Here is a 72,089-nt window from a genome sequence, read left to right as displayed (position 1 = left end):
AAGGGTGATTTTATCAGGGAGGGCAGGTTTGGGACATTCGGATTTTAACCTGGAACGCACAGCTGCCTCTAGAGGGAGACGTAGACGGGCAGAAATGTATTCACCAACGTGATGGGAAGGAAGCCATTCAGTCGAGTTGGGATGACGGATGGTGGACGGGTCAAACATAGGGAGACCCTCCGAATCATATACTGGATCAAAATTAAAAGAATCATTTTTGGGGAGTTTGGGGGGAGGGGGATCTGTGACGTCAAAGATATCGCACAAGTCGTCAGCATCAGGCATATCATCATCAGTGTCCAAGATGGTGGAAATTACTAATTTCTTAGTAGGGGACTCTGTGTGCTTGGATTTTTGTTTTCTTTTGCCCTCTGAACCGACAAACCCCTCCTTAGCAGGAGGCCTGGGAGGCACGTCGTCCTCATCCATAGGCGAGTAAGACTCGCTAACCAAGGCTGACGCCTTTTTAGACTTTTGCACAGAAGCAGAGTGTTCCACCTTGCGTTTTCTGCTATCCCCCGCAGATTGGGCCAAAACCTTGGACAACATGCTGACCATAGAGTTCTCCATGTTCTTTGACATTCTTTTCATGGAGACTTCAACTGCCTGTTCGACAGAATTATTAATAAATCTGTGAAGGTCCTGTTTGAGAGACCCATTGTCCTTGTTAGAGGGATTCTCCTCTGAAGAACTGTCATGTTCCATAGTTGCAGAAAAAATGGCAGGTAAGGGTTAATTCTGTGAGGAAAGAGAGGAGGGCGTGTAAAAGAGGGCGGGCACAAGGGCGGGCCGACTCCAGGAGACGGAGCGAGGAGACCGGGAGAAAGAGATGAAGAAAAATGAGCTCCGTAGTGCACAGGAGCAACCGCTGTGGAAAGCGGTGGGAGACGCGGCAGAACGAAGCCCCAGACAGAAGCTCCAGAAGCGGTAAGAGTGTGCGCGAGCAGCGCGAGGACCGCGGAGCAGGGAGAAACCAAAGAAAAGGGCGGGAGGGGGGAGAGGGGGAGAGGAGCCGGTAACAGAAACCGGACAAGAAATAAAACGCGCGACCAGCGCGAACTCAGAGGCGCAAGAGCGCGAGTCGAGTCGACAAAGTATAATAACACAATTATAAAATGAATTATCAACTACAATAGTCAAATAGCAATAATAAACTGTGAGCAAAGATAAGGGAACACTTATCTGACTGCGAGCAGCAAGAAAAGAGGAAGCTGCGCAGTCAGTGTGTTCTCTTATCTATAATGTGACTGCTGATTGGTTACTGTACTCTCGTTTTTTTCTCATTCCCATGGCCCAGTTGTTTCCTGGCCCTCTGGGAACTGTAGTTTCTTGCACTTATCTTGGCTGCTATAGAATAAAATGCAAGATAAGAAAGCATAATAGGAGCCTCCGGTCTTGCCATAAAATTATAGTTTTCTTTTCTCCTAACGTTCAAAATGCACGCAGCCTTCAAATACCAAGCAGTGGGGAAGGAGGAGGCAATTGCCGTGCTGGTATGCAGAACCAAACATAAGCGGATGTCTGCCACATTCATGCAAGGACATGGTGGGCCGATATTCGGCCCAGCATTGCAGCATGTCCAGAGCCCTCCGTGGACACGCGGACTGCTGTTAAAAACAAAATCAAGTAAAGCACTTGAAATGTAAGCAGGAACAACATGGTTAGCACTCGAACCTGGCCCTATTACAATAAATGATGGCATGCAATGGACTGGTGAAAGGAGCGTTCTTTCAAATAAGTAGCAGAGTGGAGGTGCAGGGAAACAGGAGAGCGTAAGCAATTTTGAAGCATATGGGCGGCGTTAATAAATAAAGGCGCAGTGCCAGCGGTGCTCATGCAGCTAAACCCCAAAAAACATAAGAAAGTGTGGCGTGTATCGCGCTAGTAAAAAAAAAAAAAGCAGTTGCAGTCGAACTTAAAGGTGCAGTCACCATTACTGAAGCCAAAAAACATAAGAATATAGAAGAAAAATGGTCCTCACACTAAACATTTCAACATATCAGAGTTAATCAAAAAATTCAGAAATGTTTGCGCAACTAATCAATTTGCGCTCCTTATGAGTCGATTTTTACAGTTTAATTGAAAAAGGATGTGCAGAGATATCAATTTCATATGTAACAAAGCTAAATTTATTTACATAATTAGATTTTAATCGCTATACATTTGTTGGTTGCTCCAGAGAGGGAACGTGCAAAGAAAGTGGTGCTCAAATATAAGTGAGTAGGGGAACTTATTCCCAAGGTGAGAAGAATAGTAGAGAAAGGTTGAAGTTTTTGTGTGAGATTGATCATGTGTATCAATCTTGCTGTCCTGTCCCAAATACTATTTTACATGGTCTATTTACAATGGTTTAGTACAATCACAGATTGTATTCATCTGTGGCACGTAGCAATGGTAAGTAGGAAAGGGGTCCAGGTACATAAGGCTAGTAGACGTTTCGACTCGACTTGTGGCATGTGGGATATTTGAACCTTGCCTGCAAGTCTTCCTCAGGACGGGATGAATGGGGGATGAAGGGGACGGGGCAACCAACCCCTGGTTAATTATACATTATCCGCTTCTATCCGTGTGCGGATAATGCCGTGTTTCTAGGCTGTAAAAGATATAGCTGGAAGCCCATCCAGGGTCACTCGTTTTCTCCACAGATGCCGGTGACCAGAAAAAACCCATTTGAGTTGCTCTAGCGGACTGACCCTGCATGGGCTTCCAGCTATATCTTTTACAGCCAAGAAACACAGCATTATCCGAGTCGAAACGTCGACAACCCTTATGTACCTGGACCCTTTTTCTACTTACCATAGCTACGTGCCACAGATGAATACAATCTGTGATTGTACTAAACCATTGTAAATAGACCATGTAAAATAGTATTTGGGACAGGACAGCAAGATTGATACACATGATCAATCTCACACAAAAACTTCAACCTTTCTCTACTATTCTTCTCACCTTGGGAATAAGTTCCCCTACTCACTTATATTTGAGCACCACTTTCTTTGCACGTTCCCCCTCTGGAGCAACCACCAAATGTATAGCGATTAAAATCTAATTATGTAAATAAAGTTAGCTTTGTTACATATGAAATTGATATCTCTGCACATCCTTTTTCAATTAAACTGTAAAAATCGACTCATAAGGAGCGCAAATTGATTAGTTGCGCAAACATTTCTGAATTTTTTGATTAACTCTGATATGTTGAAATGTTTAGTTTGAGGACCATTTTTCTTCTATATTGAATGCTACCCAGGTCCACAAACTCGTAATGGGAAACCCCTTACCTGTAATGGAAAAAACATAAGAAAGCATGGTGTGCATCTCGGAAGAGCGTGTCCTGCCTGCAACAACAGGCAGGAGAAAACTATTCAAGCAAATAGTGCTCAGAGGCTGTAATCAAAGCCTACAGAGTAACAACACAAGTAACAGGAGGTGCCTTCATGGGATGTTACTAAATGAGACAAGAGGGTACGAAGGAGGGACTATTAGGCCTAATGGTCAATAAAAAGCCACAGTTTACAAAGGACAATGACACAAGGCATTGAAAAATATGGGCAGAGAGTGGGTAGAGCTTCAAATCCATACCCGAATACAGCATGCCGGCAGAGCAGCACATGTGCTGCCCAGGCTCTACCTAAAAACTGCCCCCATAAGTATATTCATGTTCATATTCTTGCAGGTGTGGGAACTGCCAGAAGCACAGAGTTTCCTGGGAGACACTGATAACTGTGGTGAAGAGGAATAGGCACGGCTGGTTGACTGTAAGGAAGTACATGACAGCCAAGCTTTTTATTACATGATGGCAGAACGATTATCCGTTGGAAATGAGACAGAACACTGGTAATTTTTAAAATTAATGACCTGGAGCAGCTGGACGAATGAGTAGCTTAAGACTATTAGAAGGACCAGGGTCAACAGTGGACGAAGGCAGCCACATTCTTGTATAGAAGTCAGAAAAGAAGTCCATTGAAATTCTATTAGTACCCAGTAGGGACTAAAAGCTAGGAAGAATACGAGTTCCCATCAGGGCCAGATAATCAATGCGTGCCAAGCTCGTGAACAGTGACTGTTGCTTTGGGTGTGTGAAATAGGGCCGCATAAGACAAGAATGACATGAGTGGATCTCCAATCTAATTCCTGGGATTGACAACATGTACCATGTAAAAGAGGTCTAAAGTTTTTTCTTTTGGCAGAGTCTACCAGAGCTACAAGAGTTGTTTCTTGCTGGATACTGCCCTAGGGTTGAGCCCTGTCAGGCCATTACACATCTTCATGTAACCTGAATCTCGGAAACTCCCATTTCATTTGCCATAAAACTAGCGTATTTAACTAAAAGCAGCTAACATTTTTTATATATTTATTTTTCATAAAAACGTAATCATTTGTTGGTGGTTGTTTTTTTTACAATATCTTTTTTTACACCGTTTACTGGCTACTCTGGTGGGACTGCAACTGATAGCAAGGTTGCATAGGAAGATGGACTTCTGATCCTACAGCTGAGTTCCTCACTGGAACCCAGGTGTTCTAAAGGTATTCAGGATTCTGCTGCACCATGAAGCCAGGTAAACAAGGGGAAGGTTGCAGCTCTTGTAATATAGGTCGGGTATGAACATACATACAGGTATGTTTTCAGGGCCTACTCAACCTGCTGAATGAGTGGGGTGAAAACATGAGACAACAATGTTACTTTTATAATCACAAAATCCTGATACGTATACCTTCTCCACAACTGACTCTCAATCAATGTTTTTCCAGTTATTTTGATTTACTGGACACTAGCTTGGTCCGAAACAAGTACTTGTTTCAAACCGAGCTAGTGACAAACATGGTCTGAGAACGGAAGCTTTGACTCTAATTTATTAAAATGTCCAGTAAATTGAAATAACTGAAAAACATTGATCGAGAGTATATAAAAGTAACGTCTAGTCTCGAGTTAATTTCTCAATAAGGGTTATCAAGAGACCTGATGGATGGATATTGTATTTTACCATCTCTAAATTTATATTCTCAAATTTGACCAATTTATCCAATACCGATATTGTTTTGCCCATCCCGGTATAGAATGCTGAGTCTTAGGAAACAGAGGGAGCACATATCTTTCATCTCTGCCAAGATCCTACACAGTGACCATTTTAAATGTTTTAAGATTGTACTGAAGAAGGTGATGAATTATTGGGCTTTCACCAAAACGCCGTGTCGACAGTTTTCTACAGTATTTTGCCTTAGACAAGTTTATGGGAAGTTTTTAATATGTTTTTAATATTGTGAAATTTTCATTATTGTGGTTTTTATCATGTTTGATGTATAGGATTATGCATTAAAGTGACACTTTGTAAGTGATTCATGTTATACGCACCGGCACTTTTACATATATTATTGTCAAGATATATACTTGTGATCACTAATCATTGTTACTAAATAAAACATAAAAAAACAGATTTATATTTATATTTTATGTTGTATGATTTTTGTTCACTTCTTTTTTTGATTGTGCTTATTATCATTATATGAGAAACGTTTTTATATTTTGAGGAATTCTTCCTTTTTCCACATGAGTGCATTTCTTTTTTATAGTGCCATATTATTACATTCACGAGGTCAATATTCCAGTTGGGAAGGGACTTCGTAATTGTTGTTATTTCAGATACTCTGGGGCCCATTATGATGGCGGGCGGATTGACCCCGCCAGGCTGGCGGTGGCAATCCGCCCGCCATCCACTCACGTTTCCCCCCCGCCATATTAGTATGGCGGGGGGACGTCGGTGGACGGAAAGACCGTCCGCCGCTTTTCCGCCCCGGTCGCCTTGCGGCCGGGGCGGAAAAGGAATAATATGGTGGCGGTGTCTATCAGACATCGCCAGTCATATTATCATGGGCATTTTCCAATGCCTTTCCGTTGCGGCAATGCCGCCACGGAAAGGCAGGCGGAATTCACTCTGGGGGCCCGCCCCCTGCGGGCCCCCAGAGTGAAGGAGAGTAGGGTGGTGCACACGGGGGGTACCTGTGGTACCCCCCTGCATTTGCATAATCAGAGCGGCAGGCACCGCGCGGTGCCTGCCGCTTTGATTATGCAAATGTAAAAGTGCTTTTTAAGCATTGTGGCGGGCGGTGCTGAGAGCACCGCTCGCCACAATGCTTAACATGCAGGATGTGCCCACCACTGTGGCGGGCACATCCTAATACCACCCCCGGGACCCCCGCCCTTATGGCGGGCGGTCCCGCATACCGACAGGATGGCGGGCGGACCAAGTCCGCCCGTCATCCTAATGACCCCCTCTGTCTCTTTTCCTTATATTAGGCTAACTCCTGTGTGGTTTTAATATTCAGTGAAAACAGGAGAGCTAAGGCGTCATTACATACTGTTTCCAGAAGTTGAAGTTTCCTCTGAAAGGGTGGGGATTGTTACTGTCAATTGATTGTCCTCTGGACTCACTTATGACTTAAATGCGCATTCTATTCTTCATCAGACCATTTCTTTTGAACAGCTCAATGGATGGCTCTCTTTTAAGTAACCTAAACTGGGAAATATGAAGTCACGCTGCATGTGAGATTTGTAGGTTGTTTAAGGTAAATTCCCATTTCTCCATCTCATCCCACCAACAGGCCTCTGAATTGGTTTATCATTGCAACAAAGTATTGTAAAGCAGTGTTTACCAAACTGTGGGTCGTGAGCCAATTTTTGGTAGGTAGGGAAAGCTTGAGCAATAAACAAAGATGACTTTAAACTGTTTTACTTTGTCACATTTACAGTGCTTTAACAACAGAGTCAAATGACAGGCTATGTCTTCTGACATGTTGTTGCCTATTCATTTAACATAGGTTTGGTGTTTACTTTTCTTTCTCTGCAAAGTAAGATGAGTTTTTAAAGTGAATTATGTGACAACCTTGGAATGGCGGTTTTTTGCAACACACAATGTAAATACCTGTAAATTAACTGTATGCATTCAGAAGTTAGGAAAGCAAAAAGGAAGGACTTTTTTTTGTATTTCTGAAGTGTGCTGGAAACAGATTTTAACAGGATCGAAACAAATAAAGCAACTTTAATTAGTGATGCCCAAATGATAAATACTCACAGAAACCTCATTTCCACACATCATTTGAATTCTGTTCGCTACATAGTTTAATCAGTATAATTGTGTGTCTTTGTGAAGCTAGTGGCCATTTTAATTGAGAATGTCCTTTCCGTAAATGACAGTGCGCTACCATGCAAAGCTTTAGTTACATTCAAAACTTGCCCCTCCTCATGTCGATGAAAGGTAGGTGGGTCACAAATGTCGGTTGTTCTAAAAAAGTGGGCTGTGGCGCTAAAAAGTTCAGGAACTACGTTTGTGAAAAATTATGGTGGGAGAGGGGAATTCTCCTGCCGTGATTTATGTTCACTCATTGAACAGTGCCACAGAGGTAGTGGATTTTGAACCATTTTGAACGTGTGGACGGTAAGCTATCTGTGGTCATCTTAATTTGGTAAACGAGAATTGAGACAATACCATGGCATACACTACTCATGATATACTGAACTGTGTCTGTGCCTCGCCTTAAGAGACAGATGGCCTAATTGATGCACACAACAAACTATTTCAGGTACTGTCAAGAACTGATATGACAGAAAAACCAGAAGGCAAGCTTAGAATTTTATTAGGTTAGTGGAAGTTACTAATCCTGAATCTAGTTTTTTCTATGGCCCCCAGTGGGCCGAACACTGTCTTAAGGAAGGTCTGTGAGGTCATACACTTGGTTGACTTCAAGCACATCTGGGTCGCCACACTGCATTCCACGTCAGTCAGCTCACCTGGTACCTCCAGATGGAGGAATCAGCAGCAATACTTCTGGTGACTGGCCATATAAATGAGGAGGCTGTGTCCCTCCCTGAACTGTTACCGAGTCTGGTGCTTGCTGATTGAACAATACTTTGATTTTTAGGGTTGGGTGACACCCATGATCCTTCATTGGTTAGAAAATCCTCGGAGTTGTAAAGATTGGGCAAATCCAGTTTCTCTAGTAGTTCCAAGTATGTACAAGTTGCAATACGGTATCTGGGCCAGTGACTAAATCGTAAGATTAGTGGCCAGATGACTGACGTTACTTAAACACCTATTTTCAATGGTTAGACTTTGCTTTTACACATCATTGTTATCAGGTGTGCTGGTCCTCCTGCCTCAATTAAAAGGAAACAAGACTACTATAACTCCAAGAATACAGGAATATGTAATCTGGTCAGTTGTTCATTCATGGTGAGCAGAGGACTCAGGCTATGAGATTAAAACGCCACTCAATATCCTTACTTAGTAATGACACCTGGGCTATGCCAACTTGTGGGAAGCTCCTGACATGGAACTCACACAGCGTGACACAAGCAGTCTCTGGGACCCACTATTTGGTGCCCGTCAGGGTCCTCTTCCAAGGCAGACGTCAGCCAGATTCATGCACCTCAGGTGGTGACCCAAAACTTGCCATGTTATTACGAGGGTCATCTAATGCCCGATTTGACTTCCTTTTGCCACCAACCCTCTAAATACGGGGAACAGCAGTGTCGCTGATACGATCGATAAGCATGGGAAAACAGCTTCCAACATTCAATGTGGAGGTGGCCAAAAAGCCTCCCTTAGCTGAGGGCGCCTCTCCTGCATTAGGTCCAGTTTCAATCAATTAAACCTATGCCACTGTGTGTTCTTAAAAATATTTGGGTCCTGACTCGACAACAAAATGAAACATAAAAACATGTAATTCATGCATCAAACGAGGACTCCACAAGTGTTAGCAACCTAATTACATGATTAAATAGTGCAAAGCAGAAATGATAACATAACGTTTTAACTTGTCTTTTGAGGCTGTTCACTGTGGGCTGCTGTGGCTCAGACGGTACCAGGCTCTTCTCGCTGTTTCTAATACAAGAATTGCTCAGTGGAATCCAGAGAGCTACCAGGTTACGAGCACTTCCGTTTACCTGTAAACCATGTCTTACCGATCTCATCGCCGTGCCCCATCCTGGCCAAGGCAAAGAGCAGCTCCGGGGAGATCATGGCAGGAATCCCCTTCAGCACAACCATGGTAAAACACTGCAAAACCCAGGATTGCATAAACCAGCAACATAGGATTCCAACAACATCCAGCAAGGGACTACCACAACATTGCGCCTTGCCCTTGCACACCCTATCCCGCCTCCTCCTAAACACCACATCTCCAGGGAGGAGTTGAGTAGGCATGCGTTTCCTTACGTCCAGCAGAGTACGCATGACAGATACATCCAGGTATAAGAATGCGGGGTAGCGAAACTTAGCACTAGCTGTATAAAGTGGCGACAAGTTAATGTTAACATGTGCATCGTGTAGGAACTGTGAGGGTGTGGGGGATTAACCCCCTCCCGCAGATTTTTGAGGCGTGAGACACAGGGTACCAAGGTGGGGAGACGAGTGGGACACACGACCCTGAAGTTGAAAAAGAGACAGTCCCTGTTTAAACATTACTCCTTTTTCAGTCCATTATCAAGGGGAGGGGGGCAGGAGCATGTTGAACAGGGACAATGGGAGGGGGGCGGGAGCAAAGGGAATGTCGACAATGGGAGGGGCGGGTTGCAAAGTAAAACACAACAGGAAATTGAAAAGCAAGCCTAGGCAAAAGTAGTGCAGTAACAAAACATACGGCCCATATGACAAGGATCCATGTAGCAGGGGCAAACGCCTGGGCGGAAACAAAAGGCGGTACAGCTTTACTGTATCCACCAACCAAAACTATGCCATTGAGAGGCTGACTAAGTAACCAATCACAAGCGGTGGGCGTGTGGTGGGAGTCTTACAGCATGACTCGCAGAGCAGCGCATGCATGCTGCCATTAGACTCAACCTAAAAAAAGAAAATTTTATGAGACTAATTTAAGTAATATGCAGGAAGTTATATCAGAGAATAAATCCAAACTTTTTTGGTACATAGTAAATAGTGAACTTGTCATAACACCATCAAGTTTAGAGGTCCAAGTGACTGAAAAACCAAAGGGTAGAATTTATTATGCTTTTACGTAACATTGATGGCTAAAATGATTTTGATCGTGTTGAAGATTGCATGTCAAATAATTGATTCATTTTATTCCAGGGCTCAAAGATAATCTCTGAAATAATAAGTGATATGAAACCATCAGGTGCAGGGGCCCTGGACAGCCTGCCTGATATACTATTAAAAGCTATTCCTTAATGGTGAGCAGATGTACTCAGCCATTCTTTTTAAATTGTTGTCTTTATCAGGTTCAATTTCTGACTCATGGAGGGGAGCAAATATAAAGCCTATCCATGAGAAGAGCTGAAAGGGTAACCTGACAAATAATACACTGATCTTCTTTTTTGATATTACCTCCAAAATCCATCCCCTTACTTTGTTGAAATACCTTGAATCGTGGACCTTTGAGTCAGAAATGATCCCAAAGGAGCATGGAGGTTTTAGATGAAATTACTTCACAATTGATCAGTGCTTTGTATTGTGTGGAGCAGCTGGGAGGTCGCTGTCTATTTTCAAGAAATTGCATTCTAATAACTGAGGTCAGGTTAATTTCAATAGATCAGGTATATTGTCAGAATAAATTCCAGTGAAGACTGAGGAAAGAGTATGTCTTAGCACCCCTCCATTTTTTTAATAGATTTACCAGCTTCACAGACTCATGCAATTTCTTTCTCTCCTAAAATAGGGAGTTTCCATGTCCATTGCCTCATGTACGCCAATGCCTTAGTCATAATGGTCTACACGCCTGTAGGCTTTCAGCCAAAGCTCCTTGCTTTACATTTATATTGTGTACTGAACAAAATCATTACGTATGTTGGGAAAACAACATCTTGATTTTCTCAAACAGTTCGAAGAAAATTACCTGATACCTAAATAATGCTCCTTTAGAACAGGCTAATGAGTATAGGTACCTAGGACATTTGTTTGCAAGCAATTTAAAATAAGAGAAGCATATAGCAAACCTAAAAGTTTCATTCTTGGCAACAGTAAATACTTTGAAAAGGTTTGATTTACATTTTTGTATTCACTTGAGTCTTGAAGAAAGGCAGTTTAAAGTGCTCCTATTCCACGGGCACTTTATGGAACAGATGTGTTGAGCTTGGACCACAGATTTGATTGGGAATCCATAAAGTGGCTTTCTATAAAGACACTCTTGAGCCTCCCAAAAATTCAAAAATACAAGCAATTAGGCAGGATCTGGGCTTTGATTCTGATTTCCACTGCCGCAATCTCTTCACTGTCAAATGTTGTTATATTGAGGAAAATCTTTTCTCTATGACATTCAGGAATATAATGTTTCGTGTTGATGTCTTTCTGCAGAATTTATCGGTAACACCAAATTGGGAATTGACATCATTGAGGTGGGTGACACAGTACCACTGTATAAATTAAAGAATGTTCTTAGAGATCACAGTATTTTGAAATAGATTATATTTAGGGCTCCCAGTTTTCCGTTTTTACAGAGTTTTTCAGAAAAATACGGAAAATAGGCCTTTTTTTGATGATTTTATCTACAGTCAATCATGAGTGCCAGATCAGTAAGTGTACAGATTGAGGTGTAGGGGAGGGTGCACAGACATAATATCGACTCCAAAATATAGTTTGGACAGAATATCGAGTTTTAAATATCGTTTGGACAAAATATCGACAGGACAGAATATCGACAGCCAAAATATAGTTTTTAAGGTAAGTGAAGTAATATCGACTGTAAATAATATAGAAAGTGAAAATATCCAAGTATATAATCTAGATAGTAAAAAATATCGTTTTTTAAATAATATTTAATTATTTATAGTGTTTTTATGTTATAATATGTGTGAAAAGTGTCATTTTATGTTATAATTATTTTTAATTAATGATTTTTTTAAAATTATTGTGTAATTTTATTCTGTAGCGGGTTGTGGGTTTATAGGGGAATAGGGTGGGAAGTAATTTAATTATAATTAATTAAATATGTAAATGTATTAATTGGTAGTAATATTTAATTAATTGGTAATTAAATATTTGTTAATTATTTAAAATTTAATTGGTAATTATTTTAATTTAATTGATCAATTGCTAATTGTGTAAATTTCAATAATGTATTTCCTGTAGCGGGTTGTGGGTTTATAGGGGAATAGGGTGGGAAGTAATTTAATTATAATTAATTAAATATGTAAATTTAATAATTGGTAGTAATATTTTATTAATTGTTAATTAAATATATTTGTTAATTAATTAAAATGTAATTGGTAATTAATTTAATTTAATTGATTAATTGCTAATTATGTTAAATTAAAGGGGTATTTATAGGGTTCAGGGTCAGTTTTTAGTTTTTGGGTAAAGGGGTATTTTTAGGGTTCAGGGTCAGTTTTTAGTTTTTGGGTAAAGGGGTATTTTTGGGGTTCAGGGTCAGTTTTTAGTTTTTGGGTAAAGGGGTATTTTTAGGGTTCAGGGTCAGTTTTTAGTTTTTGGGTAAAGGGGTATTTTTAGGGTTCAGGGTCAGTTTTTAGTTTTTGGGTAAAGGGGTATTTTTAGTGTTCAGGGTCAGTTTTTAGTTTTTGGGTAAAGGGGTATTTTTAGGGTTCAGGGTCAGTTTGGGGTTTTTGGGTAAAGGGGTATTTTTAGGGTTCAGGGTCAGTTTTTAGTTTTTGGGTAAAGGGGTATTTTTAGGGTTCAGGGTCAGTTTGGGGTTTTTGGGGTACAGGGGTACAGTGTAAAAATAAAGTAAAATTAAATTTACATTAATTTAATTTAATGAAATGAAATTAAATTAAATTATATTAAATTAATTTTAAATAATTTAAATTATAAAAATTATTATATACTTACCAATACTTACGTTGTAATGGTAATGCGTTGTAAAAGTTGCGTTGTAACGTCATATATCCACTGTTGCACTCTTTGGAGTGGGAATAGTAATTTTAACCCCTACGCTATCCAACGCTTTCCCTACTGTTGCACCCACTGGAGTGGGAATAGTAATTTTTACTCTTTTGTATTTGTACGTTAATAATATTGGCTATTATTTAATTAAATTTTGTTACTATATATATGTTTTAAGAAATATGATTAAAAGAATATTATTTTTTTACTTTCATTAATTATTTAATTATTAAAAGTTATTTTAAGTATTAAGTATATTTTAGTAATTAATTTTTTATATTAATGTAATTAAACATTGTTTTTATTAAAGTCGATATTTTTTACAACTATATTTTTGTAAACGATATTTTTAACTCGATATTTTTGTACTTACCTGTTTGTAGATAGAAACTCGATATTTTGTCTCTCGATATTTTGTCAACGATATTTTTGTTGGTCGATATTCTGTCCCTCGATATTATGTCAGTGATCCGTAGGGGAGATGAAAAAAGACTATATATTGTCTAATATAGCTTAGGTAAGGGCAGATCTACAGTTGTTTATGCTATTCTACAATAAGAGCGTTTTCAGCTAACTTTATTGCAGTGTATACATCTGAAATCTTTTGGACATTCAAATGCGAGTATACATTTATCTGTTAAATAAATGTGGAAAAATACGCATTGCAGCTTCAGTTATACAGAAAACACATGATAAAAATGGATAGATACAGAGAAAATGAGCAAAAAAGAAAGTAGATAAATGCAGACGGAAATGTAAAAAAAAAAATACCATAAAACCGGAAGCACTAATTATGTTTAGAGTAGAAGCAAAGAGTACAACGTTCGATCAGACGCCTTAGTAATGTTGAAAACATTCCCTACTTGGTTAAGGTTCCAGACAGTTAGATAAGGAATATTATGTCCCCTTTTTGTGTAGGTTTTGACCCTTGCAGGAGAAATTGTGATGTAGAGTCACTGAAAATAATGGCTACTGTATTGGTGAAATAAAAATAAAATATTAATTTGTACATCTTCTTTTGAACTGTCCTCTCTTTATGAATTTGAGGAAAAAGGTTCTCTGTTCAGTATTAATGAAGCATTTGCAATGCAATAGGTCTTTCATTTGGGTGAATTAAAACAATTGGCACTGTAAAATGATAAAGGGCCATATGTAGGTAAAACTGATTTTGCGATTCTCAAATTGCGATTTTTAGGGAATCGCAATTAGAGAATCACAAAATGCAAAGTAGGTAGGATGCGCAAAATAAGGAATACCTTCCCATTTATTCCTATGGGCTAGAAGAATCGCAAATTGATAATGCAATTTCAAGGTTGCAAGGGTGTCAATAGGACACCCTGTTGTGCCCCTGAAATAAGCATGTGTGCACATGTGGCGCACATACATACCCTAAGGGCATGTATGTGCGCCACATGGCACTTTGAAAAATGTAAAAAAGTGCATTTTTCAAAGAAATCGCAAATTACCACCAACCTAAAGTTGGTGGTAATTTACGATTCCTTATGCCAAAATCGCACAACTTGGGTGCTTCCTACATTGCATTTAAGGAACGCAAATTAGGATTCCTTAAATGCGTTTGCAAAATAAGGAATCACAAATTTTGCGATTCCTTATTTTGCGAGTGGGTTTTTGTGTGCTACGTTGCACACTGCCTAAATTGCGATCGTAGACGCTGAAATTTTGTTTCCTACATATGGCCCAAAGTGTTTTACCTATGTGTTTTGGTTTGCAGTTCATGGGCCTTTGGGACTTTATGAGTGTTTAGCGATGCGCTTTCTAGCATATATAAATAAATACATACAAAAGTTACACAGGATCTGACCCTGTGTAATGTAATGGGGGGAGGGCAGAGAGAGAGGCAACTGAAAACCAGAGAGAGAGAGCCAGGAGGAAGAGAGTGTAGGTGACACACCGCACATGTCTTGAGCTGCAGTGAGTCATCTGTGGCAGTGACACCCAAGGTGATCTCTGAGAGTGGAGAGGGGTGGGATAATAGAGGGAGATGTGAGGAAGGGAGAGACTAAAATAAAGATAAGGAGGGACAGCACAACTGTGAAAGTGTCCCCACAATGTGCATTCCGGCCTCTGCAGGGTTAGGCGAGACAGCAGAACAGAAAGAGAGAGAGAGACGGCTGGGTAAGAGAAAGCAGCGAGAGGATAGGGAGAAAGCAAGGGCATGCAAGGAACTGTAGTGAGATATTGCTCAGTGACATACAGTCCTACAGCAAGCTGATCCCTGGTGTTTGGAGTGGAAGGGGAGTTGCAAGGACTGACAGATTGAGGGGGCAGCTGAGGAACGGGCAGGATAGGGTGTGAACATGCACTTAAAACTATAAGCAAAGCCTTACCTCGCTGTGGTGTTCAGCTTGCCTGAGGAACGACTCCACTGTTACAACACGGACAACAAAAGGAAGAAGCATGGAGTGCAAGCCGTGATGTTGCCTCCTTTGTTGTTCAGTTTGCCTGAGGTGTGGACGTCATGCACATTATAATGAAAAACAAGCATTGGCATAGCCAATAGGTCTCGCCTTTGGGTAATTATAACTGTTTAGCCAGAGATATTGACTTTGACTATGTCTTTAAGCTGTGCTGTACAGAAGTCTGCAGCATGCTTAAAAGTTATTTTCAAGTGCCTTCCTTCTTCGTAGCGCAAAAGCTACTCACAACCTCAGCACCCTGCTACCGGCTAAATCCGGGATGCTTCAGAGACTCCACTGGTGGAACTGTGACATTAGCAATAACATCACCGTGTGGAATTCGTGAAAGATAGTTTTCTGTGACATCACTGCCAGCTTCGACTCACCACCTCTGCATCCAGGCGCAACAAAGACATACATGGACCTCACTCTACTTCCACACTAGCCCACACCACCCGTTTCTAAGAGCACTAAAAAAACTCTCTACTAACTACACATAAGCAAACACTACCAACAGACACACACAAACAGTGGCTCTTCCTGAAAGAGAATGCACTGCGATAGGCAACAGTGGTTAGCACTACATAAATACAAAATAACATAACATTGACTTTGCAGTAATTTTATTACTTACAAGAACAGGGTGGAATGGATACATATGATGCTGTGTCATCACTACGAAAGAACAGTAAGCACACGTCACAGTGACCGCAAGATGAGCATGCAACTTATTTTTTTTTTTAAATAGAGGATCATGTTCCACTTGACTAAAAGTCGTGGTGATGTTGGTAATTCAGGATCGATGAGACTTCCGTGATCTCGGGCAGACTGCAAGCATCAGACCAGTACAAGAGCAGAAGAAACAAGCACGGCGTGACCCGAAACAGATGGCACACTGCCGCGCGCCGCTTCAAATTAAAACCAGATGGCCCCTGCACACTGCTGCTGGCTCCAGAGAGCAAAACTCTCTGGGGAGTAAACATTTCCCAAGAAGCTGTGACATCCACATGCTTTTGGCCAATTGCGTACTAAAGCCAGACGCAAAGGCCAATAGCATGTGAGCACCACAAGCACGAGCTTCTACAGAAACTGAAGTCATTCCAAGAGGTCACTTTCCTATGCAGCATATGTGCGCTGCCATAGGCTCAACCTACAAATGGCTTAGTGAAAAATGTAAACGCACCGTCTGTGAGGCTCAGTTCAAAAAGTAAATGTGGCTGTATGGTTCACATGTCATGCCGCGGGACTTTGAGGAGGCTGCGACTTGAAGAGCTCTCTTCTCCATAAGTTTGGAGACCTTGATTAACGTTCAGTTTTCATCTGAGGCACCTAAGTTGACAGTGTTTCCCTGTTAATTATTCAAAAGGGAACACCATCATTTTAAACCGGGTTGGGTGTTTTTAAACATGGAGTTTGAATAGCTATGCAATAAAAAAAAGAACATACTCTTTTCCTATTTTAGGTTACATTGATTGACCACTTCAAGTTTAGAGTTTATGCTTACCAAGCAGTACTACTGCAGCAAGAAAGGATGTGTGCCCTTATTTTATTCATTTCTGTAGGACTTCTGTCCACCTCTTCTCTCAACCTTTAACAATGCACCGTGTCAGATGTCACAATTTTATTTCCGCTGAAGGTGCATAATAACTACCATGCTTTCTTTGTAATGCAGCGCTTCACACCAGTCATCGGTCTCCTCATCAAACCCGCAAGTACCGCCTAATTAGTAGGCATTTAATCGACCTCGGAAGGATGGATGCTGAGTGAACCTAGACTGGAGGCTCAAAGACACCATTCATGATCATAGACTGCGTTCCCTCCATATGAGCCTGAGTTGCCCGCAAGTCATCTCACTTTGAAATTAATTGACTGGTGTGTATACAGTCACAACAACATAAAACCAGGATTTGCATGGCGCTGCAATTTACCAGTGAGGATCTCATGGAGCTGAATTGTATGCGCAGTGGGATTAGTTGTTTTCCCCAGAATCACGGGATGTTGATGCCAAGACTTGAACCTGGTTCCCCCTTGCTTCTAAGTCAAGTCAGTTCAAGCCTCTATGCCTCATCCTCTCCCTAGTAGGGATATCTAATTTTAAACAGAGAAAACAGTTTTCCAATGACAACAGCATTGAAAGTCTAGGGTCCATAACAAGATAGCCCCTCATAGTATGGCCTCTACAAACAATCCCCCCACCCCCTAACGCTGATTACATGTACCGCGTCGCCCACTGGCACAGCACTGGATCACTATATTATCTGTGAGACTTGGGCGATTGCTCTGCTAATTTTAGACCCTGCCGGTGGCGTAAATATGAAAGTTTAGCATGTAATGATGAGGCACGTTTATTAATTACTAGCACCCTAACTCTGCTTAGACGCCTCTCAACCTTCTAGTGTGATAGGTTTCGGACGGGAGGCCTAGGGCAACCCTGAAGCTGTGCCAATATCACAGATGACATCACCGTATAGCCTGGCTGAAAAAAGGTGTTACGCATGTACACGAAAGACGCAGAGCCAAGGCCAGGATTTGAAACAGGCCTCTCACCTACCAGGGTGAGCTGTCCTTACCCTTCAAACCATTTTAAGGCCTCGGAAAGTAAGGGGGTATGGACACCACAAGACATACTTCTCCCATCGACCTGCTTCCCTCCTAACCAAGAAAAGGAACCACCGCTGGCTCTACTCATCGAAGCTGCCACAATAACGGTAAAATGCAGGCACTCTGTAGGATTATGGATGGTACAGGAGGTGTGTACTATCACATTGCAATTTACCGGTAGATTGATTTGAACTCATAAACTGCAAGCTAAATAGATAGAAAGTCAGCATATAGTACTATGAGCAACTTGCCGGCTTGATACCAACCAATACCATAGGTGACACCGGAGCCTTACACCCGGTCTGCTGCTCATTATGGTCTTCGGGAATGTCACCGTGCCTCCCACTGCCGGCTGGCCAAACCCCTCCGGAAATGCTGGTTCACTTCTTGAGATCGTGCTGCTGCCATCGCAGCGAGGAGCACATGAAAGCAAAGAGAAAATCTAACAATAGCTGTTTGGTCATGGACAACAGAGCTATTTCCTGCTCTATCATAAGCACTACATCCGTTGTTATGCCAATGGTAGTCCCATCCACCTCGCCGCAGATGGAAAGTGCGGCGGACGTAAATGTGGTGTGGCATGGAGGCAGGGAAACACAAAAAGAAGAAAAGTAGTCACCAAACAAAGACATAAATACCTAAAGCGCAAGGATGTAGTAGTTGGTCGGTGCTGCATGGAGAAAACTGTAATCGAGAAGGAAAGACAAAGACGGCTGATTGGCAAGTATTTGTAAAGGACACTAACCGAGACAAATAAAAAGCAATCAGCAAGCAATGGGTGGAGTTTAACTCATAAAGCATACAGAACAGGTCGCTAAGCGTCAGCGCAAGCACTGTACGGTCGACCTAAAAAGTATGGCATTGGGTGGCATCACCGTGCCTCCCACTGCCGGCTGGCCAAACCCCTCCGGAAATGCTGGTTCACTTCTTGAGATCGTGCTGCTGCCATCGCAGCGAGGAGCACATGAAAGCAAAGAGAAAATCTAACAATAGCTGTTTGGTCGTGGACAACAGAGCTATTTCCTGCTCTATCATAAGCACTACATCCGTTGTTATGCCAATGGTAGTCCCATCCACCTCGCCGCAGATGGAAAGTGCGGCGGACGTAAATGTGGTGTGGCATGGAGGCAGGGAAACACAAAAAGAAGAAAAGTAGTCACCAAACAAAGACATAAATACCTAAAGCGCAAGGATGTAGTAGTTGGTCGGTGCTGCATGGAGAAAACTGTAATCGAGAAGGAAGGACAAAGACGGCTGATTGGCAAGTATTTGTAAAGGACACTAACCGAGACAAATAAAAAGCAATCAGCAAGCAATGGGTGGAGTTTAACTCATAAAGCATACAGAACAGGTCGCTAAGCGTCAGCGCAAGCACTGTACGGTCGACCTAAAAAGTATGGCATTGGGTGGCATCACCGTGCCTCCCACTGCCGGCTGGCCAAACCCCTCCGGAAATGCTGGTTCACTTCTTGAGATCGTGCTGCTGCCATCGCAGCGAGGAGCACATGAAAGCAAAGAGAAAATCTAACAATAGCTGTTTGGTCATGGACAACAGAGCTATTTCCTGCTCTATCATAAGCACTACATCCGTTGTTATGCCAATGGTAGTCCCATCCACCTCGCCGCAGATGGAAAGTGCGGCGGACGTAAATGTGGTGTGGCATGGAGGCAGGGAAACACAAAAAGAAGAAAAGTAGTCACCAAACAAAGACATAAATACCTAAAGCGCAAGGATGTAGTAGTTGGTCGGTGCTGCATGGAGAAAACTGTAATCGAGAAGGAAGGACAAAGACGGCTGATTGGCAAGTATTTGTAAAGGACACTAACCGAGACAAATAAAAAGCAATCAGCAAGCAATGGGTGGAGTTTAACTCATAAAGCATACAGAACAGGTCGCTAAGCGTCAGCGCAAGCACTGTACGGTCGACCTAAAAAGTATGGCATTGGGTGGCATCACCGTGCCTCCCACTGCCGGCTGGCCAAACCCCTCCGGAAATGCTGGTTCACTTCTTGAGATCGTGCTGCTGCCATCGCAGCGAGGAGCACATGAAAGCAAAGAGAAAATCTAACAATAGCTGTTTGGTCATGGACAACAGAGCTATTTCCTGCTCTATCATAAGCACTACATCCGTTGTTATGCCAATGGTAGTCCCATCCACCTCGCCGCAGATGGAAAGTGCGGCGGACGTAAATGTGGTGTGGCATGGAGGCAGGGAAACACAAAAAGAAGAAAAGTAGTCACCAAACAAAGACATAAATACCTAAAGCGCAAGGATGTAGTAGTTGGTCGGTGCTGCATGGAGAAAACTGTAATCGAGAAGGAAGGACAAAGACGGCTGATTGGCAAGTATTTGTAAAGGACACTAACCGAGACAAATAAAAAGCAATCAGCAAGCAATGGGTGGAGTTTAACTCATAAAGCATACAGAACAGGTCGCTAAGCGTCAGCGCAAGCACTGTACGGTCGACCTAAAAAGTATGGCATTGGGTGGCATCACCGTGCCTCCCACTGCCGGCTGGCCAAACCCCTCCGGAAATGCTGGTTCACTTCTTGAGATCGTGCTGCTGCCATCGCAGCGAGGAGCACATGAAAGCAAAGAGAAAATCTAACAATAGCTGTTTGGTCGTGGACAACAGAGCTATTTCCTGCTCTATCATAAGCACTACATCCGTTGTTATGCCAATGGTAGTCCCATCCACCTCGCCGCAGATGGAAAGTGCGGCGGACGTAAATGTGGTGTGGCATGGAGGCAGGGAAACACAAAAAGAAGAAAAGTAGTCACCAAACAAAGACATAAATACCTAAAGCGCAAGGATGTAGTAGTTGGTCGGTGCTGCATGGAGAAAACTGTAATCGAGAAGGAAGGACAAAGACGGCTGATTGGCAAGTATTTGTAAAGGACACTAACCGAGACAAATAAAAAGCAATCAGCAAGCAATGGGTGGAGTTTAACTCATAAAGCATACAGAACAGGTCGCTAAGCGTCAGCGCAAGCACTGTACGGTCGACCTAAAAAGTATGGCATTGGGTGGCATCACCGTGCCTCCCACTGCCGCTGGCCAAACCCCTCCGGAAATGCTGGTTCACTTCTTGAGATCGTGCTGCTGCCATCGCAGCGAGGAGCACATGAAAGCAAAGAGAAAATCTAACAATAGCTGTTTGGTCATGGACAACAGAGCTATTTCCTGCTCTATCATAAGCACTACATCCGTTGTTATGCCAATGGTAGTCCCATCCACCTCGCCGCAGATGGAAAGTGCGGCGGACGTAAATGTGGTGTGGCATGGAGGCAGGGAAACACAAAAAGAAGAAAAGTAGTCACCAAACAAAGACATAAATACCTAAAGCGCAAGGATGTAGTAGTTGGTCGGTGCTGCATGGAGAAAACTGTAATCGAGAAGGAAGGACAAAGACGGCTGATTGGCAAGTATTTGTAAAGGACACTAACCGAGACAAATAAAAAGCAATCAGCAAGCAATGGGTGGAGTTTAACTCATAAAGCATACAGAACAGGTCGCTAAGCGTCAGCGCAAGCACTGTACGGTCGACCTAAAAAGTATGGCATTGGGTGGCATCACCGTGCCTCCCACTGCCGGCTGGCCAAACCCCTCCGGAAATGCTGGTTCACTTCTTGAGATCGGGCTGCTGCCATCGCAGCGAGGAGCACATGTAAGCAAAGAGAAAATCTAACAATAGCTGTTTGGTCGTGGACAACAGAGCTATTTCCTGCTCTATCATAAGCACTACATCCGTTGTTATGCCAATGTAGTCTTCTCCACCTCGCCGCGGATGGAAAGTGTGGCGGACGTAAATCTGGTGTGGCGTGGAGGCAGGGAAACACAAAAAGAAGAAAAGTAGTCACCAAACGAAGACATAAATACCTAAAGCGCAAGGATGTAGTAGTTGGTCGGTGCTGCATGGAGAAATATGTAATCGAGAAGGAAGAACAAAGACGGCTGATTGCACATTGGCAAGCAAGTATTTGTAAAGGACACTAACCGAGACAAATAAAAGCAATCAGCAAGCAATGGGTGGAATATAACTCATAAAGCATACATAACAGGTCGCTAAGCGTCAGCGCAAGCGCTGTACGGTCGACCTAAAAAGTATGGCATTAGAAGACGAAAAGAGGTACAAGTCATTCTATGTTCAAGGAAGCACTTTGACATTGTTATCACGATTGCATCGTGTATTACTTTGATGGAGATTAGCTCTTGTTGGCAAAACCTTGCAACCCTGCTAAGGATCTTAATTGATCCATTTATTGAAGATACTGAGGTTTTATCAAGGTTATTTGCAGTATTATAATTTGTATATATCTTTTTGAGTACTGGTTGATTCTATCTTATAACATAAATTGTTATAAATGAGTGCCTAAATCAATCAGGTGGATCTCCTTTTGGGCTTGTGTATTTTTTATAACTAGAGACAAAATTATATTCAGAACCATTTTAATGAATATTTGTAAATGTGTAAGTTATGTTAGTCTGTATAGTTTGTCCTTTGCATTTCAATAAGAATTTATTTGAGGAAATTAGTGGTTTACAGACTATGTACAAGAGAGGGTTGTATGACATTACAACGTGGGCTTTTACCCAGCGTGCCATTACGACGCTGTTTTTACAACGCAAGTCGTTACAATGACTTGCGCTGTAAGCGCTGGATAGTGGAATAGTTTAATTTTCTATTCCAAATCCAGCCCACGTTACAGCAGGGAAGGTGTTGGAATAGAAAATTAAACTATTCCTTTTCCAACAGCGCCCTCCAGCGCAAGTCGTTGAAACGACTTGCGTTGTAAAAGCAGCGTCGTAATGGCAGCGTGTGGTAATGCCCGCGTTGTGATGGCTGCTCACCCAAGAGAGGGGTTATTATAGCGCACACCCTGCGCTGATCTATTTTAAGGCGCTTTCAAATGTGATGATGAAGAAAAAGGATGTACAGTAAAATAATTATTTGCCTAGGAGTACACAATTTGGTCAAGAGGAGAAGCTGGGGATGATCCTAGGTTTCCTGATCTTACATTATGCAATTCACTCACTAGACGACTAAAGCGTTTCATCTCCCATTGTTCATCAGAGGTTCATACTTTGTTTTTAATTTGTTGAGGAGATACATGTTTAACCATCACTGTGGAATGTTTTGTTGCATTTTGTTTCCACTCCAGGTGTGGACAATGCCTCATTAGATAGCATGAGGGAGTTTAGTTTTATTTTTTTTATTTTTATTTTTTTATTGAGATACATAGAGCATGAGCACATGATCCAACAACAAAAAACCTTCTCATCACGTAAAAGTGGAATATAATCAATGACAAACATCATACCGTGGAACAAATATTTTAGGAAATTCCTCCAGAGAAAAAGTACAGAAAAATACAGAGAAATACAGTGAAATACAGTGAGTGGCCCTCCCCGAGTGGTCAACCTTCTGGTGCCATATATGCACAGACCGAGCCCCAGATTTGCTGTCCTAATGCCCTTTCCAGTCTCCCTTTCAGAACATAGAGATTGTATTCAGTATTATAAGTAAAAAGGAACCGGGTCCGCCATGCTTCAAACAAAGGAGGATCATTTTGTAGCCAGCACGAGGCTATGCACAACCTTAAAACCGCTGTGGCTACAAATATCATATACACATTATTGCTTGGGGACACATTATGAGCACTTCCTGAATCCAGACCCAAAAGGATCTGCATAACTGACAGCTGGACAGGAACACCCAGTATCTGACAAGAACTTATTGACATGCCCAAACAAATCCCTTAGTTTAGCACAGGTGCCAAAGATATGGGTCACGTCTGCCTGTACAGCATAACACCTAAAACATTTCCCCTCTGGGTTGCCACCCCATTTGGATATTTTATCTGGTGTATGATAAAGATAGAATAGAGTTTTGTAATGTTGCGTAATAAGATTGGCTGACATAAGTACTTGCCCTGCTAATTCAATTGACCTCTCAAACGGAATCCCTTGACAGCCTAATCTGTTTTCCCAGTTACTCAAGTGTGTTTCTATATCATTGGACAGAGCCCCAAGCATTACATTATAAAGTACACCTACCCGGGCACTTTTCTTATTTGCCTCAATAAGGGGATTAAAAGACATGGATATATTAATTTTCGATAAATAATCACGGATTTGCAGATACTTGAAAAAATGTGTAGTTGGGAGGTGGTATTGTTCCCTCAGCTGATTAAAAGATTTTAACCCATCCGCTACAAATAGATCCCCTAACATGATTAAGCCGCTCTTTCACCAGCTCACAACTATACGATCCCAAAAAGTACTAGGAGACATAATCGGGGCAGTCAATAGAGTGTATCTGGAGACTTTTTCCATTATATATAGCTTTTTAATTGCCTTCCAGACCTTAAAAACAGCAGCAACCACCTTGAATCTGGTGCGTTTATAGTAGTTCCAATCTAAATTAAGAGAAAGGTGATTCCTGACTTCTGATCCAAGGAGTAAGGTATATATTGACGGTTGTAATGCTAGATCCACAGGTCCTACCCCTGTAAGCAAGATGTTCATGTGCTGGAGCATGCAAGCATAGTAATATAGAAGAAAATCTGGGACCGTCCAGCCACCAACCGCCCTTGATAAAACCATGTATTTTTTTGCGCGCCTTTCCTTTCCACGAGACCACAACAATTTCATACAGACCGACTGCAGTTGCATAATGTCTGCCAGGGGGATCTCTAATGGTACGCAGCGATAGAAATAGAGAATCTTAGGAAATACCATCATTTTTAGCATGTTACATCTTCCGACTAACGTTAAATGAAGACATTCAGCCTGGTCCAGTTGTTTACGAGTCCCAGTGAGCAGCCTTTGCCAATTAGAATGTACAGTGGCCGTGGCAGATGCTGTGATCTGCACCCCTAAGTATGTTTCTTCTGTGAGGACCCTGCAATCTATAAAGACTTGATGTTTACACATAGAATCTGCGTCTTCGCAGTATTCAGCTTGTAGCCTGATACCGACCCATTTACTGCTGCCAAATGCTCGACCTCAGGCATCGCCACCGCGGGCTTAGGAGAAAGTACGGCCACATCATCAGCGTAAGCGAGCACGCGATATTGTTGCTGACGTATCATTACTGGCGGGATCCGGGAACTGTTTTCCAACATCTTTAAAAACGGGTCAATGTAAAGGGCAAATAAGAGAGGGGAAAACGGGCAGCCTTGCCTTGTCCCCCTTTGTATTAAGACATGTACTGATTGAAGCCCCATTGAATAAATCCGAGCGGTTGGCTGTTGATATAATGTCTGCACGGATTGTATATATTTTGGCCCAAACCCACGAAATTTCATCACATCCCACAGAAAAGCCCATGATACTTGATCAAAAGCTTTCTCAGCGTCCAATAATATGAGGCTCAGCGGTATTTCCATGCCATTTGCATAATCATTTAGGGTAATCACCCGGTTGACATGGTCAGTTGTACCACGTTTAGGAATAAACCCATGCTGATACAAAGAGACCATTGGAGATATCACTTCAGAAAGCCTTGCCGCTAAAATGTTTGAATATATTTTCCCGTCAGTATTTAATAACGAGATGGGTCGGTATGAGGCTGGGTGATCAGCGGGTTTCCCCTTTTTCTTAAAAACCACAATACTGGCCTCATCCTATGTTTTAGGGTACAACCCGGTCTGCGCGAGCCGTAATGTGGCGAGCATATCATGTTTCAGAGCTTGAAAAAAGGTTTTGTATATCTCTAAAGGAAACTTGTCGGGGCCCGCTGCCTTGCCTGCTGGGAGTGCCTTAATAGCCGCCTCAAGTTCAGACATCGATATTGGGGCCTCAAGCTTTAATGCAATATCACTATCCAGATCTTGCTCGCAGAATTGCTCAAGTAGAGGTGCGGCCTTACTTCTGTCATAGTCTTCCCCAGTGTATAATCGAGTGTAGAACTGTCTAAACATTTCGACTATTCCAGTCTCACTCTCTATCACTTGCCCAGCGATATTTTTAATGGTACTAATTCTTTGTGAGGCTTCTCGCGCCCTCAATTTCTGGGCCAAGCACCTACCACTGGCCTCACCGTACTCATATAAGAGCTGCAGTTTAATGGTATAAGTTTTGGCCGCCTCTTTGTTCCGATGGTGGTTTACCTGTGCCTTACACCGGGCGACCACCGCAGCCGAGTCCAGAATATCTCTACACGAACATATATCCTGTACTAGCTGTTCCTCTGCCTCGGCTAAATTACTAAATTACTATACAATTGGTGCAGCTGAGCTCGTGCTTGCTTCTGCGCATGTAAGCCATAACTGAGGACCACCCCTCTAAAAGTGGCTTTGAACGTGTCCCACACTGTCCCCATCTCAGCACTGCCCCTGTTATGATTAAAAAACTCTACTATCCAATCCATCATATCCTCCTTGAATTTTATATCTAGTAGCAATTTCCGATCAAAGGTGAATTTCCTCGGTTTACTGACAGGGCTGTTAAATACAATAGAAAGGACAACAGGCCCGTGGTCTGACGTAACTCGCGGGAATACCTTTATTTGTGCACCTGAAAGCATAACCTGTGGTACAAAATAATCAAGACGCACCAGCTTTTGATGGGGTGCTGAAAAGAAGGTATAACCAGGATTGCAGCCCCTAAAATGGGACCACGCATCGACCAAACCGTGTGAGATGAGAAATGATCGCAATTATCTATATACCTTTGGTTTCCTACCCACATACAAAAAATCATCATTATGCCATGATCCCGACTGAAGATTTATATTTAGATCCCCACATACTATTACTGGGGTAGGCCACATTGCTAATTCAACATTGAGATAATCTAGCACGGCTGACTTGTCGAAATTAGAACCATAAATGGAACATAGTGTACATTTAGAGGAGCCTATAGCACATTCAACAATTGCCCATCTTCCAGCGCTATCCTCTAATACCCTCCCTGTGCCAGTAACATGATTTTTTGCTAATATGGCTACCCCACGGACGGGCAAGTGTTCTTAGTATTTGCTAAAACACTATAACCAAGCTCAGTCAAGATGTTCCGTTTTGGCCATGCTACATGCGTCTCTTGGAGACAAATGATATCACAGTGCAGCAACAGTTCCCTAGCCACCCGCTGTCTTTTGTTGATAGCGTTCAGACCCCTTACGTTCAATGTACCTAGTCTTAGCGTTCTAACAGCCATTCCATGGTTTCAAGAATCGAAAATATTGTTCCACAGCTGCCTTACATACCACTCTTACAAATACGACAAAAAAACATGAGCTCATGATCTCTTTTTATTTTTAACCCCCACCACCCAAACTGCGTCCAGCGCACCCCACCCTCCTTCCCTCCCCCCCTCCCCTTCCTCCCACACCAGGGCTTAAGGACATAGTCCTCGGTGATAAGAGTGTATACGCGTGCCCCCCCCACAGAAAACGAAACCCACCAGACCGCCACCCACTTAATAGCTCTGATTATTCCTTATTCCATCCTACAGGAGAAAAAATGACAATAGAAACAATGTGTCTCTTAACCAGACTGTAACTTACATTAGCTTACATTAACCAAGTCTGCTTATTGCAAATGTGGTTAGAAACAAAAAGAAAATATCTGGTGCAAATTAGTCTTTAAACCACTCAGTCTGGTTATTTCGCATACTAATAACCACAATGTATCCATGCCAAAGTGAAATTAAACCAATATTAAGGAAGTCTTTCATTGCTGCAGAAATCGGATAAAGTCTGCTGATGATCCAAAAAAAAGCAAAGATAAGTTTGAAAGTTCGGGAACAGTTCAGAACAGCTATAGCCAACTTCACCCTGATTCACCAAACTTGCAATGTCAGCGAATTCACAAAAAAACAGATTATATTTAACCTATAATGAAAGGCATCACTTATTACCATCTATGAGCTTTAAATACTCTTGGGCTTTGATCGCAGATGTAAAATGTTTAGACTGCCTCTTAAAGATCACTTTCAGCTTCGCCGGATTGAGAAGAAACACTTGTGCTCCTTTCGCTTGAAATGGCGAAATCAGCTGGCGAAATTCCCATTGCCTGTGCGTCGTCTGTCAGGGCGTGCAAGATCATATAATGCCTCTCTCAGGATAAAATTATTAAGGCATATCAAATTTGCTCGCGGCAGAGGTCTTGTACCACCCGCCACATTAGTATCTCCATAATTTTTCCGTTGAGAGAAAGGGAATCGATGTGCCCTAACAATCTCATTCTCCCAGTGCCATTCACTTAACTCAGGGAAAGCTTCTGTGAACACCTCAATGATAAACTTACGGACACCTTTTCCTTCTTTTGATTCAGGTATTCCTAAGACCCTTATGTTATTGCGCCTTGCGCGGTTTTCCAAGTCCATCACTTGCCATTCTACATCTGCAGTAGTTGACTGCAGAGCTTCTATAGCCGCCTGCTGCTTTACTAATGAGTCCTCAGCACCAGAGATATGCTCCTCCGTCTCAGTTACTCTCGTAGTCAGCTCACTGAGGGTTTTAACCATTCGTCGCATCGTGTTTTGGAGCTTCCGGACCGCCCCCCTGTGTGCGGTTACTTTCCGCTTTAGTCTCTGCACGGTGTGCCATGATACTTTTATAGATAATGTCCAAGGTAGCAGCATCTCTTTCAGTACCTGCCCCATCTTGGTTATGCTTTCAATCTTGTTCTTGCCCGCCACTTCCCCCATTTTCCTCGGCTTCCCAAGCAGGTTGCAAAAGGGGGGACATGACATTTACAGAACTCTCCACTTCTAGATTGCGTCTGACAGTTTCTTGATCGTCAACGGGACCCAGGGTCTGAGTAGATAAAGGCTCATACTCATCATCCTCACCCGTGGAATCAGCATCATCTCCCCATTCTCCTGGGAGACTGTTACAATCTTCCTCAGATACAACAGACAGATCAGTCATAGATTAGAACTTCCCGTCGGAAATGGCAGACTCAGAGTCACCTAGATCATCATTTCCTTTTCGCTTGTCTCCGCCCGCTACATTGACAAGGGGCTCTGGGGGGGCAAGATCATTCGTATCCGCAGCTGTGTTGTTACCAGCAGAGGCTTTAGCCGCCGCCTTACTTTTCGTATTTGTATTTGCGTTTACAGTGCCATCTTTTTTAATAAATATTGCAAGTACTGTTGGGGCTTTTAAACTCGGCTCACCTTGATTTACCACAGAAGGAGAGGCTCCTCCAATTTCGCCAGCGTCTCTCAAGCCTTTGTTTCCCCCGCCTTGAGTTAATAATAGACTGTGTGAGACCACTGATGAAGCTAGATCCCCAGCTTCAGCTCCAGTGCTTATACTTCCATGATCAGAGGGGTTCTGAGCACTGCCGGCGTTATTAGCGTTGTTAGCATTGTTTGCGTGATTGTTCGCCCCTAGCGTTCTTGCTCCTCTTCCCTTCGGAGCCATGTTCAAACGCCGAGCCTGACACCACAAGCAAAAAACCAGAGGAAAGTCTTCTCCCCTCGTTACTCGGCGCTCGGCTGTGTTGCCTGGATGCGGCACTCGATCTCCGTGTCGCTCAGACGCTCTCTGACTCTCCCACAAACCGCCGGTCCCAGCTGAGCCACGAGAGCCGCAAGAGCCGCGAGAGCCGCCGGACTCCCAGCACAGCGCGGAGCGTGGGTGGAGGGGCGGAGCAAGGGTGCAGAAACGGTGAGCCTCAAACGATCCACAAACTGCAACCCCCAGACCACCACGACCTCGGGGGGCTCACAGAGCAACGCTCATCTGCAGCACGACCTCAGAAACGTAGGTAAGCAGCTTCTTGGCTTCGCTGCTGTGAAGGAGGAGGCAGAGCACAAGCTCAGACGGCCGACATCGCGGCCGCCATCTTGCCCCCCTGTGCAAACCTACTAACTTGCATAAGGGAGTTTGGTTTTAATAGATAGCAAGGCATGAGAAGACAGATTCAGTGGAGATAATCATGGTAAGAAATGAGGAGAGGGGTTCTCATGGAGGAGGAGAAGAATGGTCTCTTTATTCTGATGCAAAGCAACCATAAAAGATACAGTTCATCATATAATAAATAAGCAAAGAGTTCATGCAGATAAAGAAAAAATGTTAAAACAATACGAATGGATAAAAACCAGCAGACAAACTCAATCAATTCTGGATAATCTAGATTTATAAGCGGCCCACAAGAAACTTAACACAGCACAGAGTGTGAGAGGGTTGGGGTAACAACTGCAAATGCAAGAGGGCCACTTAAGCATGCCTAAACTTCAAGCTTCTTAACAAGGGCCGAAGGAAACGTTTTCCGGGGAATGAAAATATTTACCAATAGTATAAAATGTAACGCGTCCTGTGGAGATCGAAGATAACAGCCACAGGGACCTCGTTGATCTGGTGAGGGTAAGAAACCAGCCGGGGATGCTAAAAGATGATGGAGCTGGTTAAATCTAAAGCGCTTGATTAAAAATCTATTGTGGGCACTAGTTAAGGCCAGAAAGTAAGGTTCAATGCCCGGGGCTGATTTTAACATTGTGTATGCCCTAACTGAGAGTTTACTGAGTTCACGATTTTCACGGTTCACAGTTAAAATTTTATGATATAGGTCTTTTATAGTTTTAACATCCACCATACTTAAAGAGTTATGTGTAATAAAGATATCTGACCTGCCTATAGCCTGAAAAGACTCATTTACGTAATGTATTCAGGGTATTTTGTTACCATGCTCCAATTTCAAACAATCCGATACAATCATGCGATTTAAAATCTTATGATAGGAAGTCCAAATCTTTATCCAACACACTAAGGGTTTAATTGCCACTTGGTCCGCCATAACCAACCCCTAACTCTTCGTGTACCGGCCAAACTGGCGTACCTTGGGGGACTCGTTGGATCCGGCGCTGAAATTTATTTTCCGCCACCTGTATCCTGTGTGGGGGCACATACCCCCAGATTTCGCTACCGTATACTACTCTTGAGATACCTTTGGGCCCGGACAGTTTTAAAATTACCTCCGGGGCCCACAAACCCAATCTTTTAAAAAAAAACTAGTGATGGCACCCAGGGTTGTATTCAGCTCGTTCAGCCGGGTACTTTCCAAGGATATGATTTCTGGCTTTAAAGCTTTTTGACCACAGCCCCCGTGGGCCCACCACTAGTACATATGACTTAGTGTAATTCACCAACAGGTCCAGCCTGTCCATGAATGCCACAAAGCTGTCTATTAAGACCTGCAGGCCCCGGCCCGTGCTGGCCATGAGCACAACATAGTCCGCATAGAGTGGGCATGGCAAAACTCTCCAACCTACTCTGGGGGAGTCTGACTGGAGGGCCAAGAGTGCCGCTAATATAAACCGACAATAAAAATGGAGCCAAAAATGCACCCCTTGCAAACCCCCCGTGTACAATTAAAATAATTGGTAACATCTCCCTTGTGTGAGACTCTCACTGCTGCCGATGTATGGGCATGGAGTGATATCAGTAGATGTACAATACGTTGATCCACTCCTAATGAGGTTAAAATGTCCCACAGCTTAGACCGGTTTACCCAGTCAAATGCGGACGTAATGCCCATGAAGGCCAGATACATAGCGCCTGATTGGGCCACAGTGTACTTGAAAATCAGAAGATAAAGATTGTGGAATTGATCCGATGTTGACAAGCCTTCACAAAAACCATATTGGACTTCCGATAAGATATGGTTATCTTTGGCCCAGAGAGACAATCTAGATAGAAGTACCCGGCTAAGGACCTTAACTACAGCATCAATGAGAGAGACTGGGCGGTAAGATTGCGACTTATCCTTGTCTCCTTTTTTAAAAATTGGCACTATTGTGGTGGTGGACCAGGAGGGCAATGTCCCCTTACGGCTGCGCATTTAGGACTTAGGTTAATAGGGAAGCTCAGACCTCAGAGTTGTCACAAAAGAGATCCTGGGGAATACCATTAGGTCCTGGGGCCTTATTTGACGCCAAAAGCTTGATGCTTAAGCTTACCTCCTTCAAGGAGAAGCTAATTGGAGGAACCGCCACACAAAGGGGAATGTCTACACTACACTCGCCAATGCAGTCTTCACTATAGACTTTTTCAAAATGGGACACCCATTGGTCTGAAGAAATGGGATTTGGCATACTGTTGGATTTGTTGGTTCTGCGAAACAGGGACTATTAATAATTTTCCAAAATAGAGAAGAATCTGTCAGTTTGCCCGCTTTAGCTAGGTCCTCCCATGCCTGCTTTTGGAGATGATGTCTGCGCTCTCTTAACGAATCTTTGTAAAGGCGTGGACACAGGGACACTCTAGCTTTCACCTGTGGCACCTGTTTCAGGGCTGCTTTAAACCTCCTTATGGCCTGCGAACACTTATGATCAAACCATGACGGGGCAGCCTGAACCACTTTCTACTGACATCACTTGTAGTTTGTTGCTGAGTATTTTCAATGGGAAAGGTCATTTTGAGTATTATTTTTCCAATTATGATTTGGTTTTCTCATAAGTCCTGTCATTCAAACATTTGAATGGGCATTCGTATGCCCAGACAGCTGAAACAGTAGGTAGGTATTTTGTTCCCCTCAAAACACTGGATACGACCTATGCACATAGACACAATTCGATTTGTCTGGTAACAAAAACTGAAAATACATTTCCGGATCAGGTAGAGGATAGGTTTAGAGCAGTGACAGAAAATGCAGAGAGGGGAAAGTGTGTTATAAGTTGGTCACAAGAAGAATTGGATCATCAGATTGTAGGAAACACAGGAGCAGTAACATTAGATTGGCATCACCAAAGGAAATTGTGTACACACAATGAGAAGAACCAATGTGGCACTATTTTAGTAGGAGTAAGCAAATGTGATCATACTTTTGACGTTCAAGGAACTTGGAAGTTATTTCCAGATGGAACTGATCTTGTGATTTCTGGAGTTTATTTTGTTTGTGGAAAGAATGGTTACTTTAGGTTGCTGAATAAATGGTATGGTATGTGTTATTTAGGAGCTGTTTTTCCAAAGATTAATGAATGTGGAGGATTTTGATCATCATGTCTGAGTGAAAAAATCAAGGTCAAAATGTGGTGCTCGTGCTTGAGAGATTGTGGTGATATGTTTGGATCTATCATGCCAAATATAGGTATGATACTGAATGACATCAAGATTATAAAGCTTTCTACTATAGTTGCTAAGTTATCTACTATTACAGCTGTAGCGTTATTGCTTATAAATACTGATATGATTGCCATTAGGGCTATGTTTTTGCAGAACCGTCTTGTGTTAAATTCTTTGCTTGCAAAACAGGGGCGGAGTCTGTCGGATGTTAAAGGTTCAACAATGTTGTACTTCCATCCCAGATAAAGTAAGTACTTGCAGAAGTACATAAATATTATTACTGACATTCACAATGGGTTGGGTGGGCTGACAGAAAAAGTTGTTTTGAATTCAGTTGGCCAGGGACTTAGTGCTGTAGGTAGATGATTTGCGAGTTTGGGAGTTTGATTGATTCTATCTTGAGACCACTGCTGATTATTGCACTTAGTGTAATATTATTCATGGGCACTGATCTGGGCAAGATGGCGGCCGAGCGCTCGGTCGAGTGAGCTGGCATCTCTCGCCTGGATGAATCACCCTCTCTAAATGCTTCAGCTACAGGATACCCTTAATAGCGAGATCTGACAAAGCGAGTGGCATGATCAGAATCAATACGTGCTTACCGACCATTGAATCTGGCAGCACGTACAGGCTTTGGCATCCCCCAGTCCTGTATCTGCCGGCAGCTTATCGGTACGCTGTTCTCCTCAGCGCATGCAGCTCCTGGAGGCGTTCGTCTAGCAGCATGGCCCCGAAGATCACAGCTAAGGCAGCGGCAGCAAGGGCTCGGTCTGCCGTCATTGCAGCACGAACCAACAGTCCAGGAGAATCGACTGATGCAGTGAAAGCCCCGAAGGCAGCGCGAGGGGGAGAAGCGGCTGGAGAAGGAGGTATGGACTGCAACCGGACCGCCTCTAAAAGCGGCGGTAAGACTAAGCAGACAGTACTGGCTCTCTTCAAAAACGTGACTGTTAAATCCAAAATATCGGCTGATATTGGAGTTAGCAAGCAAGCATCTTCGTGCTCCATAAAAACTTTTGAAGGTGTGCAAACAGCAGGGGATGTGTCAGCCACACGGGGTCCCGTGCAGTGGTTAATGCGCTTTCTGTTAATGGGGGGCCCGTGCACGTATCCCTGACTGATCAAGGTCATCCTCTGCAACAGGGTTTTGATATGGAATGCCCAGTTGTTATTACCCACGAAGATGATTCGGGGACTAGAATCCTGCAACCCGTGTCTAACCTCCCGGCAAATGGGATTATGGGAGATGTAGTTCACTCAACGGAAAATACTGCAATCTCTGTCTATCCCCTCCCAGCTGTAAATATTCCTGAGTCCAAGGCTACCACTATCCGTTCTGACAATGGTAATGGATCCTCTAGGGAGCTTGAAGGGGATACATTTTTTCCCTATGGGAACACACTGGTTCGTCAATGGATGAAGAGGATGGTCATGACCGAGAATGGACTGACGATGGTAGTGACATTGGAGATTGGTGGCTAAATGAAGTCCTTAGTGAGGAGATTTCACCCTGTGGCCCCCGTACAGTACGTAAAGCAAATGGTTTAAAGGCTCAGGGTGTTTTAAAAGAGGCGGCAGATGTTCCTGGATTACCGTTTAGCGATAGCTCTTTCTCTGTGGAGCAAAGCCCAGGGGGCGGTATGTTAGCTGGGGGCTCTATTACACTGCATAGCCAGTCTGATCTGCCACATGGAGAGATTACACTTGCCGTTATTATCTACCATACTATCATGGCGCATTGTGAGGAGTCACGTCAGGAGAGCGTTCGTACACAGGGGGTGTGCCGGAGAGTCCAAAACTCCATTCGCAGAGTCGCTAAAACCTGTACGGATATTGCAGCAAGAATTGGAGAGACCGAGGAGAGCATTTCCAATTTGGAGTATGCCCTAGCAGTACAGAAGGGTATAACGGATAGGATTGGTGCACAAAAAGAAGACATCCTTCGGAAGCCGACTGACTTAGAAAATAGGGCCAGAAGGAACAATCTTAGGATCCTAGGGATCCCGGAAGGCCGTGAAGGAGGCGATGTGAGGAAATTTGTCATCAAACTTTTTACCGAGGCATTCCCTGACGTAAAGCAGTGGGATTGGCAGCTCGAGGTGCTGCAAGCTCATCGATTTCCCTTTAAGCAGAGGCAAAAGGCTGGAACATCAGGGGACAAACCTTGTGTTATTTTTAAATGCCTCAATAACTTCTTGGCAAGGGAGAAGATCTATGATTTGGCAAGACCTGACAGAAAGAGGCGGGGCAAAGAGTGTGAATTCTTTGTCAGGCCGGATTTCTGTCCATCCACAGTTGAGCGGAGGTGGCAGCTCCCTCAGCTGATATCCTCTTTTCAGGCAAAGGGTGCCCAAGCTTTTTTGCTCTATCCCTCCAAACTGAAAATTATTTATTAGGGACAGACAAGATTTTTCTTGTCTGAAATTCAGGCCAAGGAGTATCTGGGTACTATATAGCTAAGGAGAGGGTAGTTTTCCTTTCCTTATATGTCTCCATCACTAGTTCTATGGGTATCCTACGGCCAGAGATGTGCGAGTTCGATTGCATGGGGTACATATCCTTATTTTAATTTTTTTTCTTTGTTAGGTCTTTTGTGAAAGCAATCGTCTCTAGCCCCCAGCCATTTTTTATGAGGGGGTGAGGGGATACAGGCGAGAATGGGTAACCAGCTCATCCCATCACAAGGACCTCGATGCTGTTGCCACATAAGGGTGTTATAAGGGATGGGTGGAGGAAGGGGGGGTCTTCAGGGGGAAGGGGGGCTGTTGGGGGGAGGGGAGAGTTCACATTCACGTTGGCTTTGGATGTTTGTGGCAGTTGTGGCTTTAAAATTGTTATATATCGGCTCTCATGCCTAAAAATGTGAAAATGTACAGCAGAGATTAAAGGATTTTCTTGGTACTGATGGGGCAGGGTAAACTTATTTTAAGTTCATGGAACATTTGTGGTCTTAACGATGCTAAAAAGCGGGCACTATTCTCCAAAGTTGTACACGCTATGCAATTAGATGTATTATGTATACAGGAGACACATATACCTTGGGGGAAGCATGAGTGTTTGAAGCTGCCCGGGTATGATCTAATAGCTTGTTCCAGACAGACCTCCATGATTAGAGGTGTGGCCATCTTACAGAAGCGAGGAGTCGGGATCCTAGCAGAAATAATAGTTCATAAGAGGCCGCTAACTATATGTACTATCTATGGGCCAAATACAGATGACCCGGAAGTATTTAAATATTTGAATGTAGAATTAGCTACCTGGTCTTATCCTATGTCTGTTTGTGGGGATATGAATATTAACGTATCCAGTAATTTCAAACTTGGCGGGGTATCATAACTATTGTGGTAGGAAACCCATTTGTTTAAGGCGCTCCAGACCTTAGTACAAGAACATGGAGTGATTGATTTGTGGTACCGGCATAATAAAGTGGATGATGGGTGACCTAGTTTAGGACACCCCCGCGCCGCACGGCCACCAGCTGCTGCGTGTGCCTCCCCGCCTGACTGCCTCGCTGCCCCGGCTGCTGCCGCGTGACCGCGCCCCCTGCCTCCGAGCGGCGTGGTCCGTGCTCGCCTGACCTGCAGGCTCCTGGGCGCCGCTTCTTGCCCTCTGCCCCTGTTTCTTTTACTGTATTGTAGTATTTTCCAGTGTTTTACATTTCTGTAGTGCCTGTTTGCCTGTGTTATTGTTGCCCTTCGTCTCTTCCCTCCCCGCTCCCCGCTTCCCGCCACCGCCGCTAACCCCGCCCCTTTTTTCATTCTGTACCCTCCCCGCTCCCGCCTCCCAGCTGCTCCGCCCCCCCTCGCACTTGGCCATATATGGCGACCGTGCGACGCAGGTGAGTGTGACCTAGTTTAGGACACCCCCGCGCCGCACGGCCACCAGCTGCTGCGTGTGCCTCCCCGCCTGACTGCCTCGCTGCCCCGGCTGCTGCCGCGTGACCACGCCCCCTGCCTCCGAGCGGCGTGGTCCGTGCTCGCCTGACCTGCAGGCTCCTGGGCGCCGCTTCTTGCCCTGTGCCCCTGTTTCTTTTACTGTATTGTAGTATTTTCCAGTGTTTTACATTTCTGTAGTGCCTGTTTGCCTGTGTTATTGTTGCCCTTCGTCTCTTCCCTCCCCGCTCCCCGCTTCCCGCCACCGCCGCTAACCCCGCCCCTTTTTTCATTCTGTACCCTCCCCGCTCCCGCCTCCCAGCTGCTCCGCCCCCCCTCGCACTTCGCCATATATGGCGACCGTGCGACGCAGGTGAGTGTGACCTAGTTTAGGACACCCCCGCGCCGCACGGCCACCAGCTGCTGCGTGTGCCTCCCCACCTGACTGCCTCGCTGCCCCGGCTGCTGCCGCGTGACCACGCCCCCTGCCTCCGAGCGGCGTGGTCCGTGCTCGCCTGACCTGCAGGCTCCTGGGCGCCGCTTCTTGCCCTGTGCCCCTGTTTCTTTTACTGTATTGTAGTATTTTCCAGTGTTTTACATTTCTGTAGTGCCTGTTTGCCTGTGTTATTGTTGCCCTTCGTCTCTTCCCTCCCCGCTCCCCGCTTCCCGCCACCGCCGCTAACCCCGCCCCTTTTTTCATTCTGTACCCTCCCCGCTCCCGCCTCCCAGCTGCTCCGCCCCCCCTCGCACTTCGCCATATATGGCGACCGTACGAACGCGCAGCGGTCATGCGCAGCGGACGCGCCGATTGTGCGCCGAAGGCGCGCCAAAGGTAAGCCCGTCTGCGCCCGTCCGCGCCTGGACCGCGCCCAGGGCCAGGACCCCTGGCCCCCACCGACGGAAGACGACCCGACTGTCCTACAGCGCCACCGAACTCATCGCACTCAACACCGACGGAATCACTGGATGCTACCAAGCCACCCCGAAGCACACCCACGGACCCTTCAGCTGTAACGCCTGCAAGTTCACTTGCATCCGGACCTGCCCCACACCAGCACCCTCCAAGCCGATCACCAGCAACAACCACCTCAAGTGCATCCTGATCAACACCCGCTCCGTACACAGGCACGCCATCGAACTCTGGAACCTGCTTGACACCACAGCCCCAGACGTCGCCTTCCTCACGGAAACCTGGATGAACGACTCTTCAGCGCCCGACATCGCCATCGCCATCCCAGAGGGCTACAAGATCATCCGAAGGGACCGCATCAACAACACAGGAGGAGGCATCGCCATCATCCACAGGGACACCATCCGCATCACGACCAACACCGACGACACCCTGACCACCGCCGAACACCTGCACTTCCAGATCCACACCGACCCAAAGACCACCCTCAGAGGCACCCTGATCTACCGACCCCCGGGACCACGCACACAATTCAGCGAGGACATCGCCGACTTCATCAGCCCACACGCCCTCCGCTCCGCTGACTACATCCTCCTGGGGGACCTCAACTTCCACCTGGAGAACAACAGCGACCGCAACACCATCACCCTGCTCGACAACCTCGCCAACCTCGGACTCGAGCAGCTGGTGTCCACCCCCACCCACCTCGCCGGACACACACTCGATGCCGTCTTCTCATCCAGCAAAGACATCGCCTTCAGCCACGCCACAGGACTCCACTGGACGGACCACAGCTGCGTCCACTTCACCTTCAGAAGAGCGACGATCCACCACCACCAGCAAGAGGTTGCCCGAAGAAGCTGGAACAAGATCACAGCCGACCAGCTCGCCGCTTCCCTGAGCCAGCACCCTCCTGCCAGCTCAGCGAACCCCAGCCAGGCCGCCGACAACCTCACGAAGTGGATCAGCAACTGCGCGGACGAACTCGCCCCCCTGAGAACCCCGCCCAGCAGACCCGGCAGCAAGAAAGCCCCATGGTTCACCGACGAACTCAAGAGCTCCAAGAAGAACTGCCGAGCCCTCGAGAAAGCCTGGAGAAGGGAACCAACACCGGACAACATGACCACCCTCAAGCTCGCCACCCGGAAACATCACCACCTGATCCGCGCCACCAAGAAAACTGCATTCAGGGACCGGCTGGACAACAACGCACACAACTGCAAGGAACTCTTCAACATCATGAAAGAGCTCTCCAACCCCAACGCCGGAAACAACGACATCACCCCATCGCAAGACCTCTGCAACTCCCTCGCCTCCTACTTCCACAACAAGATCGCGGACATACACAACAGCTTCAGTACTCAACCGACGCACGCCACGACCGCAGCAACACCGCCCACCACCACCCTCCGCGCCTGGACTCCGATCAGCACCGAAGACACCGTCCGCATGATGAACTCCATCCACTCCGGATCTCCGACCGACCCCTGCCCTCACCACGTATTCAACAAGGCCGACGCTGTCATCGCACCCCACCTGCGGGACATCATCAACACCTCCTTCGACACCGCCACCTTCCCGGAGAGCTGGAAACACGCCGAACTCAGCGCTCTACTCAAGAAACCTACAGCGGACCCCACCGAACTCAAGAATTACCGCCCCATCTCGCTCCTCCCGTTTCCAGCCAAAGTCATCGAGAAGACCGTCAACAAACAGCTGGCCGCTTTCCTCGAGACGAATGGATCCCTCGACCCTTCACAGTCTGGCTTCCGAGCCAACCACAGCACCGAGACCGCCCTCATCGCTGCCACCGACGACATCCGAGCCCTGATGGACAACGGAGAAACAGCGGCCCCCATCCTCCTAGACCTCTCCGCGACATTCGACACTGTCTGTCACCGCACCCTAGTGCAGCGCCTCAGCAACGTCGGAATCCAGGAGAAGGCACTAGAATGGATCATCTCCTTCCTCGACGGAAGAACACAGAGAGTCCGCCTACCACCGTACAAGTCAGAGGCCACCGAAGTCATCTGCGGCATCCCTCAAGGATCCTCGCTGAGCCCCACCCTCTTCAACATCTACATGAGCCCCCTCGCGGCCATCACACGCCAACACAGCCTCAACATCATCTCCTACGCCGACAACACCCAGCTGATCCTCTCCCTGACCAACGACCCCGCCGCCGCCAGAGCCAACCTGCACGAAGGGATGAAAGATGTAGCCGAGTGGATGACGACCAGCAGCCTGAAACTGAACTCAGACAAGACTGAGGTCCTCATCCTGGGCTCCTCGCCCTCCGCCTGGGACGACTCCTGGTGGCCCCCCACCCTGGGCACCGCACCCAAACCGACGGACCACGCACGCAACCTGGGCTTCATCCTGGACTCCTCCCTCTCCATGACCAGACAAGTCAACGCCGTCTCCTCGTCGTGCTTCAACATCCTGCGCATGCTACGGAAGATCTTCTGGTGGATCCCCACCGAGACCAGGAAGACTGTCACCCAGGCCCTCGTCACCAGCCGACTGGACTACGGCAACGCCCTCTACGCCGGAACCACCCTCAAGCTCCAGAAGAGACTCCAGCGGATCCAGAACGCCTCAGCCAGACTCATCCTCGACATCCCACGAAACAGCCACATCTCCGGACATCTGAGAGACCTGCATTGGCTCCCCGTCAACAAAAGAATCACCTTCCGCCTCCTCACCCACGCACACAAAGCCCTACACGAACAAGGCCCGAGCTACCTCAACAACCGGATCAACTTCTACGCTCCCAAACGCCACCTCCGATCAGCCAGCCACGCCCTCGCCGCCGTCCCCCGCATCAGAAGAGCAACAACAGGAGGAAGGTCCTTCTCCTACCTGGCCGCCAAGACCTGGAACTCCCTCCCTCCCGACCTGCGCCTGACCCAAGACCACCTCTCCTTCAGGAAGAAGCTCAAGACCTGGCTGTTCGAGCAGTAACGGCACCCTCCCCCCCCCCCCCAAGCGCCTTGAGACCCTACGGGTAAGTAGTGCGCTCTATAAATGTCATTGATTGATTGATTGATTACACATACTACTCTGCTCCCCACAACAAACTGGTCCGGCTTGATTATTTTTTTGTCTCGGATCGGGTGGCGGAAACATCCTCCATTTCTGCTCCTCCTAGGATCCTATCGGATCATAATTTGTTGATTGTAGAATGTCCCTGGTCTCGTCTAAGCAGAGTTCCTAGGGTGTGGACTTTTGAGAGGAAGCTTTTGTCAGATGAGGCTTATCAAACTCATATGAAAAAATGGCTTGTTGAATTCTTAGACATCAATAGGGGAACCGCATCTGATCATATGGTTTGGGATGCCCTAAAGGCTGCAGTTCATGGAGAGACCAATAACTTTTCCTCCTTTCGTTGGAAGGTAGGACAAGAGCTGGTGAGGGGCCGTATTGAGGAACATAGGCTTGCAGAGCTAGAATTAACCTCCAAAATTAAGAATGGTTTTAACATAGAGGAGTGTCAGCAGGTCATTGCTATAATAAAGTCTAAACTCTTGGAGTCGTTTGGTCAGGACCTCGCTATTAAGTACCTTCAATATCGCACAATGATGTTTGTATATGGGGAAAACTCGGGTAGGGTAATGGGGAAGAGGCTCCAACAGAAAAGTGTGCAGAGTCGAATTACTAAATTCAGGATGAAAATGGGATGGTTCAGGATACTCAGGAGGAGGTGAATGATGTGTTTCAAAGGTATTATTCCGCGCTTTATACTGAAGATACTGGGAGTACTCAAGGGGAGTCAGAGATTGAGGTTTTTTTAATTGGGTTTGGATACTTCCAAGGTCTCATCTGAGCAGAATGAATTGCTATCGGCCCCTATATCTTGGGAGGAGGTTGAGCTAGCTGTTAAAGCCTTAGCCAATGGGAAGGCCACTGGCCCAGATGCCGTGCCTTTGGAGTTTTATAAGATATTTTTAGTGGAGATTCAACAGGATCTTCTAACTGTTCTTAGGGCCGCGCAGAGAGGTATTGTTCCTGATTCATGGCGTCAGACTATGATTGTTTTGTTTAAAAAAAAAGGGAAAGCCTGAGTTGAGTTCGTCATCTTTTCGACAATTTCCCTTATTAACAGTGATTCTAAAATATTCTCAAAAATCTTAGCGTCAAGGTTGGCTGAGATGATTGTTCCATTGGGTTCCCTGCGTCAACATGGGTTTATCCTGGGCAGGGACACAGTGGACCATTTCTGGTGTGTCATTGCTTTACTGGATTGGGCCCGGGTCACGGTCTCTCCCCTCGGGGTGATCCTGTTGGACACCGAGAGGCATTTGACAGGGTCTCCTGGGGTTTCTTGTGGGCCGTGCTCCAGTGGAAGGGCTTCAGCACTGAATATATTCAGGCAATCCGGGCACTGTATACCTCTCCAGAAGCAGAACTGCGCATTTCGGGCCAGGAGTCTGGGTATTTTAAAATCAGTAGGGGCACTAGGCAAGGGTGTCCTTGTTCACCCTTGCGTTTTGCTCTATACATCGACCCGAGGGGCACTCGAGAATTTTACCGATAAGGATTGGTGATACAGAGTACCGGGCCCTGGCCTATGCGGATGACATCATCGTGTTAACATCAGACATTTCTTCTGCATTCCGGGCACTCAAGGCTTCTGCAGAGCATTTTGGCTCAGTATTGGGATACAAGCTAAATGTGGCTAAAACTCAGGTTGTACAAACATCACATATGTTACACTCTGAGGCCCTAGTAGTCAGCGAAGCAACTTATCTGGGAGTTAAGATCACGGCGGCGGAGGAAACTATTCCGGACTTAATCATTCTTCTGGTTGTGGACGCGGTAAATACTAAGTTAGAACGGCTAGATCACCTACATCTCTCTGTTTATGGTCATTGCAGTGTCCTTAAAATGTTGGTGCTCCCGAAGTTTTTGTACCTTTTCAGGACAATCCCTTTAGAACTTTCATAAAGTAGTTTGGTAAAAGCTGATAGGATTTGTCATAGGTTTCTTTGGGGGAATCGCCTTTCCCGCAGGGCTGCTAAGTGGATGTGCCTCCCTCGGGATCTTGGTGGCTGGGCGGTATCCAATCTGTTAATATACTACTGGTCTGTGATGGTGCAATTTCTGGGAGTGCCATTGTTGGGGGATAGTGCTGAGGTGCTGCCATGTAATAGACCTACTATTTTTGAGATTGGTCTGGGCACGGCGGCTAAGGGCATTTTGCTGGAGGTATTGGAGCCAAGCTATTTAAAGAGAACTAGATTTAAGGTGATTATAACTATGTTTCTAATTTGGCAGAAAATTTGGCGGACATTATCTATTCCCACTGTTAACATTCATACTCCATTCAATGCTGCCCGACTCCTACCCTCTATTTTTCTGGATCAGACTATGTTTAGATGGCAGGCACATGGTTTGCATGTATTAGGGGATTTAGTGGGGGGTGGACAAATACCTTCTTTTGCGTCCCTGAGGGATAAATTTCAGTTGAATATTCATGAATTTTTAAAATATCTCCAGGTTAGAAGTTTTATTTATAAACGCCTTAGTGAAACTTCCTCAATATTAGATAAACTAGTCATATTTTAATTGATTTAAAAGAAAGCCAGAATAGGGACGGTTTACCAGCATTTACTGTCCAGCCTTCCGGATGACTTGGAGGCACAAAATCTTAAGTGGGAAGGGAAATATGGGAAGACTGGGGTTGATCTGAGGCCTGTATTGGAGCTAGCCAGGGAGGTTCTGGTCTCTGGTAGCCTTCGGACCCAAAGTTATATGGCAGTATTCGACCTTTATTATATGCCTGCAAGATTAGCCAAATGGGGTTGTAGAAAGGGTGATCACTACGCAAGGTGCTGGCTGTATGCAGCTGACGCTATTCATATGTTTTACTCTTGCCCTAGCTTGTCTGACGTTTTATCTGATGTGGAGCGTTTTATTAATTATACGCTCAATATCCCGTGCACATTGACTTCAGAGGTGGTGATAATGGGTTTCGAAGGCTCAGGGAAAATTATAAACTCGAGGTATGTTTCCGCATTTTTGTTTATAGCCATGTCAATGATTCGGCTGCGTATAACTTCACAATGGCTTTCCCCTGAAACACCTACATTTATGAATTGGAGAGCTAGGCTGCTAGCTATTTATAATTTGGAATTCTCAGTATTTACATAAAGGGTAGGCAGAGGCGGAAGATGGCCTCTAAGATCTGGTCCCCGGTCGAGGAATGGATAAAATAGTATGGATGTCCATTATGTCTAAGGTGTTTATTGTAAGGTGCCGTAGTGCTATGAACTGTTCTTTTTATGTTCCTCCGTTTGCTCTCTTTTTTATTCATGTATTTTTCTGCCCTATCACATTGTAGATTCTGTTGTATTATTTAATTTTGCTGTTTTCTTTTTTGTTGTGTATGAAAATTGATCTATAATTGTATTAACTGCCACAACTGGACTGCTTTTTCTAAAAAAAATTATAAAATAAAAAAAAAGTTAAAAAAAGTGTAATATTATTCATTGTGGGTGTGAAGGTTTACAGGGGATATACGGCAAGGAAAGGAGTCTCTTAAAATAGAGGAGACATACTGATAGAGAGAAAATAGGATGCAGCTTTCTTAAATGTGTGTTTAGAATTATGAGCAGTAGAGAAATCTAATGTATGTGATCTACTGGTGATTCAGGGAAATCTGTAGTTGTGAAATGATTTGTAGTGAAACTAATAAAGCAGAATGTGCATACTATGGTTTAAGAGATTCAGGTGAAAACGACATCATGTTCACTTGAGAGAAATGTATTAATAATTATTATCACTTTTACATTATTTATGCATTGTAGAATTTATTTATGAAGCATTTGCATTTTGTGTACACATTTGTAACCCAGTGCTCTTTTTAAAGTTAGCAATTAGTTTGAGGCTGAATGTGTATTTTAGTTTAACTTTGTATGTTATTTTATTCTAGCCTAATGTTATGTTTCAGTGCACGCTCACATTGCAGTTTCATGTTCTGATTGTGTTTAACCTGCACTGTGGAATGTTTCATTGCATTTTGTTTCCACTGCAGGTGTGGACAAGGCATTGTTAGTTAGCATAAGGAAGTTTTGTTTTAAGAGATAGCAAGGCATAAGAAGATGGAGTCGGAAGAGAATCACATTAACGAGCACGGATAGAGGTTCTCACACAGAAGGAAAAGAATGGCAGAGGACGAATGGTGTTGTGGCTTGTCAATGTGGAAAAGAAGGTGATACTGTCCGATTGGTCCTGGGAGCCTGTAAAAACACTGAGAAGGAAGAGCCACATGGTATCATGAACATGGAATTCAACTAGGATTATGTTGTGTTTAGTGAGGGAGAGGCTCATTCTGTCCCTTCTCTTCTTAGGGAATACATCTTGAGACCTATAGGGTAAAGACCTATGCCCCTGCATATGTGGCTTCAAGATAATTGACTCAAATGCTTGGAGTACTTCTACTGAAGACTTTGCAGCTGACACCTTTTTATTATTTATTCTTATGCTAAAATCATATGCTTATTAGAATAGTTGGTCACCATTAGAATAGTATAGATAAAGACAGGACTAATTCTTTCTTTTGACAACCGATTGATGCAATTTATGGCACAGTTCTTTTGTCCTCATTTTCTGTTTGACAACTAGTGAATTGGTAGTATTTTTGCTGATGTATAAAGTAAATCCCTTTTGGAAATTCGGTCATGTTTTGTTTGTCTTGTACTTCTATACCCTCATGATGAGATAGGTCTATGTACACTTATTTTTGAATTTATGAGTACAAGTTCACTAATGCCAATTTCAGTTGTGGTCTGGATTACAGTGTGACCCGATTGGTCACACTGTATTTGGAAATCTGATGATTGACAGTATTCTCCCTTTTACCTTTCATGCTACTAATAAGAGACCACAGTATCTGGGTAAGAGTTTAAATGGCTTAGAGCTTTCACAAATGGTAACAGGGCTCTAACAATAGGTAGCAGCGGATGAGCTCTTGCACAAGCATACCCCTGTAGAGTGCTGTGAAAAAGTGAAAGTGCTTGAAGAAGGACGCAATGGTAGTAATTATTCAAATCATCTGCTTTTTCAACAGACTTTTCGAAATATCGTTAGCATGGCATACTTCTCACACTGCAGGGTTTTTAAAAAAATACTCGCAATGGTAGATTATAAAGATTTATTTAATTTAGAAATCATGTAAGGCCTGGTATCTGTAACTGCCTCCGCTCTGCTCTATCCCCTCGCCTGCATAGTTTGCCAAGCATTGCACATTTCATTCTTTTATAGAAGCAGTGGAACACTACATATCTTGCCCCTTTAAAACAAATGATTTGGAAAAACAGATTTTCTAAACATGCAATAATACATTGTACAAACATATTATATATGTATATCCACATGTTTTTATGTTAGAGTATAGGCTTTCATCCACAATGGGCATCTTTTAATTCTTTTGATGATTTTACACCCCCAGGCTGCTTGTCACATTGACGTTGGGATTTACCTTCACATGCAAATCTCTTAGCCGTCATCTCTTGTCACCTTCTCTTACCAACAAATATTCAGGCATCATAATGGCTTTCTCAACGTTCCACACATTTCCATCTGACAATTCAACATCGAACTTTCCAACTCTCTTCATTTGAAAAGGTTTATAAAACTGAGACAAGCCTTTTCTCAATAAACTTCCCAAATTACCCTCTAACCTCATCTCCTTCCTGAAAATGATGACCCCTTATGCTTACCTTTAGATTATTCCTCATTTGTACTAGACTTCAATCTCAACATCCATCCAGGCCTCAATTCAAAACAAAACTCCATACCCCTCATCAGTTTATATGGGGTTTCTCTAGTGTTACTGTTGGAAGTCGTTCTGTGAGCCCAAACAAGACGCTTCACAGCTACACCATGATCACCTCCCTCACAAAGGGCCTATTACAAAACCTTCCTTTAAAACCTTGTTCCATCTTTCTACCACAGCATTATCTTTAGGACAATAAATCGACTTTCTCGAGGGACATATGCCTAGTTTGCTTAACAACTTTGTTATATCTCCGGACACCAACTGGTCATCATTGCCCTTAACAATTTCAATAGATACTCCCTCTCTGACAACAATCTATTCTATAAAATCAACTATATTATTCCTCATTCACAAACATAAACCAACCCAAGAACAAATCAATAGCCACCAGATTAAACTTTGGTCCAGAGCCCCATGTGGCAAAAAGGGCCATAATATCAGAGGTGGTGTCCCTCCAAGCACCATTATCTATGACTTGAGTATTGATGAAGCAAGATTTCGCACATTACGCGACTTGCTGAAATCAAGAACCTCGATTCGTGTATAACTCTGTAATCCAATTGTACGTTTTACTAATTTCCTTTATTTTTACTATATACATGTATCCTAGTGATGCTTGCCTATGTGTTTTACTAATACGATTAATTTGTGTCTTTAACATGGCCGCCGTTTAGAATATTGCTTCTGCGCATGCGTTAGTCACACTCACGTGACGTGACGTAGTTGTGATTTTGGAGGGAAAGGGTGCGCAGGCGTAATAGCCACAAGATGGCTGCTTGTGTAATAATATGATGAAGCTTGTGCAGATGCTCTCGTGTTATTGTGTATTGCACTAATAAATAATTGCATAGTATATTTTTTTAGTGATAATTCATAAATTCACAATCATGTTATGTAGTTTATTCATTTATTTCTATGTTTTAATTTGTTTTCGCTTACTTTTCATGTATCCTCGGTACGGAGGGGTGATGGGGTGATTGGGAGTCAATGTTGGAGTGCAGTACTGCGCAGAATCAGAAGTAGCGAGGTGGCATTGACACAGCGCCAAGAGAAAGTCGCTGCCAAGATGTGCCTGGGAAGATGCACCTTCACCCAGCCAGAGAAACTAAAATGTGTTACATTATTAACAATGTATTCTTCCTATTGTATTCAGTGCGACTTCTCATGGGAACCCCAATCTTGCTAGGCGGTACCCAAGAATGTAAATTTAGGCTTGCAGTAGTCTGTTCTGATTTGTGTGTTAACCTAGCCTACTTTGGGACCAATCGAAATTGTGGATTCTGACACTTTGCAACATTGGGGGGTGGTACACTGACCCGAAAACAGTATATCTAGCCTAGGTTTAGCTATAGAATTGGTCCGACTTGTCTGAATAGCTGACCTGTCACTGACCCAACGCACTCAATAGGTGACTGAATTTACAGAGCGCTGCGGAGCACTCTGTCCGAAAATTGACCATAGACTTTTAAAGGTTTTACTAAACCTTAAGTGCAGGCGGAGCACTTTGCTGGGGAGTTCGCTAACCCAATCGGGGTTCTGACTGATAGCTGCAGAGAGGGTGGAGCGCAGGCGTTGCTTCCGAACTGCGGGTGCTGGTTGTGCCTTGGTGGTCCTGTCCTGATCCTAATCTGGGTTTCCTGTCCTGTCCTGGGGTGTCCATTCTGCACCTGCTGTCCCATTGATGACTGCTATTCCTTGGGGTATTTCCTGTCCTTGACTGATCCGTGGCCAGGGTTGGTTTTCGCACCATTCTAGGTAAATATATAGGGCTGAGAACTCTATTACTGCACCTTTCTATTTTCTGTCTTTGCTTCAATAAAGACATACCTTTGCACATGTTATATTTTCCATGCTTTCCGCAGTCTACCATATGAAAACCTATTGCATTTTATTCTCATAGTATGTTTCTATGTTACCTTACCTTTTTAGAAGCACAATTCTTCCCCGTACTGTTTATGAATTAGATGTGTTTTATATTTCTCTCCTGAAAACTACAGTTAATGATTTAACGTTAGAATTATAGCGGTTTCTACCTTTTACCCTTTCTATAGGTGTATAAGTTTCTAAATCCTCTCTCATGAAGTACGTCCCAATAGCATAATTTTAGTACATGCAATAAGCTTGCTCATTTATAGGTGTCCATTCCTGAGTTTCAGTTTAAGTCTACTTAGCGTGTTCCCTGTCACTCTAGTTACAAATTTAATGATTGCCCTTACACTTTTCTTGTATGGTTACGTGCTTTTTGTTATCTTGATTATTGATTGCCTTTTAACTGTAAGCCTAATACTCGCAGATACTGATTACTAGATAAAACCTTTAAAACTTCTCAGTTGTCCGTGGTCATTTTATGAAAATCAAAAGTTGATGAAGTTGGGTTTGTATTTTGCCTGCCTTTCTTTCACAGCTAGCTCCCTGATCCATTGTGGTCATAGGTACCCGTAACGGTGGATTGGTAAGTCGGGTACACTAAAATAAAAGGAAGGAATCAGGGTTGCTGATGGTAGATTTGTGAGGTCGCCTGATTAATGTATATGGTGAATTGAAATTTATGGGCCCGAAAACTATATGGTGAAATTATTGGTCAGGTGACCCCCGATCTCTATCAGTAATTTACTGGTAGCAGAGAGGATGGTTAGGGAATAGTTAAAGTTAGGTAGGACTAGATAAGTTAGATAAGTTGGAATGCTGCTAAATAACAAACCTTGTTACTGCTAAGAGGGTAGGCAGTTCAGGTGATTTGATCACTCACTTGAAATGTTTGCTTTGAAAAATTATGAAATGTTTTAAAATCGTTATTCTTGTAATTATACTGTTATATGTATTTATCCATTCGTTCGTAAAACGTCTTCTATGTTGTTGGGAATCCCCGGGGAATTGAATAGCGAGTGGTGAAGAGAATCCACTTGCTTTGAGATCACTTACTCCAGGAAGGTTAGTGCAGGTTAGGTAGAACTGGAAGCACTAACTAGGGTTTTCTGAATATATGATTGAATAAATGTTAGCAACGAGGTTCATTGGCAAAATTCCTATTGTGGCATAACCTAGTGAGGGTCACACCGGAAAAGTAGCAGGTTCATCGGAGCTTGGGTGAAAGCAAAGGGGCTCGCTGGTGAAACTTTAGACTTGGATATATCCCGGAAAGGTGGATGAGTCTAGGGAAGTAGCAGGTTCTCCAATGCTTGTGTTAAGGGTAGGCAGAAGAGATCTATCCGTAGTGTGTGAAAAGTAAATGGAAGTAGTTTACTTGCAGTGAAACAAATCTTTCCTGTCTAGACACTTGAGTACAGTGGCGAATGTGTATTCGTTGTTAAATAACCAAGCACTAGCACTTTAGAAAGAAAGAAAGTTTCCGTTACCTTGTGAAGGAGGGAGTCAGTCGCGAAGCTGCTCTGACGTCACTCTGTGCCGCGCTGGGATTGGGAGACGCAGCGGGTGCGTAGCGGAGCTGGAATTGTAAAGGAGGGGTGAGTGCCGAAGCGTGAGAACCTGTCTCGCGAAAGGCCGCGCACCCATTGGTCGAAATTATTTGAATTTGTGCATTGTATTGGTCGCACGAAAATAAAAGACGCACTAGGATTGGGAGCGTCTTGTAAACAAAGCCGCTCGCAGAAGTCGTATGTGGCATTCATATAGACCGCATACTCGACCTGATCCTCGGCATATGGGATTTGAGAACGATCAGTGGAAAGGTGTTAAAAACGACATTATGTACGGAAACAAAAGAAAAGTGTCCCTTGTAAAGAAAGTAAAGAATTACTTCAAAAAGGACAAACCGATTAGAACCAGAGAAGGTGTTGTCATTCCGCCACCAAATACTCCCGCATCTTTCATGCTGTTTGACAAAGGGTACCATACCTGCGTATGGTTGGAAAATTGGGTGGAGTACACCAAGGATGACGGAGTATTGGCTTTTCCGTTAGACGGTACATTTAATGGCAGAATTTTATTTAATTTGAGAACCCGAATGAATGACTTACATCCCAGACCTAGATTAACGCAGTATGAAGCACTAGAATTGTGGGAGATTGAAGCTTTTGAAAGGGATAAGCCACGAATGGATAAAGGGTTAACTAAATTTTATCCGAAACTGAAACAAGAGACCCGTGACAAAAAGATGAAACAGTGGAGACAGAATATGATTGTAGAGGGACTGTTTCCAATGATGCCAGTGGGTGGTCCTCCTGCAGGGGAAAAGAAGACAGAAAAGTGTAAACATTGGGTGCCTATTGGAGAGTCGGATGATGAATTGTTAGATGACCTGTTTTTAAGAAGTCCACCTCCTTATAATGAAGGACCCCGACCTTCTAGTGAGGGGGATAATTCTTGAAGACCTCATCCCCAGGAAGAGGCCCGATCTGCCAGTGTGGGAGGGGGTTGCTTCATGCCTCCCTATACCGAGAGTTTAGGTCCCGTAGATGCGAGGGATATTTATCCAAGGATGCCAGCTAGTGGGGACACAAGATACTCCCGTGAAAGAGACTTTTGCTCTAGATCTCCCTACGAAGGTGAGGCAAGACCATCCGGTTCAGGAATGCCGTTCCTAAACCCTCCATATGAGGAAGAACCAAGATCCCTAGGCACAGGTACTTTGCACCCTAGACCTAGTTATGGTGAAAGACCCAGAGAGACACCTCCCACTGCCCCGAGTTGTGCTCCAACTTTGACCCCACAAGTATTACATGACAATTCCGTCGAAAGGATATTGGAGGACAGAGAACGAGAAGCACTAGCTAAGCAGAGAGCTGAAATAGTTCAGAGGATTTCTCAGTTAAATGCAAGTCCTGAGTCTTTAACAATTCCGGTTACTATTGGACCAGTGGTTCCATTGTATGGGGACCGACAGGGAAGTCCAAGAACTCCAGTTATTACCCCAGTTGTAGCCCAACCGAGATCAGAGCCCTTAATTGTAGACGACTTAACGAGTGAATGTGAGTCTGAAGTTTCACTAATGGATCTGCCCATTAGGGAACCAGGAAAAAGGATGCAGAAAAGACATAATCCTTTCAATGCGAGGGAGATTCAAATGGAATCAACTTCGGGCACTAAGAGTGTCACGGTAGTAACTCCTGAAGAAATTGAGAGATGGAGTCGAGAATTAGAAAAACAAACTCTTCAGTCAAAACCTCTAGATCTCTACAAACTGAGAGTAGAAATAGAAGAACTTATGGCAGGAAATGTAGGATTAGACAGATTAAATACCTACACAGAAGAAGAGCTGTTGTTTATCTGCAAGAGCCTTACTCGAAATGCCAGGGTACTCCATGAAAAACTAACTGACACTGCAGCTAGTATGGGAATAGATATCTCGAAATCAAAGCCTTTGCAAAAACCGTACAGAGCAGACTTCTCAGACAAGGATCTGGAAAACCTGAACATGTCAGGGAAGAAGGCACAGGTCAAAGAGATATTGACAGTATTACAGAAATGGGGAGATGTGGACAGATGGAAAGCCAGGTGGGCCAAAAAGAAAGATGAGGCTAGATCCAAACAAGTGACTCCTCAGTTCGTTCTAAAGGAAGCTGATAAACCAGAACAGTTATGTCCTATGCGTGAAGTGCCAGGTGGAAAATACGTACATGTTCCATGGTCCAGACAGGATATTGTGTCTTTTACAAATGATTTCCCAAAATTACGAGAGAAGCCTGTGGACTGGTACAGGCAGGTGGAAAGGTTTGTAAAGGTTCAAAAATGCCTGTGGAAAGATTTGGATGGGTTCTTTGATATCGTGGTTCCGGTAGACTTATGGACCGAGTGTAAAATAGCCATAGCATGGCCTAGTGAGGAGTACCCGAGGGACTCTAGAACAGGGGAACCCTCTAAAGAAGTGATGAGAAAATATGATCAAGTAATTCAACATTTGAAGCTAAAAGTGCCCGCAAAGGAAACTGATTGGACAAAAATAGATAGAACCACGCAGGAAAGGGACGAGACTGTGCACTCCTTTTATGAAAGACTGTTACAGGTGTTTAAAACATACAGTGGTATAGATAACATCGAGATGAAGGATATGACCCACTTCATTTACAGGTTTGTAAACGGTCTAAGACCCGAAATTTGTCAGTGGATCAAAGATAACAAAATCTGTTGGCAGTCCAAGAAAATAGACGAGGTCCTACGGTATGCAAAATACTGTGAGGACGAGATGGCAGATAAGAAAAAGGCCCTCAAGGAAAAGGTGATGTGGGCACAAGTAAAGCTCGCAGAACAGCAGGAAAAGCAATTAAGTAAATTGAGTAAGAGTACCCAAAATCAAGGCCCTGGGGGTGGGGGAAAGCCCAAAGTAAAAATGAGCAGAGAAGAAGCTAAAAAGAAATTCCCCTGCCACCAGTGCGGGGAAATTGGACATTGGCGAGACGAGTGTCCGTATTTACAGCATGATAATACCCAAACCCCTGATTTAATTCCGCAGACGCAGAATGAAAGACCAAGAAAGACTCAGCAGCAGGTAAAAGCAATCCAAGTGCCCCGAGCGCCAAAACCTAATTTTAAGGGAAAATCACCGCAGGGTGACGACATAGAGATCTGGGGAGGCAATGAGAACAAAAATGCAGCAACTTCGCAGTATTTATTAAATGACACTTTTCTCTGTGACGACGAGTACTGACGGGGCCTGAGAGGGGAGGACAAGGAGTGTGTACTTGGCGCCTCCTTGCCGGTAGACCAGTCAGGGCCATACATTGAAGGAAAGGTTGATGGAAATGATGTCACCTTTCTGTTGGACACTGGTGCTACCCGTTCTACTGTGAGAACAGCGGACGTTCCAAACCTACCCCTCTCGGGAGAAGCAATCCAGGTAGTAGGTGTATCTAATCAATTGATTAGTACCCCAGTTACTGAGCCCATGGAGATTACGATAGGGAACTTTAAAGAAATGCATAGATTTGTCGTTTGTGACACCAGTCCAGTAAACTTACTGGGACGTGATTTGTTGTGCAAAATGAACTGTACTATCTTTTGCACACCAAAAGGCGTTGAAATTCAGACCACAGACGAAGATGGCATCTACAAATTAATGTTAATCAGACCTGACTCAGAAATTAAACGAATGACTGTACAAGACTTACCCGAAGAACTTCAAAAGACAGTGAAATCAGAAGTGTGGGACTTTACTGGAAAGGATGTAGGATTAATGGCAAATGTAGATCCCATACAAATAGCCATGAAAGAAAATGCAGTTTACCCCAATACCAAGCCTTATAGAATGAGTGCCGAAGTAAGAGCAGGAGTTGCCATTGAAATACAGAAATTGTTAGAAGCAAATATCATACAAGAAGTGATGAGCAGCCCGTGTAATTCCCCCATAATTGGAATCAAGAAACCTAGTGGCAAGTACAGAGTAGTGCAGGTCCTGAGAAAGGTAAACAAGATCGTTGTTCCTTGCTGTCCTATTGTCCCGAACCCCGCAGTAATCCTGTATCAAATTCCTTGGGATGCTGAGTGGTTCTCCGTGATTGACCTATGTCATGCATTCTTTTCGATCCCATTGCATCCAGACAGCAAATTTCTATTCTCATTTGCTTTCAATAGTCACGTGTACGTTTGGAATAGGGTCCCCCAGGGGTACACAGAAAGCCCCTCTATCTTTAATCAGATCCTGAAAAAATGCCTCGAATCCTTAGTCTTACCTGGAAAGTCTGTTTTGGTACAATATATAGATGACCTTTTGGTGGCGTCTAAAAGTCATAGAGATTGTGTGATTGACACCATTGCCTTGCTGAATCACCTAGGTGAAAAGGGACATAAAGTGGCCCCTGAAAAATTGCAGTTCTGTTCAAAATCAGTGAAATATCTGGGGCACCAGATAGAAAACGGCATCAGAAAAGTCACTTCAGAGAGAGTCAGTATAATTCAAAAGATGCAATTACCTCGTACTCAGAAAGAGATCAGAATGTTTCTTGGGGTTGTAGGTTACTGCAGGCAATGGATTGTGGGATTCGCAGTCCTAGCAAAGCCTTTGATAAATATGACCAAGAAAGGAGCAAAGGACCCAGTTGAATGGGATGATGAAAGTTTGACAGCATTCACTAAATTACGAGACTGCCTGTGTACAGCCCCTGCTTTAGGAATGCCTGACTATTCTAAAGAGTTTGCCCTGTTCTGTGACACACGAGACAATTGTGCATTGTCAGTCCTAACCCAGGAGCATGGGTTGATTAGACGCCCAGTGGCATATTTTTCTGCCACTTTGGATCCAGTGGCTGCTGGATTACCTGGGTGTCTGAAAGCAGTAGCTGGCACTTGCACGAGCTTAGAGCAGAGTGAATCCATTGTAATGGGACATCCTGTAACTGTGTATGTTCCACATGCAGTTGTAATTTTACTGACTCGAACAAAGACTCAGTATCTCACCCCTAGTCGGCTGACTAAATACGAGAGGATTCTCGTGGGTGCTGCAAATGTAGTTATTACTCGGTGTAATATACTGAACCCAGCCACCCTACTCCCTGACTCAATGGTTGTAGAAGACCAGGGAGAGAACGAGCATGACTGCATTGACCTGACAGAATTTAGTACTAAACCCCGCCCAGACATTAAAGAAACCCCTTTGCCTGTACATGATGAGGAATGGTTTGTGGATGGCTCATGTATGAGACACGAACTGGTGGGCCTAAGTGCTGCTTATGCTGTAGTCTCTTTAGACAGCATTAAAGAAGCATCATGTTTATTTGGAGTAAAGTCTTCACAAGTAGCCTAATTGATAGCATTGATAAGAGTCTGCAAATTGGGAAAAGACAAAAAAATAACAGTGTATACTGACAGTCAGTACTGTTATGGGGTTGTGCATGACTTTGGCCAATTATGGCTACAAAGAGAATTCCTGACTTCATCAGGTACCCCCATTCGGAATGGAAGGGTTGTACAAAATTTACTGGAAGCAATCCAATTACCAAAAGAATTGGCAGTAGTCAAATGTGTTGCCCATAAAAGAGGCCTTGACGCTGTATCTATGGGAAATGATTTTGCTGATCGAGTGGCAAAACAATGTGCTATGGATCGCATGTCAATAAATATCAAACTGGGAGTGACTGGAAACAGCTGCCAACTTATGGTGTTTGAAGAAGTGCCTACCTGGGATGAGGTGAGAGAATGGCAGCATGCTGTGCCTTGGGAAGAGAAAGAGAAGTGGAAGGAACTTGGTTGTCAACCAAGGAGTGAGGATGGTGTCATTGTGGGCCCAAAGGGTATGCCTGTGTTACCTAGACACCTGCTCTCCTCTATGGCAAGATTGATACATGGCAATTCACACACTGGTAGGGACGCCATGGTTCTGGTTTTCCAACAAACATGGTACAATCCGAAGTTCAGGAAGGTAGCAGAATCACTCTGCCAGAGGTGCTTGACATGTCAACAGTTCAACGCTGGTAAAAGAACAGTAGTTGAACTGGGAAAAATTGGAAGATCAGGGGGTCCCTTTGTAAGAATTCAGATTGACTTCATCACCATGCCTCGTTGTGAGGGAAAAAGGTATGTCCTTGTCATTGTCTGCCTGTTTTCAAAATGGGTGGTAGCTTACCCTGCCACACAGAATGATGCCATAACCGTAGCCAAACTGTTACTGAAAGAATTGATACCTAGGTTCGGGGTTCCAGTCATTATTGAATCAGATAGAGGCGGACATTTTCAGAATGATATAATCGCTCAGCTCTGTAAAGCATTTGGAATTTCACAAAAGCTGCACTGTGCACATCGTCCAGAGGCTTCTGGAGTAGTAGAGCAAATAAATGGCACTATAAAATCGAGATTAGCAAAAATGAGTGACTCTACTGGCATGAATTGGATTACTGCCTTGCCTCTTGTCCTGATGGGACTCAGAAGTATTCCAGACCGGAAAACAGGCCTGAGCCCCCATGAAATCCTAATGGGACGAGTGATGAGACAAGCATGGGTACCAGGATACAAACTGTTAAGCATTACTGATGATTTGGTACTTGAATACTGCAAGCAACTGGGTGACCAAGTGCGTTCTATCTCTCGCCAGATTGGGGAAGACGCCGTCGCCAACCCGACAACTCCAGTTCACAAGTTGGTTCCTGGTGACTGGGTTAGAATCAAGAAGCATACTCGTTCGAGTTGCCTTGCACTAAGGTGGGGAGAAAAACGCCAGATAATACTGGTGACCACGACAGCAGTGAAGTGTGCAGGCGTTCCTAAGTGGATCCATGCTAGCCATACACAGAAAGTAGTTCCGGACAAAGAACCTGGAGCTGACGGTTGTCCAGCTGAGGGGTCTGCAGACGCCGGTCCTGAAGTAGCTGATGACGAACAACCGAGCACCAGCCAAGATGATTGGATACCCATAATCAACTTAACTGAAGACCCAATCAGAACAAGAGAGCGGAACCAAGAAGATAGAGAGTGGAATAGAGAGGAAGAGATAGGCACAGGCGAAGACCCTCAGATCATTGAGATTCACATCAAATCTGAGGACGAAGAGGAAGGTCAGACAGGGACAGAACAGGTGATCGATACTCCTCCACTGACTCCTGAAATTGAAAAGGGACAGACTAGAACTAGTACAAAAGTTCGAGCAGAAGAAAATCAAGAGATCGAAGTGCTTGAACAGGATCAGATAGAATTAGAAGAACGTGTTCAGGACACAGAAACAGAGACACTCGAAAGCCAAAATCAAAATTCACCTGAACCAGGCCAGCTTAGTAACCAGGCAGAAGAAATAGATACAAGACCTGGGATTAGTCAGATAGGAAGGGAAGAGACAGAAACAGAAGTGCCACAAACCAACGAAAATAAAAGAGTATTAGAAGAAAGCCAAAACACAGTGCCCACTAAAAGACTTAAGAAAAAGAAAAATATTGAACCAGGATATATCAAGAAAATGAGACTGAGAATAAAAACAGTAGAAGAAAAACTTGCAGAAAGAAGAAAAAGTCCTCGAATTGCAGAACAAGCTGGAGAAAGCTCCAAAAGAAGGAGTGATCGAATAAAAAGACTGAACGAGAAATACCAAGATCCTGAATGGACATTTTTAATTTTGGAGGATTTTGAGGATCTTGATTTAACTGACGCAAGTGACGGAGAACCGATTGCTGATCAGTCTACAGAAGAGGAAGACGAATTAACCTGAAATTGCACAAAGTAAGCTAACTGTGCAAAGTTACAGAGAGGGGTTGAGAAATCTTCTTCTGAACGAAAATGTCTGATTCAAACGTGAATGGAAGGCCTAGACGCAGTTGTTGCAAAACATGCTGCAAAGTATGTATATGTAGTATAGCTATAGTGATTATAATTTGGATAGGACTAACAGTTTTCATTCCTTTTATGGTAAGCAAAAATACTAATATTGACCCTACTCAGACTGTGACTACTGACACTGAAGAACTGACAACACGAAGTGTAGAAAGACGTGAAAAAGCACTCAGACAAACAAAACGAGACTTAGAAGCATCAGATGAGGAAAGACTACATTATCATGGAGTTAGAAACCAGACACAGGTAAATGTTTTCGCTAATCTTTTAGTGCACTATGTAGAAACTATGGAAATAGAAGACTGCTATGTCTGCATGAAGCTACCTACTTCTGTAGCTGAAGGCGTGACTTATCATCACCTACCTTTGACCTATGGAATTTCCTGTAGCATATTAGCTAGTTTATTTTACAAAAGAGGACCATTACAGTATTACTATTCTAATTCAGACGTGATATTTTCTGAACTTCCTATACGTGGAAATCTGAATCCTGTACATACTAAAAGTGACGTTACACGTTATATGGGAGAATACTTTCTGGCTATAGGTACTATAGACTTAAATGAAGCACACAGAGACAACTTGACCTGTTCATTACATGAACAAGAAAAAATCTTTTTAAACATGGCAGAGAAAAGAAGGGAGAGTTTCCAAAGAAAAGCTAATGACAAAAGACAGAAAACTCCTAAATGGGCTGAAAACATGGAAAGCACCTCAAATGGTGGGAGTGGTCCTGCTTTGTTGTTGGATTTCGAAAGGAAAGGGAAACTTTGTCTTCATCGCGAGAAGACTAGTTATTATAATAACATTTTCATTGGTTCCAGTCAATGTGAACACAATTACAAGGTAATTGGAGGTTGGGGTTTCAAAAATGGGTCAGAACCTGTGTTTCCCGGAATTTATTATATATGTGGAGACAAGGCTTATTTCAAATTGCCGGATCACTGGTATGGAAGCTGCTACTTTGGCATTGTTTTCCCGAAAATATACCATGTGAAGGAAATTGCTGGAAGCAATGAAAACACTAATGGCTTAGTGCGTAGTAGAAGAGAAAGCGTAGGTGAAATAATGGGTAGTATTTTTAGTGCACTGATACCTGGAGTGGGAGTGGTTCTGAACACTCACAGAATTTGCAAATTATCCACAATAGTGGATGTGTTGTCTACTGACACAGCTCATGGATTTCTGCTGGTCAATACCGAAATGGTTGCGATCAGATCAATGGTTTTGCAGAACAGACTTGCGCTAGACACCTTATTAGCAAAAGAGGGCAGAGTCTGCCGGATGCTGAAGGCGCAACATTGGTGCACTTACATACCGGACAAAAGTGTACAGATTAAAAAATATGTGAAAAACATTACTAATTTGGAAAAAGAACTCAAACCACTGGAGGTTGACAGTGCCTGGAAGAGACTTGTCGATGGTCTCTCCAATGTAGGTCATTGGTTTGCCAATTTAGGTAGAAATGTATTGTTTAAGGTACTGATGCCAATTGGAGTGATAGGTCTCATCCTTTTCCTCATATTCGTCTGTTGCAAATGTCGCAAACACACAAAGAAGTACACGGTGGATAGAAGGGGTGTGAAACGGAGTGTGGATGAGCTTGAATTGGAAGAAATGAATATTCAGATTTATAAAAAGGTGAAAAATTCTCACCCTGATAAAGATGTGAAAGAGAAATTGAATCGCTTGTTGGAAGAGATTGAGATGCATAAAGTGTGAAAAGTTGGCATCTGGTTCCATTTGTATTTGTGATTATAGTAAATATCATCAAAGAGGGGATTGATGAAGCAAGATTTCCCACATTACGCGACTTGCTGAAATCAAGAACCTCGATTCATGTATAACTCTGTAATCCAATTGTACGCCTTACTAATTTCCTTTATTTTTACTATATACATGTATCCTAGTGATGCTTGCCTATGTGTTTTACTAATACGATTAATTTGTGTCTTTAACATGGCCGCCGTTTAGAATATTGCTTCTGCGCATGCGTTAGTCACACTCACGTGACGTGACGTAGTTGTGATTTTGGAGGGAAAGGGTGCGCAGGCGTAATAGCCACAAGATGGCTGCTTGTGTAATAATATGATGAAGCTTGTGCAGATGCTCTCGTGTTATTGTGTATTGCACTAATAAATAATTGCATAGTATATTTTTTTAGTGATAATTCATAAATTCACAATCATGTTATGTAGTTTATTCATTTATTTCTATGTTTTAATTTGTTTTCGCTTACTTTTCATGTATCCTCGGTACGGAGGGGTGATGGGGTGCTTGGGAGTCGATGTTGGAGTGCAGTACTGCGCAGAATCAGAAGTAGCGAGGTGGCATTGACACAGCGCCAAGAGAAAGTCGCTGCCAAGATGTGCCTGGGAAGATGCACCTTCACCCAGCCAGAGAAACTAAAATGTGTTACATTATTAACAATGTATTCTTCCTATTGTATTCAGTGCGACTTCTCATGGGAACCCCAATCTTGCTAGGCGGTACCCAAGAATGTAAATTTAGGCTTGCAGTAGTCTGTTCTGATTGGTGTGTTAACCTAGCCTACTTTGGGACCAATCGAAATTGTGGATTCTGACACTTTGCAACATTGGGGGGTGGTACACTGACCCGAAAACAGTATATCTCGCCTAGGTTTAGCTATAGAATTGGTCCGACTTGTCTGAATAGCTGACCTGTCACTGACCCAACGCACTCAATAGGTGACTGAATTTACAGAGCGCTGCGGAGCACTCTGTCCGAAAATTGACCATAGACTTTTAAAGGTTTTACTAAACCTTAAGTGCTGGCGGAGCACTTTGCTGGGGAGTTCGCTAACCCAATCAGGGTTCTGACTGATAGCTGCAGAGAGGGTGGAGCGCAGGCGTTGCTTCCGAACTGCGGGTGCTGGTCGTGCCTTGGTGGTCCTGTCCTGATCCTAATCTGGGTTTCCTGTCCTGTCCTGGGGTGTCCATTCTGCACCTGCTGTCCCATTGATGACTGCTATTCCTTGGGGTATTTCCTGTCCTTGACTGATCCGTGGCCAGGGTTGGTTTTCGCACCGTTCTAGGTAAATCTATAGGGCTGAGAACTCTATTACTGCACCTTTCTATTTTCTGTCTTTGCTTCAATAAAGACATACCTTTGCACATGTTATATTTTCCATGCTTTCCGCAGTCTACCATATGAAAACCTATTGCATTTTATTCTCATAGTATGTTTCTATATTACCTTACCTTTTTAGAAGCACAATTCTTCCCCGTACTGTTTATGAATTAGATGTGTTTTATATTTCTCTCCTGAAAACTACAGTTAATGATATAACGTTAGAATTATAGCGGTTTCTACCTTTTACCCTTTCTATAGGTGTATAAGTTTCTAAATTCTCTCTCATGAAGTATGTCCCAATAGCATAATTTTAGTACATACAATAAGCTTGCTCATTTATAGGTGTCCATTCCTGAGTTTCAGTTTAAGTCTACTTAGCGTGTTCCCTGTCACTCTAGTTACAAATTTAATGATTGCCCTTACACTTTTCTTGTATGGTTACGTGCTTTTTGTTATCTTGATTATTGATTGCCTTTTAACTGTAAGCCTAATACTCGCAAATACTGATTACTAGATAAAACCTTTAAAACTTCTCAGTTGTCCGTGGTCATTTTATGAAAATCAAAAGTTTATGAAGTTGGGTTTGTATTTTGCCTGCCTTTCTTTCACAGCTAGCTCCCTGATCCATTGTGGTCATAGGTACCCGTAACGGTGGATTGGTAAGTCGGGTACACTAAAATAAAAGGAAGGAATCAGGGTTGCTGATGGTAGATTTGTGAGGTCGCCTGATTAATGTATATGGTGAATTGAAATTTATGGGCCCGAAAACTATATGGTGAAATTATTGGTCAGGTGACCCCATGATCTCTATCAGTATGATTTGCCATACATCGTTGGGATTTATCGCTCCAGGCAAAAATTACACCTTTATTAACCATACCCTCCACTTCTTGATTAAGTAGTGGTCAACAAAAACCTTTTGTAATCCTTCTCTTCATGGCACTCATCCATATGTGCATTTTGTGAGCCAAATCCAAAATCTTTTGTCTTAGTTTAGTTGGTACCACACACACCCCTGCTAAGCACTATACGATATCTCTTGTTTTATAGACTCATAGGGGCAGATATATGTTGCCTGACGCATCTCTGCAAATCAGCAGAGATGCGCCAGGAAAGATGCGGCACGCAAGTTTATCCTTGCGCCACCCATGATGCACCGCATTTACAATGCGGCGCACCATGGCGCAGGAATAAACAGATGCGTATCGCATCTAGGGCGTGAAGTTGGCGCAGTGCTGAAGTTGTGTTGCATGCGGCACGCAACTCCAGCACTTTTCCAACTTGCCCTATCTGTTAACGTGGTGCGTCATTCCTTACGCCTACTTCAAGCAGGCGCAGGGTTTTGACGCATCAGCGTTGGTAAAGTGACTCAGTGAAATTTTGTAGATTTCACTGAGTCACTTTTCCGGTGGATTCCGGGTTGGTGGCAGCATCCCGGCGCCATTTGAAGAGAGACATTGCTCAAGGGCAGACCTCAGAGAATCGCCTTTTTAAATTTATGTACTTGTATGTACCTGTATTATTTTATGTTTTACTAAATTACTGTGGCCAAATCTGTAATTTTTAAATTGGATTCTCTTAAACGCTGTTGGAGTGTTTATGTAGTTAAACGCACGTAGCGCAGCTGATTACTAGCGCCACTTTTTTCCTACCTCAGTTAGCGGCCCCTCTGCCCCGGTCCACCGCGGCTCCTCTGCCGATTGAGTGGAGGGCGGCTCACCTACCGCGGCTCCTGGTGCCGGTCTGGTGGTGAGAGCGGGCGCCATATTGGGAGTAGTCAGAGAGCACTGGGACCTGAGGCAGCAGTCCAGTTGCTCGAGGCTCCCTCACATAAAACGTGATGTGTTGGAGGGAGCGCAGTGGACGAGCGCAGGGGCGCGACGGAGGCGCGCCGGAGTTGCGCTAGAGTTAAGCTCGTCTGCGCTCGTCCGCGAGCGTCCGGGGCTAGGGGCCAAGGACTCTGTTGGTTCCTATATGTACACATCCGCTGAGTTACAAGCGCTAAGACCTTTTCCTATGATGTGTCCCCCCGTGCCTCTCAACACGACGAAACGAATATCTCGTCTTGGCATTAGCAACCCCGCCAACCTAACTGTAGATCCCGCCCCTAAGTATGCGGTGCTTACAACTACACCTAGCGCAACATGTAATCTTAGGTGCATTTATTTAAACACCCGCTCTATGACCAGACATCAGACGGATATATTTCTGCTACTAACTGACACAAAACCGGATATGCTGTTACTGACCGAAACATGGCTCACCCCGGATTCTCTACCGGACATTTTAGCTGCCTTACCAGCAGATTATTACATTCTATCAGCAATACGTCCGGCAGGTAAAACTGGGGGAGGAGTGGCCATCATTGTTAATAAAAAACATCAACTTAGACAATTATCATCTTTATCTCTGCCCACAGAAAATATAGTTGCTAAATTAGATACAGCTAATGGAACACTTGTATTGGTGCTACTATATCGCCCACCTCAAATAATGGCCACATTCCCTTCCACTCTAGCAGAGCAATTGGCTATGCTGGTTACAAATAACTCTAAATTACTTTTGGTTGGGTATTTGAACTTTTGGTTCGATAACACATTATTAGATCCTCAAGCAGCCGAGATGAAGGACCTTCTTAATGACATTAATTTGACACAACATATTAATACTAAGACTCATCAGAAGGGCCATAGTCTCGATCAAATCTGGTCTTCGAACTTACCAGTATACTCTATCGACATAAAACCTTGTAGTTGGTCTGATCACTTTAGCATAACTTTCTCTTTTTGTATAGATAAAACCACTCAATTCAAGCTGCAAATCAGTAAGACCACTCGAAAGTGGACTTCTATGGATATGTCAGCTTTTTTAAACTTTTTAACTACTTCCCTTCCCTTACAGAGTACTAATGTGGAGGTAGCCGACCTCAGGTTTAAAGAATGGCTAACCACTGCCATTAATATTTACGCCCCTCCTACTCGTCTTTGTAGCTCTAGAAGCACGGACGCACACAAATGGTTTACACCTGAGCTAAAAAAACTAAAATTGGAGGTGAGGCAACAAGAGAGAATTTGGCGATCTAATTATTGCCCTCTAGCTAGGGCTGCTTACTGCCTAACTAGGAAAGCATACCAAAAATTTTTACATAATCACAAGACTGCTTACTTTTCCACAAAAATTCTAAATTCTACCAACAAGTCGAAAGAAATTTTCAGGATTGTGAATGAATTATGTAATGACGACAGAACCTCTCCTCCGGTAGTTCCTTCACAAACACTCTGTAATTCCTTGAATGATTTTTTTAGCGAAAAGATATTATTGATTAAACAGAATATATCCAAACTCCCAGTTTGCGCCCCTTTGGATGATATTTTTTTTAATTCATTAACATTACACTCTTTTCCTCTCATTGATTTAAAAGCTTTTTTAGACTTATTGACTAGAGTCAAATCAGGATCTCCTGTGGACGTTTGTCCCCCTCAAATAATGAGGGAAATTGGCCGGGCTATCCCCGACAGCATGATATCATTGCTTAACAATTCCCTTACATCTGGGACAGTCCCCAGTGGCTTCAAGCAGGCCTTATTGATTCCTCTTACTAAAAAATCTGGCATCGACCCTCTCGACCTCACTAATTATCGGCCTATATCCCTTCTGCCCTATCTATCTAAGATTTTGGAGGCTCATGTTACCAACAGCCTCTCAAACTTTGTTGAAGATTCTGGTTATTTACAACCTAACCAGGCAGGCTTTCGGCCTGGTCATTCCACTGAGGCAGTAATATTGGCCGTTCAGAACACCTTGAGGTCTAACGCCGACAAAAATTTACATCAAGCTTTGGTGCTTCTTGATTTGTCCGCAGCATTCGACACGGTTGACTATACCATTCTGGTCAACCGTGTCGAACAGGCCGGCCTCAGAGATTCTGCCTTGACCTGGCTTAAATCTTTCATATCTGAACGCACCCAGTCTGTTCGGCTAGGGTCTTTTACAGCTCCTAAAATTAATTCCTTTTGTGGGGTCCCTCAAGGCTCTTCCTTGTCCCCTTTATTATTTAATTTATATATGCGGCCTCTTTTGTTTTCTCTAAGAGAGCATAAAGTCACTGTATATAATTATGTAGATGACTTGCAGTTAGTCTTTGTATTAAACTCACCTTACGCTGTAGAGAATTTCCAGGCAACCATGACCTTAATTCAGAGCTGGATGTCTTTAAATCACCTCAAATTAAACCCGGGGAAACCTGAACTGATCTTGCCTGGGAAGAGCGAGATTAGTTGGAGCCCATACTTCTGGCCTTCTGATATGGGTCTCCCCCCAAAAAAATCTCAAACAGTAAAGAGTTTGGGAGTGACCATCAACGAGGACCTTGCCTTAAAATCTCAGATTGGAACTGTAGTTTCTTCTGGATTTTTTCAATTAAGGAAAATAAGAAAAATTGCACACCTCCTTACTCACTCTGCTTTAATTCAGGTAGTCACCGCCCTAGTTCTTTCCCACATCGATTTCTCAAACAGTCTCTACCTGGGTTTACCGATAGGTCAACTTAGAAGACTGCAATACCTGCAGAATCAAGCTGCCAGACTGATCTGTAAGGTACCTAAATGGGAATCGATTAAATTAGGGCTAGAGAATTTACACTGGCTACCTGTGGCTCAGAGAGCCACATTTAAAGCCGGATGTATTATTTTCAAGGCTTTGCAAGGCAAGGGTCCCCTGTTTATCAGGCAATTGATAGGGAGATACATCCCCTCACGTAGCTTGAGATCAGCTCACAAAGATCTACTTGAGGTACCCCGGTTTAAGAAAAAACGACAGGGAGGTAGCTGTTTTCATTTTCTAGCTGCCTCCTTGTGGAACTCTCTACCTTTGACTCTTAGACAGAGTAAGGACCTCTTTGCCTTTAGAAAGGCATTTAAGACTTTCCTTTTTACACAGGCCTATTTGAAATAGTGACTTTTGCTGGTATCCCTTTTGTTATGTTTTTTACCTCTCTTCAGCGCCAAGAAGCTTTTGGGCGTATGTGCGCTTTATAAATTTTAAATAACATAACATAACATAACTTTTCAGGGGCTTTCCTGCGACGGAACGCCCCCCCCTTTTGTGGAAACGGCCACATGAAACCTGACGCAGGCTTCATGTGACGCAGGGCTTCACAACGTGATGCATCTCTCAGATGCGTCACGTTGTAAATACCCCGCACCATGGCGCATCTTTTGCGCCACCGCTGCGTCACAAAAGTGACGCACCAGTGGGGTAAAAGAGGCGCAAGGGGCTTGTAAATCTGCCCCATAATGCTTTAAATCATCATCCAAATCCCTTTTGTTGGGTCGCCCTTCTTTCACGTACTGTGCAACCTTCCCCAGTGTATCATCAGCTTCAATTTACATAATCCAAGTTTCCTCTGTAAATTCGCCGGTGCCACATCGACCACATTGGCAACAACACATTCTTCTTCAGCTTCTGTAATATTCTCTTCTTGCAAAGGAAGATGTGGCAAACAATTCACCATGGCATTCTTAATACCCGGCACATACTCCACCTCAAAAAGAAATTCTTGCAGCCTGACCAAGCAGCGTATTCTGTGTGAAGTATCTTTACATGCCTCTTTGATTGTGCAAAAATCCATAAAGGGTTCGTGGTCCAATGTTGCAGAAAACCTACTTCCCCAAACATGTTGCCTAACATGAGTAATCTCAACGTAACACTCCAGTAGTTCTTATTTCTCTGTTACTAAATAATTATATTCGGATTGCCTTAATGCTCTTCCGATACTCTATGACAACATCTTGGATCTTATTCACTTGGATCAGCGCAGCCCCCAGACCATGATTACTCGCAATTGCTACAGTGGCGGCTGGTGGAATTTAAAAATGGTAAGGCTGAGGGCAAGTAATTTTTTTTGTGTCTGAGCTACAGATTTTATAAACTTGCTTGATGGCTTCAGATAACTTTAAAAAAAAATGTAAGGTGACTGTTTGACAGGATCGTACAGGCTACGAAGTAGTTACACTACATAAGCTCACATTCCAGTCCTGAGGCTGTACCTTTCATTTTTACCAATAAGGCCAATTAATTATATTTTTATTATGAATTAAGGGTGAAGCGAAGAAAAGAAAAAGAGAGAACATTTGAAAGTTGCTGCCTGCGGGGCACCTACTTGAAAGCTTGGGTCCATTTCTGAACTGTAACCTTAAGCTTCTTACCAATGATATTTTAACTTAAAGAAATACACTGCTGATAAAATCTTTTGCAGTACTCAGCAAAAAGTCCACTCAAAGGCAACACAAACAATGAAATGGGATTTTAGCCGCTATGGCCTGTCCCTCTTCGAAGAATGCCAAATAAGCTGAAATCTAACATTTCTGCTTCACTAACTGAAAAATAAAGGGATAGCTTCTGAGGAAGCCGGCCTCCTGCAGTTATTTGTTCTTAAGAAATGAGATTTGCTATCGGGTAGGCAGTTCAAAGCTGGACACTGAAAAACGATTGAATGGTTTTGAGAATCTTCGTGTTCCTTTTCTCTGCTCCCTCCTAATCCCTTGCTCCCTCCCCTTATATTGCTTTGAAGTACCTGTCACTCTCCCTTTCTCATCCCGTCATCACTTTTCAAAATATCCAACCTCACCTCTTCGAAAATAAATATCCGCATTCGACCGCTGTAACGAGATCTAACTTTCTACGTTTTTTTCTACTTGAAAACTTTGGGTATTCCACCAAACGAGCTTTGATAATCTATGGAAAGTCATTGAAATATATCAAATTAGTGAAAAGGACACAAGAGAATCCTTACACAACTTTTGGAATAAAGATTTCTTATCATGGTACGCCAATATTACGACAACAGGGATACTGGAAACATGGTTGAAAATGCAGATCTGGGCATTATTTGCATGCGGGTAAAAACAGAGACCAAGGGAGTGGGGTTGTACAGTTAAAAAAAAATAGATGAAAAGGGAAAGAGTGAGGGGTAATTGAAGGTGGAAGATGTAGAGTGCCACCCGGGCGCTCCTCTACTTTGTAACGAACACCACACGCATCCCCACACCCCTCGGGGCAGGCTCGCACCGAGGGGATAAATAAACCTGCGGGAGACCGCTCGGGGTCTTCCCGCCTACACCCAGTACTACTCGTGTGGTGTCATATTTATTTAACAAGCCTTGGGCCTGCTCGTAGCCGAGCAGCCCTCTACATTGGTGACGAGGCCGGTACACTTCCACCCACGTGTGCCTGCGAGCTCCGAGGCACGCGGAGCCCACCCGCGTCTGTCCTGCCCCGCTTGAGCTGTTGGGTCGGAGAAGCCACGAGGGTCCCAGCGTGCCCGATCCTGCCCGAGACTGCCTGTCGACCGGTGCGGGCCTGCCCACGCGTCTCCTGCCATACGGAGCGCTTTCGGCTGGCGGGCCCCCGGTTCTGCTGCGGTGAGTGGGAAGCGCACACCTGCCCCAACCCGCGCCGAAGAGCCCCGCTGCGGCCTACCTGCATTCTGGGCACCTCCGGTGGCCCCCCCCGCCCAGAACAGCCCGCTCGGCCGGGGCTGCCCTCCGTGGTGCCTGCGCTTGCGCGCACGGCCCCCACCTCCCCACCACGTGCATGGCGTAAGCGCCCAGACGACACGCTGGGTGTCTGTGGCTGTGAGCAGAGGGCCGTTTTCAGCACCAGAGGCCAAGCGAGACCCTGCGCAGCACGTGTGGGTACTCGCATCAAGCTTTGGCAAAACCAGGCTTTTGAAACTGCTCAGAAGAGTGGGGGAAGCAGTAAGAAAGACACAAACGTGATAAGCAGTGAAGGAGTATCACATACTCTGAGGACACAGAGGCATAAGTTGTGCATGGGCTCGAGCACGCCCACCCACCTGCACACGGTGTCCTACACGTGGTGAGGCCGGTTTGAGCCAGCGAGCGCAGGTGCCGCACCCCACAGGAAGCCTGCAGAGCAAGGTGTGACCGCACACGTCCAGTCCAGCACCAAGCAAGGCAAAGCGCCGCCACTGACGCAGAACACACAGGAGCCACACCCTACTGTGTCGCAACACCGCCATGAGTGTCCAAGCGCCGGCAGCCACAGCAGCAGCGCCAGCGGCCGCAGCCGCACAGCAAGGAGGAGGAGGGAACCCTGGGCCTGCGCCGAGGCCCCCGACACCGACGAACGCACACACTGCCGTCGCACCCCTGCCCCAGTTTAGCGAATCCGCCGACCCGGCTACTGCAGGCCCCAGATGGAAGGCATGGGTGGGGAGACTCAATCACTACTTCAAAGGGACACGTGAAACTGATGGGACAGTCAAGAGGTCGCTCCTCATCTACTATGGGGGAGAGGAAATTTACGATCTGTTTGAAACACTCCCAAACACGGGGGAAGATGACGATTATGAACGCACATTTCGACCCGCAACTCAACAATGACTTTGAAAAGTTCAAGTTCAAGAGGGCCTGGCAGACTGAATCCGAGTCCATAGACATGTTCTACGCAAGGCTCTGCCGGCTAGCAAGCACATGCCCGTTCAGAGATCCGAGAGAGGAGATCAGAGACCAAATCATCGTAGGATGTCGGTCCAAGTTGCTGAGAAAGCTGATACTGCGCCAGCCAGGCATTTCCCTCGACGAGATCCTGGTCCTAGCTCGGTCCACCGAACTGTCCGATGGCATAGCGGAGGTAATGGAAGCCGCCCTACACTCCCCTGTAGCCACTCCGTCAGTTACCCGGCTCCCACCGATCAAAGAGGAAAAAGTGGACGCCATCCAAAGAAGGCCCTCACAAATGCGTCAAGCACCAAAATTCACACCAAAGAACCAATGCGGATACTGCGGAGAAGACCACCCGGCAGGCACCACGTGCGGAGCTAGAGGAAAGATATGTTCCCGCTGTGGGCAGCCAAACCATTACGCCAAAGTGTGCCGAGGAGGACATTTCCGAGCCACGCTCAGGGCCAGGGGCCTGCCACAGCGAGTCCGTCAACTATCGCTGGAAGAACAAGCACCACCACCGGACTGAAGGCAAGAAGGGAACTTTGCTCAGTTGCCACACGGCAGAAGAACTAGAGCTAGTATTCTTTGCTAACCAAGTCCGCGAATCCCACGCTGAGGCCCTGCTTGAAAGGTTTCCAGAGCTCTTCCAGGGACTAGGTAAACTCAAGGGAAAGAAGTTTCGACTGCACATTGACAAATCAGTACGGCCGGTGGCCCTCCGGCACGCAGGTGGAGGAAGAACTCAGGAAACTCGAGGAACTGGGGGTGATAGAGAAGGTGTCCGGACCCACACCCTGGGTATCCCCCTTGGTGGTAGCCCCCAAGCCCAAGTAGCCAGGATCGATTCGACTATGCGTCGACATGAGGTTGCCCAACACGGCGGTGAAGCGGGAGCGGCATATCCCCCCAACCATGGACGACATAGTGGCGGACTTAAATGGCGCAAAGTGGTTCTCCAAGCTCGATCTGAATGCGGGATACCATCAACTGGAGTTGGAGCCAGAAGGCAGATACATAACCACCTTCTCGACGCACGTGGGGCTATGCCGCTATCGAAGACTCAGCTTTGGGGTTTCCTCAGCCGCTGAGGTTTTTCAAAACGCTATTCGGGAGGTGCTATCGGGACTGAGCGGAGTCATCAACCTCAGCGACAATATCCTAGTATACTCCGACACCCTGGAGGAGCACCACGCTCACCTGAGAGCTACCCTGCAGCGACTTGTGGACAGCGGTCTGACCCTACACAGTTCCAAATGCTCATTCTATCAAGAGAGCATAGACTTTTTCGGATACACATTCACGCGAGAAGGGCTAAAGGTGGATCCCAAGAAGGCGGAGGCGATCCGAGCAGCGAGCACTCCCCGGAACCCCACCGAAGTGCGGAGCTTCCTGGGCATGGCCACATACTGTGGCCGGTTCATCCCGAACCTGGCGGCCATGTCCGAGCCCCTGAGGACCCTCACGCGTCAAGACCGAAAGTGGGAGTGGTCCGTAGCCGCCAAGAAGGCATCCATGATATCAAGAACAGCTTGCTTGACAAAATGGTGATGGCGTACTTCCAACCCCAACGCAAAATGGAATTAGTCGTCGACGCGAGCCCAGTCGGGCTGGGTGCAGTGCTCTTACAAGAACACAGGGCTGATGTGTGGAAGCCGGTGGCCTACGCCAGTAAGGCACTGACCGATACCGAGACGCGTTATGCACAGATTGAACGGGAGGCGTTTGCCATCAAGTGGGCGTGCCAGCATTTCCACCTATATCTATGCGGCCAGGAATTCACCGTGGTCACCGACCACAAGCCATTGATACCCCTGTTTGCAGGTTCGACCCGGTTGGCTCCCCCGCGCATTGAACGATGGGCAGTGCAGTTGCAAGGCTATAACTTCAAAGTGGTATTCCGACCAGGGGCTCACAATCCTGCAGACTACCTATCACGGCACCCGGAATCAAGGGCCTCGGGGCATGCCCCAGACGCCGCCCCGGGGATTGAAGCCTTCATCCACATGGTCTCACAATCCGCCTGTCCCAAAGCAATGACACTATCCGACATAGGTCAGGCCACATTGGAAGATGACACCCTGTCCAAACTAAAAGAAGGGCTGCAGACAAACAGCTGGGCGCACTTCCTGGATGAATCACGAACCCTCCGGCTAGAGGTCCATCATGCCCGACAGCAACTGTGGCAAGTGAGGCATGAGCTGAGCATAGGGGAAAGTGGCGTCATTCTCAGAGGTCATCTAATCGTGGTCCCGGAAGGCCTGCAGAAGAAAATCCTAGAGTTAGCCCATGTAGGGCATCAAGGGACAGCCAAGACCAAGGCGAGATTAAGGAACAAGGTCTGGTTTCCAGCCATGGATGCAATGGTCGATGAAATGGTGAGATCATGCCACGCATGCACCATCACAGGCGGAGACCCGGCGCCCGCGCCCGTGATTACCGAGGAACCATGCACGACCCCGTGGACGCTCCTGAGCGTGGACTTCGGGAGTTTCCCGGACGGCGGTCACTTGATGGTAATTGTCGACTCGTACTCGAAGTTCCCGATTGTGGAAGTCCTGTCATCTACGGCATTCCCACAGGTGAAGACAGCCCTGGACCGCACCTTTGCGCTGATGGGCCTCCCTGCAGAAGTTAAGTCTGACAACAGCCCCCCTTTTCAAGGAAGGGAGTTCCAGGGATACCTAGAGGACCTCGCCATCCGACACAGGAAGATCACCCCCCTGTGGCCCCAGGCCAACGGGGAAGTGGAAAGACTCATGAGGACCCTCAATCGCGCCCTGCGCATTGCTGTTGACAATGGAGAAAACCCGGAAACTGCCCTTGCCAAGTTTTTGGGGGCATATCGCCAAACGCCTCACAGCACCACGAAGTGTG

This window comes from Lissotriton helveticus, chromosome 11 (assembly GCF_964261635.1).
Source record: "Lissotriton helveticus chromosome 11, aLisHel1.1, whole genome shotgun sequence".
Classification (NCBI taxonomy): domain Eukaryota; kingdom Metazoa; phylum Chordata; class Amphibia; order Caudata; family Salamandridae; genus Lissotriton; species Lissotriton helveticus.
The sequence above is the reverse complement of the archived record's forward strand: the minus strand, read 5'-3'. Positions refer to the sequence as shown.